Source organism: Porites lutea, chromosome 10, assembly GCF_958299795.1.
Source record: "Porites lutea chromosome 10, jaPorLute2.1, whole genome shotgun sequence".
NCBI classification, from domain to species: Eukaryota; Metazoa; Cnidaria; class Anthozoa; order Scleractinia; family Poritidae; genus Porites; species Porites lutea.
The window spans coordinates 299,474-371,562 of NC_133210.1; the positions used below are offsets into that span (position 1 = coordinate 299,474).

At 38.0% G+C, this 72,089-nt stretch overlaps 2 protein-coding genes, 1 long non-coding RNA gene and 1 pseudogene across 3 annotated transcripts in view; all 4 read left to right on the forward strand.

Annotated features, from left to right (window-relative positions):
* LOC140949857 (serine/threonine-protein phosphatase 2A 65 kDa regulatory subunit A beta isoform-like) overlaps window positions 1-2,519 on the forward strand; it is a 25,806-nt gene extending 23,287 nt beyond the window's left edge. Inside the window, exons 19-22 of the mRNA XM_073399002.1 lie at window positions 525-605; window positions 1,115-1,257; window positions 1,330-1,421; window positions 1,694-2,519. Coding sequence (XP_073255103.1) covers window positions 525-605; window positions 1,115-1,257; window positions 1,330-1,421; window positions 1,694-1,701 — 324 coding nt within the window. The 3' untranslated portion in view covers window positions 1,702-2,519. The remainder of the gene's footprint in view (window positions 1-524; window positions 606-1,114; window positions 1,258-1,329; window positions 1,422-1,693) is intronic.
* A 12,498-nt stretch (window positions 2,520-15,017) lies between these two features.
* Window positions 15,018-23,971, forward strand: LOC140950816 (uncharacterized). The gene is made up of 3 exons (XR_012167211.1): window positions 15,018-15,150; window positions 19,912-19,974; window positions 23,901-23,971. It is a non-coding gene; the product is annotated as an uncharacterized lncRNA (long non-coding RNA).
* A 477-nt stretch (window positions 23,972-24,448) lies between these two features.
* On the forward strand, window positions 24,449-48,722 carry LOC140950819 (A disintegrin and metalloproteinase with thrombospondin motifs 6-like). The gene is made up of 25 exons (XM_073400040.1): window positions 24,449-24,458; window positions 25,731-25,797; window positions 26,070-26,395; window positions 26,551-26,704; window positions 27,518-27,711; window positions 28,811-28,897; window positions 29,389-29,504; window positions 29,602-29,618; window positions 31,301-31,403; window positions 31,702-31,830; window positions 32,173-32,320; window positions 34,566-34,658; window positions 36,620-36,710; window positions 37,151-37,272; window positions 38,117-38,274; window positions 41,690-42,017; window positions 42,294-42,465; window positions 43,928-44,048; window positions 44,181-44,388; window positions 44,702-44,858; window positions 45,515-45,631; window positions 46,268-46,390; window positions 46,720-46,839; window positions 47,907-48,173; window positions 48,496-48,722. The coding sequence occupies exons 2-25, from the start codon at window positions 25,746-25,748 to the stop codon at window positions 48,720-48,722; spliced, it is 3,630 nt and encodes a 1,209-aa protein (XP_073256141.1). The 5' UTR covers window positions 24,449-24,458; window positions 25,731-25,745.
* An 8,637-nt stretch (window positions 48,723-57,359) lies between these two features.
* LOC140950820 (A disintegrin and metalloproteinase with thrombospondin motifs 6-like) overlaps window positions 57,360-72,089 on the forward strand; it is a 16,084-nt pseudogene continuing 1,354 nt past the window's right edge.

Below are 72,089 nucleotides of genomic sequence, written 5' to 3' on the forward strand. Positions count from 1 at the left end.
TGAGGAAATAATGGTCAATTTGATCTTGACTTGATTCGTGTTTTTCTTTTGTCCCCCAAAACTGGGAGATGGTACAAATACACCGCTACTCAACTGATTACGGCCGACCGTCTTTTGTTTAAGGAGAAGGGGTTAGTTTCTAAAGAAACTCTGGAGTTGTGTCGGTGAGAAGGGAGGGAAATGAAGCGCAGCTAGCCCTCTTAACGAATTAACGAATCCAAAGGGTAATAAAGGGCAGGAGAGGGCTGTTCTTGGGCTGTTGGGCTGTTGTTTTCTGTTGCTGTGACGAGAGTTGACGTCTCCCTTCCTGGAGGTGTCGCTATGTTTGTTGCTGGTTCTTGCTTTTGCTGCGAAATGTTTTTCTCCACCCAACACTCCTGTTTCCCTCCAGTAATTCTAAACATTGAATTTCATCTGAAGAAGAGCAACTTTGTTGTTATTTTTATATCAATCAGATGAGGAGAGTGATCTCTACCTTTTGATCTTCTTAACATATAATAACCGTTATTTTTTTTCTTTTTTAGAGCAAAATTATTTCAAAAGTGTTGTCCATGGCTACAAACCCAAATTATCTCCACAGGCTTACCACTCTATACTCAATTAACGTAAGTCGTCCCAGCTCCTTCTACTTTTGAACACCGTGTTCTGAATGTAGATAGGTTCGTTTGCTTTCGTGGTTTTATAGTGTGACCTCAAACACCCAAACATGCTACCGTGGTAGAGTCAGGTGTTTTTTTCATAAGTCATTTCACCCTAAAAACCTGATCACCTAAAATCTGTGTTTCCTTTAATATCCACTTCGGTTGGCATTGCCTCGAAAATTTATGATGTTTTTAGATAAAGCTAGCTTACTTTATAAGAAGTGAATAGCGCAACATTTCAGTAAATGGTTATATACTTTGTTTTGTCATTTTTTCTTGTATAGTTTTTTCTTATGTGTTGTTCACAATATTATGGCAGGTGCACCATGGTTAACCGCTGTTGTAACACTACACAGCATGTTACTAATATTACACAAAATGATTTTGAATCGAATCTCCCAGTAAAACCTAGCGATGTTTTTTTTCAGTAGAAGCCAAGATCAGAGTGTTTTATTTTTTTTTACATATTGCAGGTATTAGCAGAAGTCATGGATCCTAAGAGTGTAGTAGACGTCATGTTGCCGGTTGTTATCAGTTTAGCTGGTGATTCTGTGGCAAATGTTCGCTTTAATGTCGCCAAAACACTACAAAAAATCGCCCCTGTTCTGGATGAAAAGTAAGAACTCTCCCTTTTCTTTCACTAGAAACACGCTGTTAGAATGTAAAATACGCTCATTTTTTTCCACAGTACCATCAAAACCCAGATAAAACCAGTGCTTGATAAACTAAATGGCGACAATGATGTGGATGTGAAATATTTTGCACAGGAGGCCTTAACAGGTATGTATATGATGTGACATTGTTAGTGTCCCATATGTCTAAAATTTACGTCAGATTGTTGATGTTTTGATGCCACGTTGATTTAACTTCCTCATAATTATCTTACGTAGGTACGGAAGGTAAAAAGACAAACGACTCAATACTGAACAACCCTAATTTACTAACAGGCGATTGCCTTGTGTTTTGGCCTTGAAAGTTGTGCATTGCCGCCATATGCCGGCCACCTTCATTTAATAATTTATCTCACTTGATATTTTGTTTGTTTCCATTAGTTTTCTAGCTTGTTTGGTAATCGCTGTGGATCAAGTTCTTTCGTACTAAAAGAAGCTATCTTCAGTTGCCAGCCGTGCATGCTGTAATGTTAATTTCTCTTGATCAGAACTTCAAGCGGACCCCCTTGCACGCAAGATATATTAGTGTTTTGCCGAGTCAGTTATTTGATTAATTTCCAGAAGACGTCGTGTGGAATCTTACTCATTTCGGCCTAGTCGGCTGGCTACCTCTGCTGCTTCTGACCTTGTAAGATAAATTATTACTTTAAGTGCAGACTTTTAAAACTTTTTTTCTGTGGACTAGTATATACCCAGTATCATTTTTTAAAATATATAAAATATGTTTTTCGTTCATGAAGTAACACCAGCTGTCGAGAAAATGCAGAAGTTTAGTAACAAACGTTGTGCTTACACTGTATGTGTGCTGAAGTGTCGCAGGTGTAGTACTAAAACCATTCACTTTACGGATTTCTTTGGCAAGCTGTTAAAATAAAACGTTTTATTAATAACTGACTGACAAGACTTGTTACGTATGAAGATTTATTATTTGTGTTTTGTCCTCTTCTCATTTTTGATTTCTGAACAGTCGGCTCTGATTTCCACGCGTATTCGAGGTACAGTGCTTCGGGTGTAGTCTAACGTCAAAACGACAATCAACAGTGAAAAATGTAATTAAAAAGATGTAATGAATGTTTTTGTTATGTAATGTTTTGTAGTGACATTTCTTTTAAGTATAGCTTTAGTGAGTAGCTGTGAACGAAATTAACACGAAGTGCGTAACAAACTATGTTGAAGGTTATTATCTTATTAAAGTTCATCGATATCATTTCTGTTTCTGCTTATTGAAACTTTTTTTCCGTTGCTTTTCTGCTGTGTATATGTTGTGGTTCAATTTTTATCCTTGGTTTAAATTTTATTTTCTTTTGTTTAGTTGTTTCTAACTCATTATCGTACAAAACCATACCCCAAAACAAAGGAAAATAAAATTTAAACCAAGGATAAAAATTGAACCACAACATACAGCTCAATCCAAAAAGGTTGTTTCGGTAATTGATCATTAGTAATTGGGCATTGGGCATTGGGCATTTGGGCATATGGGAACAAAGCAATGATTTTCATTTACTTGAGTGACCACCAAACAAAAGCTTCCCAATGCGGAACCCAAAGCCCAAAGCAACCTTTATTACTGGGCTGCCCGGCAAGCCCAGTCATAAAATGGGTTTTCGGTCGTCGGTGTCACAAAGTGGTCATCCGGGGGGGGGGGGGGGAAACACGAGGGTCTGGTACGTAGAAACGATGTTCTCACAAATGGTTTCATAGGGTTTTCCCTTGCATGAACCCTTGCACGGATACTTTTTGTACCTTGTCTGCGCTCCCTTGAAAAACCCACAAGGCGTTGCGAACCTGAAGAAGGCTATTTGCGTTGTTCGAAGCTATTCGACCATAGTAGTAATTTTTTTATTGTTCGAGTTTAAGTCAGTTAGATGATGTTGGCGCTGGGAAACTCAGAGAAATGCTCGCGTTGCATTCAAACCGACACGCCGTTCACGGTAGGTTCTTACTAAAAGACTGAAAAGATGACTGTGAGCGTCAGGTTTGGAGCACCGTGGCTGTTTCGTGAACTATCGATCGATGTAGTACATGAGCAATTAAGAAGCACAATTTATGAGCAAAGTATTTCACCAGTTGACGACACTATGGCTGAAGACTTGATTGTAAGCCGTCATAGTCAGTGAAGCGAACAACTCAGTTGCCGATGAATGGCAGATGAATCCTGATGTGAGGCACGTCCATAAGCGAGGGACGTGACAACTTTGCCATGTTAGAAGACTGGCTTTTCCTTTAAATATTTCCTTCTATTTAATGCAACACACGCCACTTTGGAGATCTAAATTTCGGATACTGAGGATAAAGAAGACACGGGCAAAAATAGGAACTCTGAGAATTTCGCACATAAGTTTAAAGCTTCTCCGGGACATCCCATCCGGGAGCTTCACAGAGAGCGACTGAGTAGAGCATACAAGTGTAGCCCACGTCGAGGTTTCAGGGGGTTTGCTTTTGTTTGTATCTGTATCTTGCTAAGCTTTTGTCATTAAATTTGTACAAGATCTTGTGATCACAATTCTGTGTTTTCGCCCATTCAGCAAGCACGCTATATTGATGTCAGCATTAGCGAGTTTCAGAAACGCCTTTGAAAATTTTCAGATCTCGTGATGTTTCTTGATATTTCTTTTACCATTTTATGGAGATGTAAACTGAAGTCAGCGCAAAATGGAAACTTAAAAAAGCGTATAATCCATTTATCTCGAAACAAAACATACATGACTTATACGACCTTTATTTTCGTAAAGGTGTTTTGAATACGAACGAACACAGTCAATGTGAGGGGCAAAAACAGCATTAATATAAATGAACCATAGGATTTTAACTAATATAAGGGTCAATTATTGTGCATTGAGATGAATCGCTTGAAAAGAGAGACTTCGCTTGAAGATGTGATCAGAAGTAAACAAAGGCATGATAGTGCGTCACGTTCAGTCTTTAATATCCAAGGAGTCACTGTGAGTAGTGTTTCCATATTGTTTAGCTGACACAAAAAGCTCGGACGAGTTATAAAGCGGCATAGTTTCCATGAAGAAAAGTTAGTCTTGGGTGAGACAAACAGAACTGGAGCGAATTTTTAACTCACATCGGTATCAGGTAAAAAATATGTTACCGATCGTTTCATCTATTTACATTGTTTGAAGTGCGTGCTGGTGAACGCAACATGCGAGCGAGAAATCTTTAAGAGCGACTTTCTGGAAATACCACGGATAGGTGTGCAAGATGGAAAAATCGAAATTCCCCAAACTTTGTCCCAACAAAGCCCTTTGGAAACTATTTTAGAAAATACAAGACTCAGTTCGTTTGACTTAATATTTTCCAAAATAATAATTTTTTTTAATTTTCACCTTCGAGAGGCCTTCAAACCACCGAAAAATGTGCTTGATACCCTCGCTTCGTGAATGGAAACGGAAACTAATACCATGACTTTTCTTACATTAAACAATTTTATGATCCTTCCTTTCTACCTAAACGTTGTTACAATTTCAAAAGATTTCAATCTGATTTTTTAATATTTTTTCAAAATTACCCTCTAAATCAGCATTATCGCGACCATCAATTTTGCCATTTTTCAACGGCGAAAATCCCTTCCTGGTACATGGCTTTCATTAGAAAAATGGTATTCCAGAGAAAGAGCAATGTTTCCCCTATCAATCTGTGAAATAAAATTCTGGGGCAATTGAAACTGCGAGTTTTTACAACTGAAAACATTTACGGTACTCGCGTGATTTACGACCTCTGAACTTGCAGTTGTCGTGATGAATACAAGCGAGAACCTAGACAGCACTTGAAACTCTGACGCAAATTCGCCCCTTTTCCGCCAGTTTAAACACCAAAAACGATTTTAGATTTCACATTGGTAAATTTTCAAAAGGAAAAGCAATTTTATTGTGCGAAAGTGTGCTATGAACTTCTTGACTACAACACATCCCTTACGTGCGTATTTGTTTACTTTTGCCGTATTTGTAACAGTTATCATATATCTACAAAACGGCTTTAGTGTCGGTAGCTATGCTCTCATTTCTCATGAACCAAATCGTTATAGCTATAAAAAGGGAAAACGTTTTGACCTACCTCACATTATTTGACAACAGAACCGACTCTTTTACTGCCTTTAACGAAATGAGATTGCGTGACAAAGAACTTTGAGACCCGGGTTATACCGCGAAGACAGATACCACAGGGACAGCCAACGGCAATTTTCGGGAAAATATCTGTTCGGAAGACGATTTGAGATCTAGAATTTTCGGAGCATTTGTTGTAAAATTTCTTGCTTGCCTGCCTCTCCTAGGATTTTCGAACATCTACAAAATGGTAAAATTATTCATTTTTAACGGATTTTGACCCTAAAAAAGGCCACCTAGAATTTTCGGGAGCCTTTTCCTGGCTGAAATTTTCGAGAAAGTAAGTTTTTATCCCTATAATTTTCGGATCACTAGACTTTCAGCTAGGAAATCCGAACAGATCAAAAGTTTTTAGGGGATAAAACTATGCCTATATCTACCGTTTGAATACTAAAATACGTTCAACAATGCTATGTTAAGTGGTTTTGAACTATATCCTCGTTGGGTGCCCCTGATACCATTCCGAAAAAGACACTCACGCGGTGCCTTCTGTAACTATAAAAGCAAAGCATGTAAATAATCAAAATCCTTAGTTTCACTGACTTATCCGCTAGAGCGATTATGAAAACGTAAGACTAAAAAAACATATTTTCGACAACAGACTATGAAGTGGTTGGCCCTTATATTCTCTTACTTTCTATAAACGCCTGCTTACACATTTTGAAATACGATTATGAATTCCTTACTTGTATCCTTAGAAAAATGACATTTAGGGGGAAAAAAGGTGCTAATTCCTGGCTTAAAAGTCATCCGTCCCTTCCCTCCACCCCCTAAGGGTCGGCGGCCCGTTTCGGGTTGGGGCGAAGAAACGCAGAACATTTCAAACTGGACATAGCGGGGCTAGAAAACCTGCATAATTTTAGAGCACCTCTGGTGTTAAAAGCAAAGCTTTCAGTACTTCTGGCAACCTCGAGCAAGTTTTGCATTTCTGAGCAACGTTTGGGAGAAATATACGCTTATGTCACGCCAGAAAAAAGAGAGTAGTTTGATAGAAAATGTCAAATACGACTGAACCGCGCCCGTATAAGCGCCCCTAATGATTCTGGCAGGGGGAGGGGGGGAATTTTGAAATGGAGCAAAGGGGACCTAGCTCTAACCATGCCGTCTGCGCTTTAGCTGTGAGTCTGCCTTGGAGATAAATTTCGCTCATATTTTTGAGCAACTCTTTAAAGAAGATTGCAAGCCGTATAGTTGCGTCCGTCTGGAACGCTCGAGCGGTGAAACCAATGATCGCGCCCCTCGCACCTTAAAAAAAATGCGTTTTTTGAGAGAAAAAGGAAAAGAAAATAAAAGAGAAGGAAAGGCCGATCGCACTAACTGAAAGCTATTGTTTTTTGCATTGCTATTGAAAATCTGAAAAGGAACAGTCTTACACACGTAACCCTCGGGGCGGTACCAGGTGAATATATCACATAGCCCATCGTTTCAGGTATTTAACCTTTGCGTAAGCGTAGGATGTAAGACACACTTGCGGATACGCGTTAGCATAACGTGAGATACCGAGGCGCAAAAAAATAACAGTCGCGCGGCTAATGTTGGCTCCCCTCAAAAATGAAGCGAATTAACATGGGCTTGAAAAGTGAGATATTCGGATATCTTCGGATTATTGATAGCGAGTTATTTCCAGTGTTCTCTTAGAAAACCCAGAATTTCGAGATTTCTTGATAGTTTTATACATACGCTAATTATGAGATTCCTTTTCTTCTTTCCTAATGATAATTTAAATAGGTCAAGAAAAAACGGCTTTCAGTAAGTTAAAATAAGTTTTTTGAGGGCGCGATCTTTGGTTTTACCGCTGAGCGTTCCTGACGGGCCCAATCTCCTTTAAAGAGTTTCTCGAAACTGTGGGTAAAATTTATTGCCAAGGGAAACGGACAACTAAAAAGCAGGTGGTATGCTTAGAGCTAGGTCCTCTTTGCTCAATTTCAGAGTTTCTCTTCCCCACCCAGCCTCCCCCTCCCGCCCGAGTCATTAGGGGCGCTTTTACGGGCGTTGTTCAGTCGTACTTGACATTTTCTATCAAACTGCTCACTTTTTCTGGCTTGACATGTGCCATAACCTATATTTTGGCAAAACGTTCCTCAGAAATGCAAAACTTGTTCGAGTTTGCCAGAACTACAGAAAATTTACAAGACAAGAGGTGCTCTAAAGTTATGCAGGTTTTTTAGCCCCGCTATGTCTAGTCTGAAATGTTATGCGTCTCTGCGCCCCACCCCGAAAGCTGCTGTGGCTCCTTAGGGGGTGGAGGGAAGGGACGGATGACATTTTAGACTACGACTTAGCGCTTTTTCCTAAGAATACAAGTAAGAAATTCATAATCATATTTTAAAACGAGCGTGATGAAAACGAGAGACTACAGTGGAACCTCGATTTAACGAAGGGCCAAGGGACTAAAAAAATTTCTGAGCCACCCAACGACGGTTTCCTTCTAAATTCACTGAAAACATTTTTCAATGGTGTACCCAGAGTACTTTTAGATCTCTAGAAATGCATTCTAAGCGGCTTGTAAAATTTGTTCCTGTTCGGTCATCCTAGGGGAACTTGCATTGAGCATCTTCGAAATTACAAGGGCTTCAGTATTATTTTCCCAAAAATTTTAGATGCAATTTAACGTATCACGAAGTGAGAATTTTTCTGATTCCTCTCTCAATCACATGTTTGAATCCAAACATTTCAGGCTTCCTCTTTTCTATGAAAAATTAGCCTAACCTGGGATGTAAAATGTGAAAAATTTAACTTCAGAAAATCGCATTGAATTTATAAGATAACCTTCGAAAATTGAACAGGAACGGAACGGTCATCTAGAAATTTTTAGGCGTCCTCAAGCTATAGAAAATTCTAGGCAATATCTACTTCTCCGAAGATATATTTTACAGAAAACAGTCGTTGAGTGCCCCTGAAATTTGCTCGCTATAACGAGGCTTCGTTATATCGAGGTTTTTTTTCATACTGTAAATCCTCTATTAAGCTCCCCCGGGGGGCTTATTTTTTCAAGCTCATTTGAGGGGGAGGGGCTTAATAGAGATGGGGGGCTTAATATGTTTAATTTAGAAACTACGATGGTATCGCTTCTCCATAAAGAACTAGAGTACAAAGTGGAAAGGCTCACAGGAAGTTTTAGGTCATGCAGTCGAAAATCATAATCAAATCCGAACTTCCAGTTGGTAAATAAACCATCCCGGATCAGTCCACACGAAGCCTTTACGGTCGTAATTGATTAATACAGTCTTTCATTTATTAGTGAAGAATAATTACGGGTGGGAAGCGGGTGCTTGATAGAGGGGGTGGGGGGCTTATCAGAGGGAGGGGGGTTATTTGACAGGGGGCTTTAATATAGGTTTAACGGCATATTTTACTATTATCGAGGTAAAGAAAATCATTCGTAGGTTCTTTATATCGCGGTTGCACTGTATAAGGGCCTACCCCTATAAAGTCTTTTGACGAAAAAATATTTTTTTAGTGTTACGTTTGCAGGGTTGCTCTGGCAGATAAGTCAACGAAACTAAGGATTTTGATTTTTTACATGTTTCGCTTTTATAGCTACAGAAGGTGCCGCGTGAGTTTCTTTTTCGGAATGGTATCTGTCTGCGCGGTATAACCTGGGTCTCAAAGTTCTTTGTCACGCAATCTCGTTTCGCTAAAGGCAGTAAAAGAGTCGGGTCTGTTGTCAAATGATGTGAGGTAGGTCAAAATGTTTTCCCTTTTTATAGCTATAACGATTTGGTTCATGAGAAATGAGAGCATTTTAAAGAATAGCTACCCACACTATTAGCCGTTTTGTACATATGTGTACGGCAAAAGTAAACAAATACGCACGTAAGGGAAGTGTTTGTAGTCAAGAAGTTCATAGCACACTTTCGCACAAAAAAATTGCTGCTCCTTTCGAAAATTTACCACTGTGAAATCTAAAATCGTTTTTGGTGTTTAAACTGGCGGAAAAGGGACGAATTTGCGTCAGAGTTTCAAGTGCTGTCTAGGTTCTCGCTTGTATTCATCACGACAACTGCAAGTTCAGAGGTCGTAAATCACGCGAGGTACCGTAAATGTTTTCAGTTGTAAAAACTCGCAGTTTCAATTGCCCCAGAATTTTATTTCACAGATTGATAGGGGAAACATTGCTCTTTCTCTGGAATACCATTTTTCTAATGAAAGCCATGTACCAGGAAGGGATTTTCGCCGTTGAAAAATGGCAAAATTGATGGTCGCGATAATGCTGATTTAGAGGGTAATTTTGAAAAAATATTAAAAAATCAGATTGAAATCTTTTGAAATTGTAACAACGTTTAGGTAGAAAGGAAGGATCATAAAATTGTTTAATGTAAGAAAAGTCATGGTATTAGTTTCCGTTTCCATTCACGAAGCGAGGGTATCAAGCACATTTTTCGGTGGTTTGAAGGCCTCTCGAAGGTGAAAATTAAAAAAAATTATTATTTTGGAAAATATTAAGTCAAACGAACTGAGTCTTTTACTTTCTAAAATAGTTTCCAAAGGGCTTTGTTGTGACAAAGTTTGGGGGATTTCGATTTTTCCATCTTGCACACCTATCCGTGGTATTTACAGAAAGTCGCTCTTAAACTTTTTTAGGTCTCAAAATGCAAAGGATTTTATTCCTTTAAGTTAGAGAAAAATACCGTGAGGAAAATCTTACAACTGAATACTTTTCATCTTATGGAAAAAATAGTGCGTTTTCATGTAGACTCTGGACCGCAAATTATGAAAATTAGGATCGCACTTTTCACAAACATGCGAATTCTGGAGTTCAGAACCCAACCGACGATTGCGTTTTTCGCTGCTGTCAATCATCTTAACGGACCTCTTAGGAAACAAAACTTTACTTCACGGGTTCAAAAGGTCATGGTTTGTGATTTGTGGATTTCGATCCGTTTTGTGTGTTTCTTTGTTTCAAGGTTCGTTCCTTGTGATCGTAATTATGATTGACGGCAGCGATAAACACAATTGTGAAGGTGGCTTTTGAACTTTAGAGTTCGCATGTTTGTGAAAAGCGCAAAAAAGTCTCCGTGCAGTCAGTGAGGCCCCTGGATCAGGCGGGATCGATGGGCAGTTAACTGTCTGTATTAGTATACTTCTGGTTTTCATACAATACAATATTTCTGTCTAGTGTGAATCAGCTCAGTCTGTCGCATTTTATGCTCGTAGAAGGACAACAATTTTTGGAATTTCCGGTTACGTCAAATTAGTCACGTTATACTGTCACGCTATATTTTGGGGCACAGAGGGATTGGGGGAGGGGTGCGTGGAAATAATGCAAATTGTTTCCTGTTTAGAATTAATGGCTAACTTGTTTATTTTTATTCATAATGGTGGAATTTAAAAGTTATTATACAGCCCCCACTTAAAAATGGTACTCTTTTTTTTTGGTTACGAAAGTCTTTCAAAAGGGTACAATGATCTGAATGAGTTTATGTTTCAGTCTCACATGAGATTCTGTTGCATGCAATGGTTGCCGACAAGGTTTTATGGTAGCCTGAGTGTGTATAGCCGCCCCCTCCCCTCAGAAAAAATACCCCCTTTGCAGCCTAGTTAAAAATCGCCTTTCGGCGATTCTTGTTGAATCAGCAATATACTCGAGAGGTCTGACATGCCTTGCCTGCACATGCGTGTATTCACAGACTTCGCGTCTATTCTTTATGAATACTGCAAATTTAATTCATCCATGAGCTTCCTACTTTATCGAAGTCGATACTTTTTACTTGTTTCTGAATTGATTTGGTTCGCGTGTTAGCGACGACCGGAAATACGTCGGCGGTCGCAGGCTATTCGCGTGTATAAATACACGAAAATTCAAGGATCTCGATTCCAGAGAAATTACATCATTGTCAGAGATCAAAAAAGTGATTTACATGACACGTCATTTCAATGATCGCCGAAAATAAACGGCATACTCATCAAAAGACCCATGTGCATACAATGAAAGTTTACAACACCCGACCATCGCAGTTTTGCTATTTTTTTTTCGACCACTCAGTAGTGTTTACTTGTTCCAAAGTAATCAACGCTTTCAAGCGATGGAATTCGTGGACCGACACGTTTTGGAAAACCTCTAAATTTAATCTTTCCTAGGCTTTCTTCCCAAAGCATGCGTGGCTTCGATCACGCAACGGCTCTTAGTCCCAGTTTCCACGGTCCCCGCAAGGAACGCTTGGCCCAATGACCCCCCATTTGTGTATAAAATACGACGAAAATCCTCGGGGGGAGAGGGGTACTTCCAGAAAAACTGGGTTGGGTTTGCGGCACGCTTGCTGAGACTCGCACCCTATTTCACACCAAAATCTGTGATTTTCCCTACCCTATTTCAGACCTGAAGCCCTAGAGCCCGGCTCGTGACCGGAGCGCGTAACAAGCTGTTACGGCAGGTACACGGTTGGAAATGGCCTTGTCGCAAATGAAGAAGTAGCTTCTTCTAAAAAACATACCCAATTCAAGACTAGAGTGCACAAACCATACCCTATTTCAGACCAAAATTGTCACAATTGATAACCTATTTCAGACCAAAACAGCTAAAAAAACCATACCCTTTGGCGCTGCACATAACTATATACCTAGCCTATGTAAGGGAGTACCCCCCCCCCCCCCCATCGGGGCGAAAAACGCGTTGCAGATTATGAGTCTCGCTGCTTACGCAAGGGAGACTACAAAGAAGAGAGGTGCTACTTATTTAATCGTTGTGTGTGTTAAAAAATGTAACAAGCTGAAAGCTGTTTGCTTTGAAAGCACAATCGTTTTCCAAATGGGATTGGGGTATTCACAGAGCAGTGATCTGGGGCCCCCGACGACTATTTTCTGTCTGTTCGGAGAAGCAAATATTGCCTAAAATTTTCTATTACTTTAGAACGGCTAACAATTTTTTGATGTCTGTTCCATTCATGTACAAATTTCGAAGCTTATCTAATAAAACCCCTATGATTTTCTAAAGTTGAATTTTTTACATTTCACTCCTCAGGTAAGGCTTTCAGCGCCATCATCTATGCCGAAGTTATAGTCATTAATTCCTGCCTTAAACTACTTGAGTATAGCTGTAGACTCTCACCATTGAGAAGACAGATAATGAGTACAATGTATAATAAACTCAGTAATAAACCTTGGCGTGGAAACCGAGTGCTTGTCGTATGGTGTTAATCTCGTACCCAGATTTCCCTTTCCCTTGGCCGTGGAAGATCTGGGTACGACATTAATATCGTGAGTATCAAGAAAATCCACTGATCTGACAAACACCCCACGAGGCGACTAATGTTTCGCGGATCACTGCAATGATCGCTGCCCAGTATTATTTGTAGAGAAGGTAGTCAGTATTTTATTTTCCAAAGCATTTATGCCTATTCGGTTAACCATTCTGTCTATGATGGTCAAAGCATAGCCGGCGAACCAGTTCTGAAACACCCGAGTGTAAAACTTCTTGAATCTGGGGTGAAACTACCTTAAATGGACTAACGTTAGTGTTGTAACTGAGGTAACTTATTGTTTAGGTATAGTTTTCCTGCTTCTTTGATTGCCATGTAACTCAAAGTGGCGTTTTTATTTTGTATATACGATATTACAGCATAAACAAAGATCGTTGACACGAGAATCTTCATTTTAGTCCATTTACCGAATTTTCAATTATTTTAAAATTTATCTAGGATAATCTGCCCAGGACAGCTCCACTTTCTTCACCTGTTAATTGTTATCGGAAAACTTCTGGTCGTACAATACAATAATGAAAGCATTATATTGATCGGAACCTTAAAGGTGTGATGTTTACTGAAAAACAATAATAATAACACAACCCAATGTGATGCAGCTAAAGCCGATAAACTTAATCAATAGTTATTGCTATTTCTTTTTAAGAAAAGGTGTCTGGTAGCTTCCACTTGGTCAATCCTCCCGTGTGATAAAACTTTTTTGTAAATTAAAGGGACACGAATAAACCGGCTGGTCGTCACATCAGACCCTATCGGAAATCAAACACTGACCAGGAAACATTTTTATTGTTTATATTTTTCTTATTTTTCCCCATGGTGCTGCAAAACTGAGGCGATTGTGCCAATTGGTAAGTGAATTCATTCGCTTGTGTTTCAAGTTATTATCATTCTTCAGCAAATTTATGACAGCTTGCACGTTTATAGCAATTTTCTATAATCAACTGAAGCTAATGTAAATTCACAGTGAAATCGGCGAGTCTTAAGGTGTCAAGAAAATGCTCATTTCCCTATTTTCAAGATGTCTTTGGAGGGTGACACGGTCATATCGAGTGATAATTTTGCCTTTAGTACGAAAACAATAGTAGTAAGGTTGATTTCCACTGACGTGCTTTTGGCTACCCACGTTAACGCACGTAAATTTTAATCACGTAAATAAAATAGAGGCAAGATAAAAAGTGCTAAGCTTAAACGAGAAGTTGAGCGAGGTTCAACTTTTAGGCTGACGAGCGACCTTTCACGCATTGCGAACGTAAATTGTACGCACGTAAGCACGTAAAAATTTCGCGACACTGGAATCAACCCTTAAAGTGTCAAGAAAATGCTCATTTCCCGAATTTCAACACATGAGACGCGTTTGGTGGGCCACATGGTCATATTGAGTGATAATTTTTTGCTTTAGTATGAAAACAATAGTCTGTTGTCCGGGGGGTATATAAAGGAGAGCTGAGAATGCAAGTTAAAAATTTAGAATTAAATCCTCAAGGAAACCAATCTGAACATGGCTCAAGTTTTCTTGAGGCCCCTTAAGGACCTTATGGAACACAATAGTCAAGCAATGTTTGGCGAAATATAGTCAGTTAATCATATCGAGATCTGACTGGATTTGATACAAGGTGCCTACACTCAGTGTCCACTCAGCCAAGTGCAAGAACCAAGAACTTACCCTCCCCACCCATGACACTAACTCTAACCTCAAAACTAACCCATTATGCTAATCGCTAGTAAATTGCTCCCCCCTCCCCCCGAGCTCCGTATAATGATAATAGAAGAAGAATGAAAAGAAGGAAACCTTGTCAACCTCGACATAAAACTAAAAGCTTCTCTCTCTAAAACTACTTTCTACGCAGAGCTGTCAGCCAACTACCCGCGTTCAGGTTTGGGTCTTTCCCCAAGTTATCTGTCGGTACCCTTGGTCTCCTTAGAAACCGCTCGGGCCACCAGGAGTCTGATGCAATGCTCCCCGGTGCGAAGGAGACCACGATGACGATGCCCCATGTTCAAACGAAAACCTAGCGAACACGTTTTAGCACAGGAAGCCTAAGCGCGAAATATTGCGTCACCTTTGTACTCTCCCATTTCCCTCGCTTGTCTCCTCTGCCCCTCCCCTTTTTTGCACCTAACACACAGGCTACAAAAATCTGCAAGAGCTTCCCGTTCACTTTTCTACGGGAGTCTCCCCTTGGTCTGTTTTTGTTGGCGATTTCATATTATCATCGTTATTAGCCCCGTGTAAATTTCAGTCAGGGTATCTTTAATATTCGGAGACATTTCGTGGATCATAGGTCAGATGATCAAAAGCCGGAAATAGTTGACAGGAAACATGATAGGAAATCCTGAGGTGACTACTCCGCGGTATTATTATAATTTGAAACCTATGCTCACGTCCACCTCTGAATACACAAACAGGACTATAGTTCCCTGATCAAACAGTCTTGTTGATGAGTGATCGATGCTTCTCTTCGAAGTTAAAGGAGCGGTTCATTTACTAAGGAAAAGAGAAACGACCTGGGCAAACTTCATTCTTGGTTAAGTAAGTATAGTCACAAACTGATAATCCTCTTCAGGGTTCTTCAGCTCCTGGCAGTTCAAAGATCGGATTAAACGAGGATCGCAAATTCTCTGCATCAAATCAAATGGTTTGCTGTAAGACGATATTTAAAAACTGTCCGAAGTACAGTGCCAAACCAAACCAATTTTGTATTTTAATATTGTTCAGACCACGCACTTATTTTCTAAATTTGTTGCACGAATCACATAAAAGACTTAGCTCCTGTTTCTTAATATTACATGCCATCGACTTACGGATCTTGTTTACTGTGGGTAATGTCGACCGAGGTATCGGTCGATATAGCGGTCGATATAGCGGTCGACATAGCGGTCGACAGTCGGTCGATACTCGGTCGACAGTCGGTCGATACTCGGTCGACAATCGGTCGATAGTCGGTCGACAGTCGGTCGATACTCGGTCGACAGTCGGTCGACAGTCGGTCGATATAGCGGTCGATAGTCGGTCGACAGTCTGTCGATAGTCGGTCGATAGTGAGAAAGACTATCGGCCGAGTATCGGTCGATATTTCGACGACGCACCTCGACTTACTATCGGTCATATGTCGGTGATATATCGGTCAACTGTCGGTGGTATATCAGTCAACTGTCGGTGGTATATCGGTCAACTGTCGGTGGTATATCGGTCAACTGTCATTCGAATATCAGTCATGTGTTAATTTATCAGGTGAGTCTAATGGCTCTTTTTTCTAAGCAAAGACGTCATTAATTACCGTTATCACGCGATGGGGGAACATGTGGCAGTGCGAGGCGCGATTACTCTATGAAGCGAACCGAAGAGCACTGGGAACTAAGGACATGGTCACCGTTTTTTTTTCCAGTTTGAATCATCACCGATCGTCCTATTTTTAGCTGTTAAACACAACTTGTCTCAGCCTAAGTTGAATCTGCTGCTCCTGTGGTCCCGCAGTCGAAGAATACTTAAAGAACGACGAGTGAAACGAGTGCTCCCGCAGTCCCGAAGTGGAGGAATAATGAATAGGAAAAGGCAGTTCATGACATGCTTTAAATACACATCTTTTATTATCGGGCTTGGACCTGCTTCATCACGCCGAGTTCTCGTTTGTGCAGAGACCACAAATTAAACTTATATATTTCTGCATTGAAGACGGGAACAGTCCTTTGTTTAACGATCAGTTATTGATAAAACGCGCTGATAATGCGCCGAGGAAGGTGACAAAATATCCAGCAGACTGAACACATTCATTTATTGTGGGAATGATTTCAACTTACAGCAAGGAAAATACAAAAAATGACAAAAACAAGGGAAAAAGGAAAAGCGAAAAAAAAAAAGCAGAAAAGTCTAAAGTGATTGGGTAAGACTTTTTGGCATGCTCGTACCAAAAAATGTCACAAAACGGGATGCTATTGCAAAGAAAGGCATGCTTTCATGTTTAATTTTGAGTAGTTTGGACTAAAAACTGACCAAAAATGTCCAAAAATGCGAATTTTTCAAGAATCTCCACGTGTAAATGGGGGCAATCGGTTCATATTTCAGTAATCTTGCTCCAATTTCTTCTCCAGGGCTATTGATAACGGACTAAAAACCATACAGACCGACAAAAAGCTCGACCGATATATCGATCGACTATCGGCCGACTCTCGACCGATATATCGAACGGCTATCTTCTGACTATCGACCAAGTGTCGACCGACCATCGACCGAGTGTCGACCAATTACTGACCGATACATCGGTCAAGTATCGACCAACTATCGGCGAAGTGTCGGTAAAGTGTCGGCGAAGTGTCGGCAAAGTGTCGGTGAAGTGTCGGCGAAGTGTCGGTGAAGTGTCGGTGAAGTGTCGGCGAGCGAAAAGCTATATCGGCCGAGACACATCTGGAACGACCATCGACCGTGTCTCGACCGAGTGTCGACCGACTATCGACCGACTATTGACCGCTATATCGACCGAGTATCGACCGAGTATCGACCGAGTATCGACCGAGTGTCGACCGAGTGTCGACCGAGTGTCGACCGAGTGTCGACCGACTATCGACCGACTGTCGACCGACTGTCGACCGCTATATCGACCGCTATATCGACCGATACCTCGGTCGACATTACCCATAGTAAACAAGATCCCGACTTACGAGGGGCTGAAACAAACATATTAAATCTCATTGCTTAGTGAGTCCTCAGTGAAACTAAGCAGAGACATTTGCCCAATAGCTAGATTTCGTTTTTTTTTTACCTTACTACCTATAACCAAAAGAGTTTTATAAACACAGCGCAATCATGTCGCTGTAGTGTCGCAAAATTAAAGTAAGAGATCAGCAGTTTGGAAGAGTGGCATTTCCAGCATTTGAGTGAAAAAGTATTTGTCAAATACGAAGTATTTCTGTCGCCAGCGTGGGACACGTTTTAGATGAAAAATAAGGAAAATGGGGTTTCTACAGTACTCGATGAGAGGGGTCTGGGGGCTGTTTAGTGAAATGTTGTCATGAGTAGATTTGAGAGAACACGTGGAAAAACATTTTGCCGGACCAACTTCTTGTTTAATTTATGTTTAATACTTCTTTTACTGTTTTGGTATTTTCATTTTCAAGAGTTTCGATCTTCGTTGTTTCATTAGTTTCGTTCATAAAGAGGGCGAGGATATTTAAATCGTGTAGTTTTTCTGCGATTCTGGGCGCCGTCTGATTTTTACCCTGCGAGCCGGCAAGCTCTCCATTCACTCGAAATGAAGGCTAGATTATTCACAGCCTGCAGCCATGTTTTCCTGTCGAGTTTATGCCCTTAGAAAATTTTTCAAAAACAGGCTTTTTCTGACCTCTGTTCTGACAGTAGTTTTCTTTGTAAACTGCGTCGAGGGAAAACTTTCGAATTTAGGTCAGGTTCCGCATACTTATATATACTGATACTTATACGTGGCTATTTGCATAGGAGGCCTTAGCGAGTCTCAAAGTGCCTCACTGGCCGGGAAGCAAAACAAGGAATTCACAATAGTCTTCATTAACCAGCTGCAGTTAGAATTATGGAGAGTTATGGATAATGAAACCCTGTGGTTAAAAGCCCTTTTTGTGATAAAGACTATGTTTCCTCTGAAATAAACTGATAGTAAACCTACGTGTGCTATCTCAAAAGTCTTGGAAACTTTTATTTTCCGGTGGAGCCAATTCTGCCTATATACGTGTATACTTTTAGAATTTATATTATAACAGATTTTATCTCACCGGTGCAACAGTTTTTTAAAAACAGACCTGTATCACTTAAAGTAGCCCTTCAAAATCATCGGTATACAGCTCTTTCGTTATCAACTACAATGATGAAGATAGAATGTAAATTTTTTTTAACAAAAGGGCTAATTTTTAGAAATAGTCTGATTGACTTGACTACTTTACAGTTCTGACATAACAATTTTGCTGTTTATTTCGAGTTTCTTATGTTGGCTTTAAAATACAGTTTTATTGTACGTATTACTAAATGTCACTATGGACCGGCTCTCTTTAATAAGAATTTTATTGCGACACTGGCGAAAAAAAACAAGACCGGAACTTAAATAAAGAAAATCAAAGAATTATAACCTAGTTATTAAAACACATGTGTACTTAAAAGTTTTCGTGATTTGTCAGTTATTTCGAGCGGTAAAAAGAGTAGATACAAGAAGGGCGTTAGACTGAACACAGGATCTGATATTAAACTTTTCAGTTTGTATTAGGCAGTAATGACATCAAACTTTCCTTCACGTCATCTTATTTAACCGTGTGAATTAGCCAACATCAGGCACATGGGATCGAACCCGTTATCGGCATTGAATACTGCATTTAATGAAATGAATGCAATCTCTGTGGCCTTCTTAAAAAGCCTTCCTTGTGTCCAAATAAAACTACACCTCAACCAGATTACTTTCAGGGTCATGAGAAATTTAAAAGTAAGTGGGTAACCCTATTTCATATTAGTAGCAGGAAAACGACTAACATTTTGGCCGCATCAGTACAGAATCTTGACACCCTAGCACGTCAGATTGAAACAATCCCCTTGATAGGTAATTGAATAGACTTGTCCACGAACATGTTATAGGTGACACCTTAAGTTCAGTATCTTTGAGCAAGATTATATTTGAAGATTACGAATTTTTGTCTTGGTAAAACCTATAAAAAAGTGAAACAAAGTCCAACCAAATGAAGTTTCAGCTGTTTGCCCGCGGGTTTGCAATTGTTTGTAACTGAATGGAAAGTAACAAGACTGCTTACAATCAACTCAGCACTAAAATACTCCGGGTTTCGGCTCTTTTTGTCAATATTCATTTCTTCTCAGTGTTATAGCAGTAAAAAAAAAATATAAAGGGCTGCGGGGAATTCAATGGAGTTCTAACATATTGACATTTGAAAAGTATTACAAACTTCAATTGTCAAACGGGTTTTTGTTTTTCAAAAGCCGAAATCTAAACATTCACTTTGGGAAACATAGTTACTTTATCTGCTAATTAATAATATTATGTATTGACCCTTATGTAGTTTCGCTAGTCTATCTTTTTTTCATTTTTGCTACCCAGCTAGTGGCCAATCACCGAGGATGGTTGATTCGCGAGAGCTTTTCTTGACTTCTGCCGATCAAGTCTTCAGATTAAACTTTGTACTAGCCTGTGTGATTGCAAACAGTTATCGTTCGAATTGTAAAATACATTTATGTATTAGTTGACTTTTACAAACAGCAAGGACAAACACATTTCCGGAAACAGATAGCTTAAAAGTTTAGTAATCATTTTTTTCCTTCCATTTGCAGAAGGAATTTATCTGAACCCGTTCAGACTTATTAGAGCGCCGCCGGGTTAGCCGAAAACGGCAGGTAAGTACTCACGGTATGACGCGGAAAAGTATATTTTTAGCCCTGAGATCTGCTTTATCGTTTTAGACCCTCATGTCGAATACAAGTTAGAGGGTTAGAACTTTAACTTATATTTTGCCGCAAAGTTGTGCTACGATTTGTCCAAACTTTAATGCTTCTCGCTTCTTCAGGCCTGGTGTTAATTTTTTTAGGCATTCTGGGTGTTTGACTTTGCACGATCGAAAATTTTTGCATTGCGCCGGAACTATATACAGTTAATTTTTGTGATTGGTTTAGCTTTCTTTCCGGGAATTCGAAATTATTATATGAGTCCAAATAAAGGTAATCCAACATCCGAAAGTAAATTCTATTTTCTTTCTAAGCCTTCACAGTTATGGACTTCAATTTTGCGATTAAATTTTTGCCTTGGGTTTTTGTTGTTGTTGTTGTTGTTTTTAATATTATTAATCCTTACGGATCGTAAAATAGAACCCTCAAAATTGTAGTGTCACACGGTTTGTGCTTTCGGTTTGAGTGGACAAACTCTTTTTTCAACTCTTCTATTAGGACAATAAAAAAAATACGAGTAAATTCATCTCAACCGTGCAATGCCAATCAGTCGGCCATTCGTTATCAAACTAATCGTCATAAAGTTTTTTTTGGGTCAGTTTCCCTTAACAGCGATACTCTTCTATCAAATATCTAATGAAACGACCCCGACCATACTCCACCTAGTGCAATAAAGAGTAAAATAAGTTAAGAAAGTCAAGCCCCGAGAATGACGGTAACTTGGTAAAGAGATACCCGATAAAGAGTCCACTGTTTTTTCAAAGTGTTGCACTAAAAGAGTTTTGCAAGAAAGATTGTAACAAGATCAGTTATTTCATAGTTCGGTCTACTCTGTGATGTTGTTTTACATTAGTTACCGCCGTGCGGTTGTTTCGAAACATTCACTGTTAATTTGAAACTCTGGAATTTATCAATGGTTCAAGATCGAGCGGAATGAGGTGGTGTTACAATTTTCTGTTTACCTGTCCTTATGAGTGCTGTATAATACAAGTATTTGTGCTTTAATAAATATACAATAGAGCAAAAGCTCATAAGTGTCCGCTTTGGTTTTTCACAGAGAGTTGGTCGTCTAAAGGAATGAAAATTCAATTATTTTATCAAGAACTTTGAAAAGAAATGTTAACTGCAATAAAATATATTGCATTCAGTTCTCACATTTGACGATCTTTGTCACGCTCTATGTAACGTTCAGGGACACCGATCAGGAATATAGTTCAAAACCAGTTAAACATAGCATTGTTAAACGTATTTTAGTATTTAAACGGTAGATATAGGCATATTTTTATTCCCTAAAAATTTTTCATCTGTTCGGATTTCCTAGCTGAAAGTCTAGTGATCCGAAAATTATAGGGATCAAAACTTACCTTTTCGAAAATTTCAGCCAGAAAAAAGGCTCCCGCAAATTCAAGGTAACCTTTTTAGGGTAAAAATCCGTTAAAAATGGGCAATTATACCATTTTTTTAGATGTTCGAAAATCCTAGGAGAGGCAGGCAAGCAAGACATTTTACAACAAATGTTCCGAAAATTCTAGATCTCAAACCGTCTTCCGAACAGATATTTTCCGAAAATTGACGTTGGGTGCCCCTGTCAAGAGAGGTTATCAAACACATTACTGGGCGGCTTTGGTTGGCGTTTTGGGGTTATACTTCACGCTATTTGCTACCCTTGTAAAAACCTCAAACGTGTCTTCGCATCCGTTTAATTCCATGAATAATGGAGATCCAGTTTTGCTAGGGACTTGTCAGAAATTAGCAGGGGGGAGGGGGGGTGGAAACAGAGGGAGGGTCACAACTTTTTGAGACTGCAGAAAAGGGAGGGGTCATGAAAAATGGGCCTTTAAAAGGGGAGGGTCATGCAAATATGTGTCCATGATTACGTAGAGGTTCACCCACAGAAGAAAAAAGAAGTTCTTTATTTTGTAAAAAAAAAAACCTGGGAGAAATAGGAGAGTCGAGTGATTAGCTGTCAGAATCAGAGTCAGACTCTTAAGGCTGTCATCTAAAATGTATGTATATGGCATTACAAAGAACAGATTAGAAATATATTTTGAGCTTTCATAATACTGACTCACCCTAGTGTATTGCAAGAACTAGATTTTATCATTTATACAAGAGGGGGAGGGTCATGATATTTTAGGCCAAGGTCAAGGGGAGGGTTAGCAAATTTCATTCCCATTGCAGGGATGGGTCACCTCATTTCCGAACCCAAATTTAAAATTCCCACCCCCCCTCCCCCTCTGCTAATTTCTGACAAGTCCCTTATTTAAGACTATATTTAGGCGCTGAAACTGTTTCCTGTCGCGGTCTGTTGCTAAGGATCATGGCAAGGATGGACTTAGATTGAAACTTGAAAAACTTGGGTCTTAATGCTGTGTCAGCAAAAATCACCAAAAAAGTATTATGGTTACGGCTTCTTGACGAAATTTCTTTAAATACTATTTACACTGTTTATAGTAACGTGGGAATAAAATAACAAAAAAGAGAAAAAAAGAAACGAAAGAAACGAGTGGCTTTGATAGAAGTGTACGGTGGTCAGAGGAGCTTAGCTTTTGAGCTAACCATTGCTGCGTATTATGAATAGAAATACTTAATATGGAGAGTGCGCTAGGTGCCATGGCCAATATGGACGATGATGTGAAAAAATCATTTGTATGTAGTTAACTTTGAGAGTTTAAGGGGAGACCGGAGAGAACGTCGCCGCATGTAGACGTGCGTTTGTTTGCTCCGCTGGCCTTTTAAGAATTTACTATATTTTTGAAGTATCATCATGTTATATTCTTGGGCAGAGACACTTCAGTGTTACAGTGTTTCTCTTTACCCATGTATTCAAGCGGCTGGGTGTGAATATCCTTTGGTAGTTTCATACTATTCTTCGTTTTCACTGTCAAGCAATAAACACGGCACAAAAAAAAAAAAAAAACTATAAAGCGTTCAGTGGAAGAAGCCGAGAAAATGAAATGTTATAAAACACTAATATATAAACAATTTGTCCAAGTCTCAGGTCTTTGTGACCCACAGTTTCTGAGTTATTTGCCGAAACATTTAACGCACCTTTGTAGAACTTTGTATGGAGTCGACCAATGTGGCCGCCGAAAATCAACAAAAACATCTGGAGTTCACTTTTTCTGTAAAAGCTCTTTCTTTTCACTCGAGAGCTAGCACACGTTCGCATAAACACGTCTTTTAAAACTTGAAATGGATAAGCTGCTGAAAATCAAGAGGAGAGACCTTTTTCAACGAGGCAGCATTTCTATTTTAGTGTCTTGCACTGTGAAAACTCGGAAGTTTAAATTGCTGTATTTTCGAAATAACTCACGCTTCGGGGCTGGCAAGTTGTACCAAGATTTATTTTTTATTTATCTTCAACCTAGTGTAAATAAGAATTCATAAAACCTCGCTATTTTGACTTTGCAATTTGATGACGTCAATATATTGGCAAATAAATTTGTAAATTACCAACCCTTAGCTGTCCGATCAGTCTTGCCTTCTCAATTCTAAGTGTTACTTTATATTGCTGATCCTGATCTAGAACAAGATCCAGCTTTCCTTCGGAGCTGTTTGTCCAAATGGTCCCTGCAAGAATCGTACGCTAAGAAGCTAGTAATGTCCGGTCATTGCAAGAAAACAGTCAGTCAGAGCGCGCGTACTATTGTAGCCATGTAATAAAGAACCGTAATTTCATTGTTTTCATCCAAGTCGCACGAAGGTCTGGCTCGGTTTGTAAGGCAAAGGCAATATCTTTGTTCCTCAGTTATTTTAAGGCCATGAGTATTGCCAGGTCCCTGCCTGTGGATTAGATCCTCGAGTTCAGTTCAGGGGTACAGTAATGGCGTGGTTAAGCAGTTAAGTTGAATGATATGATATACGTCTCTTTTCAGGTTAATTTTTAGTATGGCTGTCCTATCGCTATGGACCCTTTCGACCTTGGTCATATGTATTCTTCAGAGAAGTAAATATTTTGTTTTTTATTCTTTGTTCTTTTTCCCAAGTTTAATGTAGAATTTCCAATGAAAATCAAGATTGAATACAGCTTTCCATTTACATTTGTCGGACTAAACTACTCCACCAAGTTAATAAAATAACAACGATAACCTTTATTCAAAGAAAGTAACATTAATTTATTAATTTAACCCTAGTCTAATAATTCTCTATAGATTAACAATTAAACAGTTTTAAGATATGTTGTCATTCTTACCCACAAAAAGAAAACATACTGGTAACCCAGGGATTTCCCAGTGTTTTCAGGGGAGAAGTCACCAAATGAGACGCCGCAGCTGAGCGATCCTCGCCAACTGAGTAAAAGTTAATTTATCATTTTTCTTTCCCTAAGTTCTGCATATAATATTAATAATTAGCAAATGTTAAATGTTTGCACATTTAACGTTTGTTTTACTCTTTTGTGGACAGAAGTTGTTGTAAAGGGGCTACCACCTAAGGTAAATGCATCTGTATTTTTATTATCATTATTATTAATGATCAATTCACTTTTTATCAAATTGTGAATTACACAGTACTTACATTGCAATAACCCATCATAAGTTCTGATATGATAACAAAAAAGATCCTCAAATTAGCGTCAATAAGATTGTTTGAAGTGGCAAATGTAGATAATAGAGAGATTAAGATTCACGTTTAGCAATTGGCAAAGGTGGAATTGTAACACGTGAACAAATTTCCCCCTTAATTGTCGTTTATTGTTTATATAACCACTTGTACTAAAAAAATAAGTAGTTTCACGCCATTTTTATCCATAAGAATAGTTCTGGACAGCTTATATCTGCTTACTTTCTATTCTGAGAAATTTCCAACTTGAATCTGACGTTTGCCGTTTGCCGTAAACGTGACTCTTAACCTCTCTAATAAAGACTGCTTACGAAAACATCTGATTTGACTGCCAGGCTACTTACATTTAGTGAAACCATGCAGAAACCTTAGCACGCGACTGACCTAAACACATACTAGCGACGAGAAATGGCGACGTCAACAATCACTTTGCTGAGCACCATTTACAGACGAAAGCGTCAAATCGACTGGAACTCTGCGACGTGTATTACGTATTCTACAAACCACTACCAACGACTCACTTTAGAAAGCTAGTTTTACTAACTTAGAACAAACGCCACTGAATCGTAGTCAACAGTTACCGGCACCGTATAACTATGACAGTAGACGGATCGTAAAGCACCAATGACATTACGAGTCTTCATAGCCAATAAGATCACGGCTTAACTGACAGACGAACAACAACATCGCGATTTTAGCAATCAGATCAATAACCAGAGTTTAATACCATCAACTGAAGTGATACAACTCACTTTGTCTCTGAAGATTGCTACTGCACACTAGGTTGTTGAAACGTCAGTCTATGTCAACAAAAACAGTCATGTTGGGGACTACATTTACCCGGACGATCATACTCAACCTACTTATGATATACCTAATTTTATAAAATGTGTAAAACGTGGATAAAAGGTGTGTATTAGGTGTTCTCCATGTTTTAGTTGGTAATTTTTGCATGCGAGGTGATGGGAAATATATTCGTTGTTTTTTCATAGACGGCTAGGTTTTTCATAAAAAAGAGTGACCGATAAAAATCCTAATCCGTTATCCTAATCTGTTACTCCGTAAGATGTAAGCGTATTTGACTTCAATGAATGGGCCTGTGATTTTAAGTACTTATTCTATACTGTTTCATTTGTTATCAGCAGAATCTCCATCATCATATGACTAAAAGAGAAATTAAACATTTTTTTGGTGTAGAAGATCATGATAAAGGTAATTATGGTGAATATTCAAGGTAGCTTGGCGGTTTTCTTCAAGCACTTTAATAATAATATATTCCGAATAATTTGAATAGGTTGATAATCTCTGTCTCTACACGGTTTTGAGGTCCATAATTACGCAATAACTCCATCAGCAGTCTCAGTTCAAATCATCACATGCAATAGTAGTTTGCAGGTAGATTGCGGTTTATTTTAAAGTTTAGCATTAAAGTTTTCCTTTTTTTATCTCTCTGAACAACTGCTTTTATTGGTTTTCTTTGTAAGTTCCTGAATATGATGTCGCCAGTCCTTACCTGTCCAATAATCAGGGAGACTTCGTGTCTTATTCCCTACATCCTAGCCCGGCCAGGAGTAAACGAGACGCTGATCTTTATGCCGAGAATTCCTATTATAAGTTGGATACATTTGGCACAAAACTTCATTTGAGATTAAGACGAAACGAACACTTGTTGGCTCCAGATCTGAAGCTAGTGAGACAAAACGGTGACGGCACAACAACTTCGCATCGAGCACCGCCAAATACTTTTTATCTGGGACATGTTGTTTCAGATCCACTCTCCACAGTCGCACTTAGCAACGATGGAGGTCTGGTAAGTAAAAACTAAAAATTATTGACTCTAGAGACGTAACCACACTTCTTCTATTGGTCTTCATCCAATAGAGCGCAAAAGAAATTAGCGACGTGGGAATCATAAAAGTCATAACTGAGATGATAGTGACATTTGAAAATTATTTACATTGTCAGACTGGCTTAGTGAAAACATCACGTGATACGCTGTTTCTGCACCCTCTTCCTCCACATTTGGCTAAGCACGTGACGAGCAGTAAAGATGCCACGCCCCACCTTGTATATCGAAGGTCTTTCGAAGACAGCGATGCCTGGTGTAACATAAAGAGTGGTAAAATAAATCAATTTTTTAAGATTTGTTTCTTTTTACGTCTTCTCTCCTTTGTCTTTTCTTTCCTTATCTTTAATATGCTTTTCTTTTCAGTTCAAGTTAGTTTGTGTTCACACTTTCAGCGCAGTCTTAACTGGCAAACAATAATAATAATAACAATAATAATAATAATAATAATAATAATAATAATAATAAGTACAATCTTTATTACAAAACCTCAATTAAAATCCTATTTACAATCAACCTGCTGTTACAAAAAATCTAATTAATTCATCAAAACACTATCTACAATTCCATCCGTTACAAAAGAAACCTCTCGGCCTTCATTAGAGAACAAAAACAATCCTATATATAATAAGTGAAGAAGGAAACTATTCATTTACAAATTCTAAAAAATAGAAGTAACTTAACCTTACATAAAAGAAGAGGAAATAGATATAATTAATAATAAAAGTTCGAAATTCTATAAAATAAAGAATTCCATTATGCAGAGATATTAAGATCATACAATCGAATTATACTAATGACGGCTAAACCAGTGTCCATAAAAAAAATAATAATCATCATCATCATAATAATAATAATAATGATAATAATAATAAGGTGGCGAAAATATCCAGCACAAATTTATTGCATATAGTTATTAATCAAAGATTATTGCCAACTTCCTACCGACCAGTCAGTGACAATAAAATGGAGTAAAAAACGCTTTTTTAGACAGTGGATCCAGTACCTTGGACCCACTTTGCTATTTATTTTGTATTATTGTTGTCCATGTCAAAACGGCCAACAGCTCTGTTTGATATTTCACAGATGAAGCAGATATCCATTCAAAGAGATCCTTGGAAACTGAAGACTCTTTGCCCGTGAGAGCAAGTACCCCAGTATACAAGACTCTAAAAGTGGCGTTACTGTACCCTTCACCTCTTAGGGTGAAATACTCTAGTGGGTCCTTATACAGTTCTCTGGGAGGTGTTGAAAATTACCTGTTAGTTGTTGCTAATATGGTAAGTATTGGTTTTGCATTTCTCTAGTCATCCTCGTTCTAGCTCCTCTGTAATGAGTAAAACCCCTCTCCCCTTTACGGCTCTCTTTTTCCTTACCTACATGAACTAATTCCAGAAAATAACTAATAACTAGTTACTCCTAGTAATTCTGTTTGTTTGCTTGTTTGTTAGTTGGTTGGTTTTTACTGTATTATTTCTCATATCACGTTATTCCATCTTTAAACTAGACGATAGAGATTGCCAGTATCTTCAGTATTTAATTGCTACTATATATTTCCCCTCTTCTGGTTTGGGCCTTTCCCGATTGCGCTCGTAAAATCCTCAAAAAGTGCTGGCAAAAATGGCTAAAAAGTGCTAAAAAAGTGCTCAAAATCTCAAAATAGTGCTCAAAAAGTGCTAAAAGTTGTGAACAGTTACCTCTAAGCTTTTCGTAAATATGTCAATTTTTACTAAAGTAATTAACAATCTATTTTGCGTAGTGTTATTCGACAGGTTGTAACGAAAGGTTGATAGAATATAGAACAATATTTTTAAAAAATTAAAGCCGGTTTAAAATACGAATTGTAAATTAATTCAGCAGTACTAGCATCAGATGATAGAAGACATATGTTGCTCCAAATTTGCTCGAAATGTGAAATATTGCTCAAATGTTGCCCAAAGTGCGAAAAAGTGCGCAAGGGTGCTCAAAATGCAAAATAGTGCTCCAAACTCAAAAAAGTGCTCAAAAGGTGCTCAGCGCAATCGGGAAAGGCCTATTCTGGTTGCCGAACGTTGTAGGAAATTTCATGCAAATGGCTTTATGTGCTAAGAATACCAGTGAGGTCTCTTGCTGAAATAGTATATATCTCAAAAACAGAGATAAACGAAAAAGAAAAGTTCCATAGTAAATCTGCAGCTACACAGAAAGGATAAATAACGTATACAAGGTTTTGACAAGTCCCGGCTTGGTTGACCAAACTGCTGTAAATCTCATAAATTACTTCATTCGTCCTCTGATAGTTGGTATTATTTTTATTGTTTAGTTCGGTTAAATTTTGATGGGAGGAACGTGAAGTTTATAATTATATATCTATATCTATGTCTTTTACGATGTTCTTAGGTGGCTGGCATGTTTCAAGACCCCTCGTTTGGAAAAATAAAAATCACCTATGTGGTTACCAACCTTACCGAGATAGTTCCCGCGCAGGTAGTAACACGATCAGAAAATACAATTTTAATTGGAATATGTGTAGTGATTTGGCAGTCACGACATTAGATTCTACTGCATGACTTATATCTCGGTATAACATGTAATTTGGGCGACATCTTAATTTAGCGATTTAAAAAAATATATTTAGCGACTTAAGTGATGCGTACATTTTGAACATAAATCACTTAGATTACGTTTTGGGGAATTTACGACAATAATTGACATTTTGTGGGTTATTAGCTTGATTTAAATCAATTTTCAGTTTAATGTTTGAAGTTAACAAGCCCGAGAAAAACTGAAACTGTGTTGGCAAGATACACTGAAAGAAACCTCCCATCAAGTTAATTTGGTGATGGCTGAAAATTAACGCTACACTTAATAAATTCTGGTGCTGTTGAATTTTGCAATTTTCAGAAGAACTGCCTCCAGATACCGTTACCAATGAACACAGTTAAACGAACTCCATTATATTAAAATCTTTATTGCAGTATAGTTTCAGCTTGAGTAATTCTTCGTATTGGAAGCTGAAGAGACTAGCGGACAAAATTAAAGAAGACAATAAAGCATCCAGAGTACCCTACGATGTCTTTAGTTACGTGTCAAAGTAAGAATTTTGACGGTTTGTTGATTTATGTAAGTTTATTTGTATTGGATTATTAACATTTATATCTAATTACATTTAAACGTTTCTTTACTTTCAGTCATATTGAGGGTATAGGTAAGTCCTTGCAATTTTTTCAGTTTTCTGAGGGTCGCCGAAACTCTCTCGTGATGTTATATTCTCTATACCCTTGAATTACCGCTAGTTTCAGTTAATGTTAAGGCAAAATATTTTTTTTGGAAATAAAACAAAGCTGTTGAGACTTTCATCTCATTGAGGGGCATATTGTCAATAAAGGACAATGATGATTGGTATTTTATTAAAATACTGTCAGAAAACATGCTCTCATTGCTTGGAAGACAGTTTTTACAATACAACTTTTAGATGTACATCCAAACAGTCATGCCTGCTTTTTCATTTTTTTTGCTTCTGGTCAGTATCAAGTATGACTAACGTGGACAAAAGATTGTAAGAGTCAGCAACGCGACTCTCTAATAAGTCAGGTCCAAACTTCATTTCAATAGCGCTTGGTTTATATATAAAGCAGGGCCTACTTTCAACGCCTATAGTGCTGGACAAGGACTGCAGTGTGAATATCTTGCGAAAAATAATATATTGAGGTTGGGAAATGCGGATATAATTGCCATAATAGACGTTTATAGGGGAGTTCACGCTCATAGTTGCATCATGGGTAATCAGGGCAAGATGGCGGGAAATAAGAAGGTTTTTATTAGAATTCAAAGTCAGCCAATTCTTTCAGAATTCATATATATATTCGGTGCTTTCTCTTTGAAAAGAGTAATTTACGAGTTCAAAGAAACAAAAGGTTGAAAGTGGAGTGCAAAGAAGTTCGTGATCAGTGTTTAGCAAACCTTGGTTTTCCCATACATTTTCTGTAATTCGAGAGTATCAAAATTACAAAAAAAAGTATGGAAAAATTGTGGTTTTCTAAAAACTGATCACGGACTTCTTTGCACTCCAGATTTAGTGTATTGTTTCTTTAAACTCAAAAGTTAATCTTTTCAAAGAGGAAGCATCAAATATATGAATTCAGGAAGAATTAGCTGGCTTTGAATTCTAATAGAAATCTTTGAATTTCCCGCCATCTTGCCCTGATAGCATGGTGCAACTATGAGCGTGAACTCCTCTATATGCTCAGAAGAAACCTTTCTTAGTAGAACGAGTCGCAGCACGTTTTCATAAAGTTTGTATATGAGGGAGCGCGTAAGGGTTTACGGTTATGCGGTTTTGCGGTAATTTTTATTTCAAAGTACGCTATTGCGGTTTTCAGAGTCCAAGCGATGTACGGTTATTTTAAAATTTATGTCGCGGTAATCAATGAAAAAATTGTTGTCTCACGGTGATCTGCTTTCCTTTTTTTAAAGCATGACAACTCTGCAAATCCTTAAAGGTTTCCCTAGCCTGCGTGACCTGCGTGTCGGGCCTGTCTCAGCTAAGCTCTCCCTAGTTGTACAGTCGGTGACCGTACTGCGAAAACAGTCTAGACAAATCGTATGGCTTCTAATTTCAGTTAATTCTTGATATGATCAAAGACATTAACCTTTTTATCCAATGATACGTAAACATCTCCATTGAAAAGGCGGATCTGTAGTCTTGACAACGGCAACTTTTTCCCATTTGTAACTGCGGTTTCGGTATTTGGGTAAATTTTGATGCGATATTGCGGTTTTCTCGTTCTCCCATGTGCGGTATTGTGGTTTTCGTACCCCACTTACCTACCTCTCTATACCGACCTTGTTAAGGCGATCAGTTTTTTCCGATCATTTAATTCCATTTAGGTCTCGCCGTTTTTAATCAGATCTGTAGAGGGCCCACTGGAAATTTAAATCATGACAAGGGTCTTCAAACGGCACTCCACATTGCCCATGAAACAGGACACAAGTAAGTACCTGGTGCTTCGCTAAGATATGTTCGCTTTTGTATGGACGTCTATAGAGCGGGGAAGCTCCAGGTGATGGGCTACTTTAAACAATTTGTTCGATAATGATGCTTTCATATTAGTTCAACCTACTTTCCCTTGAGATGCAAATGTTAATCATATAGAAGTCCCTTTCATTATTTTACGTTTTTTTTGTAACTATCTTTTATTTTATTCCATATTTTCAAACTGCCATTTGCTAGACTGAGCACCTCTACCTTTGGTAAAATATTTTTAATAATGACATATTTTTTAAATCAGCTTGGGGCTTGGTCATGATGGTGGTTACTGTGAAGGACACATCATGAACGCTGTTATTCCTGGAGGAGAACACGCATCAGAGTGGTCCGAATGCTCTAGGAAGGTTATTCAACCATTCCTCTCTAACAGGTATGTTTAGCAACTATAACTTATCAAGACCATGTACATAGAATATTTTATACATACTACTGTTGGTACTATCAATAAAGGTCTACATATAAACACACCATCTAGTCACCTTTTAATGCCATACATCCATTCGCGCTCTCAGTCACTACACCCACCTAGCCAGTTACAATGTTGCCAGCAACCCATCCAAGCCATTCAATCCACTGATCTCTTTTATATCCATCCGTTTTAGAGTTTGCCTGTTCATCTCTCTATACGATTTTGATTCATATGCAAACTATAATATATTCTCTGTTAATCATTCGGCATTCTTGATATTAAGTTTAGTGTATATTTCCTTAGTAAAAGGTCACATTGTCTCGATGATGGACCAACGGTGGATGGTCCGTCCCTTCCTCCTCAGTTTCGCAATAAACTTCCTGGTCAAATAGTTGATGGTGACGCACAGTGTGAAGCACATTATGAGAAAGGCTGGAAAAGATTTGAAACGGTACTAAACTATGACTAGTCATGTAGAAACTCAATGTTCTTATGAACCAGGCTATGAACTGGTACCTTGAAATATTTCACCTTAAAAATCAGCATGAAATTTATTGTTTTGCCATAATGATGTAAAAATAAAAACAAGAAAATCTAATGAAAAAGCTAATGGCGAGGAAGCCCAAGGGAAGCCACTGGTCTTATAAGTAAATCAATTGAAAAAGGTAAACTCATAAACGATAACTAAATACTAAATTATCATTTGACATGAAGGGAAAATGAAACAAATGATTCAAACTAAATACAACAGGTTTAAGGATAGCAACTAGCAGGAGGCAAACCAACTGGATATTTACAAGCCGAGCTTCGAGTCTATTACTACTTTATAATTAGTCTTTATTACATTTTCAAGGCAATATTCATGTGCCTCAGACTATTACAAAAACCTGCATGTATAGCAGGTGTAACATAATTACATTTGAATTACAGTGGAAAGGGTAACTATCAAAAGATGACGACTGAATGACTTGCTGATTTTTATTCGTGTTAGGATGTTAGACGGTCTGTATCCCTAACTGTGTCCCTGGGTGCTAGAGACTGCTCATGTGCAGTTTCAAGTTTCAGTCAAGTCTTTAGTAGTAACCCGCGAGTTTTTCCTTCGCGTCTCGTGGCTTAGGCCTTCGGCCGAAGCGCTGAGAAACAGTGTCTCCGGCCGATTCCGCAGCATCACTTCACCCTGATACCCAGGGTATATTTGTCTTACTCGTTTCTATGCTATGGTGAAAGTTATTATGTAACCCACTTTTTAGTTCTTTTAGGTGAAAACAGACTGTAACTTACTTTGATGAAAACTATAATGAAGTTGTCTGCGTCCGATACAAATTAATATGGCCTGCAATGCAGATGTATTTCGTGGGGCGAATAAAGGCTTTTAGTATATACTAAAACAGTGGATAGTGTTTTTCGCGCGGTCTGATTGGCTACTCAATCAGTGAATATCCTGCACTATTCACTGTTTCACCTCCAGTTCCTCCGAGCGACCGACGCCAAACTCGCTTAAGTTGCAAGCAAAATGCCTTCCCGGTTTGCTGCCGTAAACAAACAAAGACATTTCACAACTAATCAAGCAAGCTGTTTCTGAAATACACGAAGAAGGTGACGAAGTTCGGATTGGAAGTTTTAACAGGTAAAGCTTTGTCTTTTTGACACGAATTAATCGATAAAACCGGTGAAAAAGTTTTTTGTTTACAAATGCAAATTAAGCTTAAGTCTTGCTTACTTTATTTAGCTGAGTTGTTCATAAATAGGCTTAAAACTAAATTTAACGATCTTTTTTTATAGAATGATTTTAAATACAAAAAGAATTCACAACTCCTTTTGAAGAAATTTCCCCGCAAGAGCTAAACAAATGCCTTCAAAAGTTTTAGTTGTCGGCAAGAAAAAGCGACGGCCGCGGCCGCCCGGTCATTATGCGCCAAAATTGTAATCGTTAGCAACACTATTTGAGTTAAAAATCGTCATTTTTGTGCTAAATGATCTCACTGTTTTAGTATATACTAAAACAATTATTCACCTCAGTGTCGGTGGCTAGTCCTGGATATTTACCTCACTGCTTCGCAGTTCGGTAAATATCCAGGACTAGCCACCTCCACTTCGGTGAATAATTGTTATTTAAGCTGCTTGTGTATGTTCATATTGCCGTGACCACTATCTTTGATTTTATCATTATATAACGGAAGGAGAATCAGGAGTAAAATAAGGAACTCTTCAGGTTGACCTTCAATCAAAAGAAGGAGGTGGGGAGAGGGAGGGTAAAAAATCTTTTCTCTTGCCCAGTTAATTTTGCGTTTGGCTAACCCAACTGCCTTACTATTTTGACACATGGCATTTTAACAGATGGCGGTTACGCGATCAGAAACATTCGCACGCTCGAAAGAGACACCTTCAATTCAGACTAAGGTCTCAAAGAAAACGTTGCGTAACAAATTTTTAGTATTGATGGGTCTGTCCACTTATTGTTAATAAAGTTTGGCGACACTGTATAAAAACGTCCACCAAATATGTTAATGTGAAAGGTTTGAACCCAGAAGTCATTTCATAAGTAGGTTGAGTATGATCACCAATAACCAAAGTTTAATAACATCAACTGACGTGATACCAACAACAGTCCTCTTCAGGGCTTCTTTCACCAGGACGATCATACTCAACCTAGTTATGAACTATGTTAATTTCAGTTCCTTTTATTTATGTTACAGCATCAGTGCGCGCATTTAAAATGCATCAAAGGTTCTACCATATTAAGCAAATTAGTCGTAGTCGCTGATGGGACGAAATGTGGACCTAACGAGGTAGGCCGACCCATGTTTTAAATAGTTTTCATTTGCATTGTGTATCCAATTTTCGTACGTTATTCAGTCACTTTTATTTCCACACTCAAACGTTAAGTACCGTAATAGGCCACTGGCACGATTACATCATTTTACTCGATGGAACCAGAATCCCTTTTGTTTTTCCTTTATATTTAATTTTGGTAATCTCCGCGAGGTTTAAGTAACAAAAGTGCACAAGAAATCAAAACCTTGAAGGATTGTCGTCGTAGTAGTGGAAAAACGTCATCGTGCAAATGGCTTATTGTTTTTTTCACAAATTATTTACGTTGAATTACTTACGGTCCTTTTTAAAAAGTAAATAAATAGTTCTTACGTGTCTTAGCACTCGCATTATTTACTTTTTTGAGTAACCACAGAATAAATCAAATTAAATGGCATTCCCATTCTTTCTTTCGGAAATATCTTTTGTCAGTGGTGCATAAAAGGAAGATGTGGCAACCATGGAGTACGTTTTCCAACTACGCCCCCGAAGGGAGCTGGTAAATGGTCTAACTGGGGAAGCTATTCTGATTGTAGTGGTGTGTGCGGGAATGGATTTCAACAGGTTCAGCATAGAAGCAGACAGTGCATCAAGTAAGACCATTTATTCTTATAATTTTTTAACTTTACAAATCTTTTTGATTCAACATTTCAAAATACAATCATCACAAACAGCGCTGAAATAAAATTTGGTACGTTGTATCTTCTTTTTCAAACAAAAATTTTTTGGGTAATAACAACATTGAAATCTTTATTCAATGTTGCGCACGGAATATTGCTCTATTCTATTTATGTGTTCAGTCCCCTACTTTAGCTACAAAATTTGTTTCATATAAGTTGTGTGGTTAAACATTTTCAACTTAAATATACGATCTCTGTCTCACTGGGTTCTTAATGGCCACTGAAAATGGGATTACTACCCCTACTGCTACTCCTAAGTGTAGAATATGTGCCGATTTGAGTACAACGCTAAAAAAGGCAATGTATGATTAATGATGTGAAATGTGGTACTAGCGACGAGCGAAAAGCTAAAACTACTGCATAGTGCCGGATTTACAGGTAGCTATCGGATGAGTGTGTGTATTTTGTATCCAGTTTTCTATTCTTTTATTAACTGATCTTCTCTTATGCCAGTAATTAGCTCAGGAGCTAATTACTGGCATAAAGAATTGTCTTCTATAATTGAAAGATTTAAATAAAATTTGTTGTTGTTGTTGTTGTTGTTGTTGTTGCAGACCGGTGGCTGAGGCCAGCTGTGAAGGACCAAACAAGGAATACAGAACCTGTCAAATGAAGGTTTTTACGTTTATACCTGCACACTACTACCAGTACTACTGTATTGGGTTGTGTTTTGTTTTTTAGTTGCCCAAGTAGCAGAAATTTATGGTTACTGCGAGCCCTGTATGTATACTAGCACGAATTACACACACGATCGGCGTCCCTCTGTCCAGTGTTTTAGCAGCTGACACCGTTAAAAAGATTTTTGGAAGTTTGGTTTTGTTTATTTTAAAGTGGGAACCGTTTGTCGGTAAACTGCGACACATGCAGGTGATAAGATATGAAGTGTCTCTCGGAATGGGGAAGACGGCGACAGGTTGTCGTAAAAAAGATGTAGTCATTAAACAAGGGAGAGTACTGCATGGGCAAATGGAAAGAGCATATTTGACTTGTTTATTTGAAAGCAGTTGATCTACGGTGTTAGATTTTTCCTTCAAGAGAATGCACTTGTTTTTCATGAAATGCAAACCCTACTTAGTAAATATTTAGTCCTGTGGTAGATAATTTGTATTTCACATTCTAGGGTGAAGCGGCGGGAGAAAGGATTGAAGCTATAAGGGGAGCGAGATACTAAAAATGAGGCTAGTTCGTTAACAAACACTTATTTGCTACAGCCATTTATGAGTCTGCAAATTGAAAATATATTTTTTAATGGTTTGTAGGTATGTCCAGATACTGTTACAGCCCGCAATTTTAGGCAGAATGCTTGTAGCAATCGAACAGATGGTTTTGACAATTATTACCTGCGTAGCCGTAAGTGCGTATAATGTTTAACATAAATAGTCATTTTCAGACCTACATTTGTATCAGACAGTCAGGTTTGTTTGCAAACCGTTTTGTCTTCCTTCAACATTTTTCAAATTAAAGTTTGAAACATTCACAATCTGTATTAGGTATTTTAAACTAACAAGCATTCATGTTCCAGGCTTTAAGCTTTAACTTTGATGTATAATAATGTACTAACGTAATTACTACTTAGATTTTGACTTGTAACTGACTTGTAACTAGTATACTTGTAAAAAGATTCACACGTTTTTGGATACCTGAATAAGTTTTTGCCGTGAATAAATAAAGATTGATTGATTGATTCCTCCATTGTATGTCTTTGTAAGTTTAACGCGCCGAAAATTGTATCTCCGTCATAAACAGAAAGTCCAGATACTCACTCCAGTTTGCATTATCTTCTTTTTTAGCTTGCCAAATGTGGTGCCGAAAGGGTTGGTCTCTTGCTAAGCCGATTGGTCAAATGCCGGATGGAACCATTTGTCGACAAACTGAGGCGTATTCCGCTATCTGTGTACAAGGATCTTGCAGAGTGAGTTTATCCTTATTTTTTTCCCTTCAATCGCCATTTATATGCAATATTATTGGGTTTTCCACAGTCTTAACTTTACATCGAATTTCAGCAAAACAATAATTATTACAAAACAAACACAGCAAATAAACAGCAAGTTTTGCTTCACCACAACCCACATTTCGATTAATTTCGATTATCTTCACTTGCGATTTTTTATAATGATGTCGCAGTGAACGGAGTTTCAGTTCATAGATACAGTTTAAAATCAAGTTGTACATTATTTAGAATTATTGATAAAATAATAGCAATTTTCTGCGAGGCAAAACGTACCAAGAAAACCAGGTAACGTAAACTTAAAATTTTGCTAAGAATCAACAAATTACAGGAAATAAATGAATATCAGTAGCAAGGCAAGCGTTTTTAAATAGTGTAAATTTTTTTAAGCTTGTATTTTATCCCTGTAATTCAGTTTTTTTAACTGCAATGGTAATAAATAAACAGTTTATTATTATTATTATTACAAAATAAATAAACTTAAGTAAGTCCCAAAGGAAATAGTGAACTCTGCATTTTTAACCCGCTTTTTCAGTTTCGGATTGAATCTGTCACCTGATGTATTAAGTGGCTTTCTTCAAGAACGAAAAACTATTCAATTATCATTTTAGTTTTAAAGTTCTTCTTAATTTAGAGGAGTAACGTTTCCTTCCGTTATAATTAAAATGCATCCAGCGTAACTGAACATTTATCGATGAGTCAAGGGGAAATTAAAAACAAACTGAAAAGAACTGAAGAAGGGCAAAGTCTTCGGCATATGTTATACTATGCGTACTCATGCGCTTAACCGAACTTCGAACATCTGCAGATTGTTGGTTGTGATAACCAAGTGGACAGTAAAAGACGTTTTGATCGTTGCGGTGTATGTGGAGGTGTTGCGAGTACCTGCACAAAGGTATCCGAGGAATACACCGATATCCCGGCAACAAGTGGTAAGCATATAATTCAGTCGTTGTATGACTTGAGGTATGATATTTCAAGCGACAGTATAAAAAGTTGGCCACAGAGTGGTCGTCTTCTGTTTGAAAATTAGTTCGGCTTCCAAACCGTGTTTTTCAAGCTCTCTGGATTTCTGGTCAAAGAAAGGAAAAAATTGTTAAATAACCTGCTTAACTTCTTTACTACATTTAAAAGTAAATAAAGCAGCATTAAACTCCTGAATTTGTAGCATTATAAAAGATTGTTAAAGGCATTGCTATCGATACTCCCTCCATGGGGGGGAGGATCTAGGGAGGAATGGGAAGGCGTTAGTACAAATGCCTGACTATGTTGATCATAAGCTTTCATTTGTCTATGTGAAAGCGTGTGTGACCGAGCGGTTAACGCCTGAAACTCCGAATCTGGAGGTCCGGATTTCGTTAGATAAGAACTTTACTCCACTTTGTCTTTCTTCACCCAGGTGTATAGATGGGTACCGGCGACATACTGCTGGGGGGGTAACCCTGCGATGAACTAGCATCCCGTCCAGGGGGAGTAGCAATATTCCTAGGCATGATTCCGTCCGTTTAGGCCTTTGGCTCGGGTGTGCCTTTACCTTACCTTTAGTAAAAACCATTGATGTTTAGCTAACATCTAAAACTGGAAGAAAATGCCAAAAAGTTTAAATCACAGCTAAAAGTTAGGCTATATTGAATGATTTAATTTGATACATTATGCAATCTTTTTGCAATAAGTTGTTCCAAGACCCGCTCGGGAAATCTGGTTCGTCCTTAGCTGGCAAACAGAAAAAGAGGAAAATATCAGCATCAATTGAAGATACTCTTTTTTAACTCGTTGACGTTAGGTCCCGGTAGCGCTTCACTGATTGTTACACTACACCCAGGAACTCGATTTGCTAAATTTGAAATGAAAAAAGTTACCAGCAATTATCTTGGTAAGTACATTGCAGTTTATGTTTAGGTAAGTAGTAAAGTAGGGTCCGAATTATCCCTTTTTTGTCACGTTAACAAGGAAATATGATTCAATTACCCCAATATCGTTCAAGCTACAATGGGTAAATGTACAATCCCGTATTATTTTTAAGCTACTGTTATTAGTCTATAAAGCACTTAACGACAAAGCACCTTCTTATATTTCTAGTCTCCTAACCCATCGAAAGATCTCTCAGTGATTACGTTTCAGTGGCCGTGAACTGCTCACTCTGCGACTGGCTAGACTTAAAGACTTATGGAGACCGGGCGTTCAGCACTGCTGCACCAAGGCTATGGAATGACTTGCCTCTCACTGTTCGAAAATCTCTATCAATTGCTATTTTGTAAAAAAGAATCAAATAACATTTGCATACTTATCTGTTTGAAGAAGGCTATCACGTGTAACTTTTATTTCCAGTACCCGTATTTACATTTTAATTATCTGTAAATTTGTTTTAAAGTATATATATATATTTTTTATTTATTGTACATATATTAATATCTTAAAGCTTTGAAATTATTTCATCTGGGTATGTTTTTAGCTTTTAGTTTTGACGTTAGTATAATCATTGTATAGTGCTGTGAAAGGGTAGCTGAATAGCTCTACATTGATTATTATTATGATTATAATTATTACTATTTGCTGTGGTGGAATTTCATACTGACTTGCGGTAAAATTTACTTTAACTTCCATGACGCCGTAAAACCTTTTCTGTTTATCTCCTGAGCAAAATGAGATGATGTTCTATTTGTTGATGGTTTGACAGGTTTTCTAGTTAACTTTAGTAAGTTATTAGGGGTCATGTCCTTATTTGGTCACCATGGTGTCACCTTTGACTTACGATTACTGAGCCGTAAAGTGATTATGCGGGTTCTATTTCCTACCGCCTCCATTGTCCGTTGCAGAAAACAAATCGAAGACGAATGCAAACTAGCTTCTTCAAAGAAAAAACTTATTTTTTTCTTACTTCTTCCCCCATCCTGGTTCTCCACAATTCAATGATTTCGTTCCTCCCCAATTACATTTTATTTCATTTCTATTGTTTTACATTTTTTCAAATATTTGGAGGGCTAGCGGCGTCTACTAAGAGGGGAACCAATTAAAACGTCTGTTTATCCCAACTTTGCCTACAGTCCCAGCCAGTCCATGGCACATCATCAGCCGAAGTCTTTTGGTGTAATTTATGACTGTATCTTTGAATAGATTTAGCCTTCAATAAATCTTTTTTATACAAAATAGCTTCAATTTGCAGAAAGTATTCTTATTTTTGTATTAACCACAATCTAATAGAGAGATTAAGTTTCCCGTTTACGCCAAACGGCAAACGTCAGATTCAAGTTGAGAATTTCTCAGAATAGAAAATAAGCAGATAAAAACTGTCCAGAACAATTCGTATGTATAAAACTCGGGAAACTACTTATTTTTCAGTTGAAGTAATAAACAGTTAACGACAATTAAGGGAAAAACTTGGTCACGTGGTACAAATTCACGTGGCTTCCTGTCAAGTAGGGAGCTCTGCGAACGAGCACCTTTACAAGATCCAACAAAAGCTCTGTACTCTTACAATACTATAATGTGCCATTTTACGGATATACGTGAACACATGGTCAAAACTTGGTCACGTGGTACAAATTCACGTGGCTTCCTGTCAAGTAGGGAGCTCTGCGAACGAGCACCTTTACAAGATCCAACAAAAGCTCTGTACTCTTACAATACTATAATGTGCCATTTTACGGATATACGTGAACACATGTACAATTCCTCTATTTATCGACGCTGACATATTACCAGAGAGATTTACGTATCATAAAATTGTAGCTGGCCTAATGCGCACGATATTAACAACAACAATTGGAAAAAACCTCAAAAATTAATTCATACAATGCACGATCATCTACTTCTGGTATCTTTCACGTTAAACGCTGGAAGCTGGAAATACACAAAAACTCTTTGTCGAGTTTTGGCGTAAAACTTTGCAATGGGATACCTTCTCATATTAGCGATCCTCCTTAAAAGGAATTTACGAAAGTTCTTCACGGATCGCTTTCCGGTATCTTAAAAAGAGAAGATGACTTATGAATTTTCCTATGAAATTAAATGCTTTCTTCTCTGCGTCAATTCCTTTTTGGTTTTTCCTTAGATGTAATGTAATTAAAATAAAACTATGATAGAAAAAAGAATTATTGTAACTTAAAATATTTTTCTTCCTTTCCTTTCAACTTGTGGACAAGGTCGAAAGTGAACACTGTAAAAAAGGAAACATTACAACAGTAAAATGTAGTACTGAGTACGTTTACATTTAACCACAAAACGATCATTTAATAGGGTGGTACTGTATTTGCTTTACATACAATGTGTTACGTCAGTGGTGCAAGCTCTTGAAAGCGGCCATCTGTAACTTTTTATGTTGGCTTACAAGTCGCTTAAAAGGGGAACTGTAGAAGTAAGCTGTTAGCTTGAGTTGAGAAAGCTTTATATCCTTGCCTGTGGGGCTCCCTGCGGCGTTCTGCAACGACAGCGTCGGCTCTAAGGAACACGTGCACATAGCAATTTTAGCAAAGTCCGTGGAAACCTGTTTTTCGACAACCTATAATTACCGATTCGAAAGTTACTTACCGTTGTCGATGTTGTTGTTTCCAGGTGTACAGGATGCCTTTGGAACATATTTGGTTGGCGGGCATTTGGGCAATAATCAGGTCAAAGAGTTCTCTGGCTCAAAGATACAATACTTCCACAAACCCAGGGGCAAGGACATCATTCACATAACGGGACCAACAAACGCCACGTTAAGGGTAATGGTAAGTAATACGAGAATTACTGAAACAAGAATTTAAAAATGCAGGTATTTGCTACAAGTCAAACAACTGTCAAAGTGAGTAGTTTCATCTTAAGAACTAACTACACACAAAGTATGAAGGAAGGTTTTGTTTTAGCAGTTCCTTTTTTTTCAAGCATTAGCATGATTAGCTACATTTGCTCTTAAGCTGATGTTTCTCTAGTATGATTTGTGCTTAATGTAAAAGCTAGCACCTGCCTTCACAAATTAAATTTAAGCACTATGTGATTTTTTTCAGTACATAAGAAAAGGTGATAAGTCTATTAATTCAGGAGTGAAATACACCCTTATCATATCCTCTCTGCTGGCGGCTGGAATGCCTCAGCCTGGAATGCCCCAGCCTGGGTTGCCTGTTGAGTTTGATTGGATTAATGAGAATTGGTCAGGCTGCTCCAAATCTTGTGCATCAGGTAATTATCCAGTTCAATTAACCCAACTTCTTTTGTTAACTATATCCTGTACCTAGCCTGCGCCACAGACGACAGTTAACCTCTGGTTAAGTCCGTCTACGAAACAGCGCCGAAATCCTTGTTCTAGGTCCCCACCTGTGTACCACGATTTGAGTACGCGCCATGATTGGACTGTTAAAAATCCCATTGTCAATTTGCCAATCAGGTTGAAGGGAAATTCGAAAATAAGTGATAATGAGGGTATAAAAACTGAAGAATTTTCTAAATAGGCTTCTAGTAGAGATAATTATATCATCATGTCTTTGCGTAGGTTTTACAGAGTATAAGAATTTAATAATATTCTAAATTGGCTTTTTGAGTAGAGAGATTCATATCATTATGTATATTAGGATTGTATTAGGTTTCATACCGACCTTTTTTTACTTCTAAGTATCGCTTCTCAAGTGGTGTAGGTTGCGTTATGCGCCCTATACTACTCATAATGTGTACAGCATTCCAAAGTTTTATACTGCGAGATAATAATAATAATAATAATAATAATAATAATAATAATGATAATAATCAGTCAGGTATACGCTTTCTCCTACGGAGAACATGAGGTTCTTCGCTAACCTAACAAACTTGTTATAGTCAGGCTCTTGCCATAACCTATGAGGTAACTTATTAAATAATCTCGCTGCTGAGTCCTGAAAAGTGCCAGTTTCACTTTGGTACTTCAAGAGATCTTAAGTTATAGGCACTGACAGTATGGAATTTAGGGCGTAAGTAATCAGGCCAAACATCATCGTAGAGGGCTTTCCGAGTGATTCTCAATAGTGCTAGGTCTCGTCTTTTAATAATTGGAAACCAGTTTAATTTCTACAAGTCCTCTAAAACAGCATACCGCCCAAGTACGTAGCCCGTGCATTTTGTTTGAACTCTTTGAGGCCATTTCATGTGGTATTCTGGGAGGGGGTAGAAGACGACACGCCGGTAGTCCAGTTTTGACATCACTAATGACTCCACTAACTGCTTGTGAACATAGTATGGTGCGAGGTTGCGCAGTTTCCGGAGAACAGCCAATGCTGCATAACAGGATGAAAGAAGTGCAGTCACGTGGTCAGCCACGTTAGATGTTCGTCCATGTGGACCCCCAGTATCTTAGCTGTGGTGACACGTTCTAGTAGCCTCCTATTACAGCTCACAGCTGGATAATAATCGTTTAACGCGTGAGCTCGAGACATCTGGCAAGTGGAAACATGCATCCACTTTGTTTTAGCTTTATTCAATGCGAGGTTTGACTCAGATAAGTTGTCCCCCAAACGTGATGCTGCATCATTTAATTACGCGACACCAGTTCGTCGTCTTTGAGCGAATGAACAAAGTTAGTACTGACTATCTTCTTTACTTCTCAACAATACTTGCCAACATGTATGGAGCTATATATTGCCACATTTTCCCCCTCATTCAATTTTTTTTCTAGGAATCAGAACACGAACCCGATGGTGCGTTGTTAAAGATGACCAAAGTCCGGTTGATGCATCTGCATGTGGGGGACCCCCTGAAGAAACTGAACCATGCAATACTCAACCTTGTCCAGCAAAGTAAGTTTTTTCCCAAAGCCATGGGATATATCACAAAATAAATTTTAAACATGTTCTTAAGCACATCCTTAACCCCAATCGGTCGCCGTACTAGTTACATATTCGTTCATTAATCATTTTCGTATTTTGTAGGTGGGTGATGAAGTGGACACCGTGTTCAAAAACCTGTGGCAAAGGCAAGCAAGTGCATAGCACAACGTGCCTTCAACGAGTTAACGAAACTTCACTAAGAGAAAATGACACATGTAAAGATCCAAAACCCAACCCACCCCCCGTCCTTGTTCGGTTCTGCAATGAATACCCATGCCCTCCGCATTGGATTGTGGGAAACTGGTCAAAGGTAAACTTCTTGCTTTAATGGAAATTTTATCTTCCTAAATTTATTTAACAGGTAAGTATCTTCAGTGCAGCAGCTTCTCTGATTCTAAATTTCTCGTGTTAAATGGATTGAACAGGGTCAGATCCTATGATAGAAAGCAGAATAATTGTAATGAGCAATTGTTACAAAAATGATGAAGGTTGCCAGTAATAAGTAGGCATTCGGGGGACCCCCGTGAAAAAACATACGAGGTCGAATTTTAAGAAAATATGCAGGAAAAAGTGATGGCATGATGACTGGCATGGTGTTCGCTGCTCATGTTGTTCCTTTGCAGTGTCCTCTGAAGTGCGGAGTTGCGACGATACAGCGAAGTGTGTCTTGCTCTCGAGTCGATGAAGCTGGGAATTGGACTGTCATAGCGGATGTATTTTGTCGGTACCTTGATAAACCTGTTTCAAAAGCTAAGTGCAATGAGGATGATCCTTGCGGACGTGAGTCACCGACAGTTTAGTCCTGTTTAGTTTATATGCACTAGTCCAATCAGTCTGAGGACGTCTATTTACCGTATTTATTCGAATAAGCGCCCAACCTCGAATTAGCGCCCACCTCGAATAAGCGCCTATCCTAAAATCAGAAAAAAATTAATAAGCGCCCACCCTCGAATAAGCGCCCACCACGTCCTTCTCCCAATCAAACTAAAATAAGCGCTCACCCCCACCCGACCCACTTGAGTGAATAAATTCTAATAAGAGACTTCCCCGAGCACGGAGTTTTCTGCAGAGTAGGGGTAGTTTAAAGAAACCTTGCTTTATTACTTCTTCGCGTTTTGTTATTAGCAGTTATTGCTTTGTTGCAAAATAAAGATACTTCACTTGCTGAAAATGTGAAAATTTAATAAGCTCCCACTCTCAGGGTCCAAAAATTTAATAAGCGCTTAGGGCGGTTAATCGAATAAATACGGTATGCTGGAGGTTTAGAAATCGCGCGGGCCGAACCCTTATCGGTAATTTTGTATCAATTACCTCTGCATATGTAATTGATGTTTGTAGTTTGACAAATTGTCCTTGAGTGCGCATGTGCCAGAAGTGTCAATCGTCTATTAGCTATCATAAATCTATCTTTTTTTACTTCCTTTTTCATCATGTAGCAAGACCGCCTACTTGCCCAGCAAACCATTTGTGTTCTAATGGAGGCCAGTGTCATCCAGATCCTGCAGGATATCAGTGTGTCTGTGACAGAGGATTTACAGGCGTAGAATGTGAGAGTGAGTAACACATTATAAACCACGTTAAGAGCAGGCAGTGTAACGTATTTGAAAAAGCTAAGAGATATTTTGTTCCAGCATCAATATCAAAACTATTAGGTCGATAAAGTTTGATACACCGATAGATGTCTAATCAGTCTCAACGATTAGGGGAACTAATTCCCGACTAGGCTTATGGTGATGTTACACGGGACGATTCGCAACAGCGATTTTTAGCGCAACACAGCGTTGCGATATTGCAACAGTGTTGTAACTATTCGAAACAATGTTGCAACAATGTTCCAACGCTGTGTTGCGCCGAAAATGGTCGTTGCGAATCGTCTCGAGTAACATAACCTTTACACTTTAGGACCTGACACATAAATAAACTGGAAAAAAAGATAGATATTGAAGAAAATTAAATAGTTTACTACCTTCAAATAGCTAGTTCAGTAACCAATCAAGGTGGGGACTAAATGAATTTGTTGTAGTTTCTGCTCTATCATTGTCATCTACGTGGGTTATGAAGCCATATTGCTTCATTTGAACAATCGAGTAACTTTCTATCGGAAATTGGCATGAAATAATGTCTCAGCCATTAAGACAAAGAGATGAACATATTTTGAGTTTGTTTGATATTTTGGTTCTGTTTTGTAGTAAAACTACATCCTTGCGAAAGTAATCCATGTTTGAACGGAGGCCGCTGTTCGCCAGGTGTTATTCACCATTACGACTACATTTGCAAGTGTAAAGAACATTTTATGGGAAAAAACTGCGAGAGTAAGTGTCACTTTTATTAACTATACATCAACATCAATGAATGTTTTACAACCTGGAGTAGCTAAACAATTAAGCGATCAAACATCCAGGTAATTACCAATCGGGTGGATTAGGACTTACAAGTCTTCTGATCATTTTTCAATTAAAAGGCGTTATCCTCATAACGTCCAAGACTTCCGTCAACTATTCTTTGCCTGCACAGTCATATAAAACACCTGACGCTTGTGATAATCCTGAAATGTAAATTCATTGTTTTCCGGCTGATAAAAAGACTGAGAGGCTACTGATTAGTGTAAAATGCTTGAAAATTATCCTCTTCTTGACTTTAGGTGCAGTGACTGCTTGTATGGCAAACCCATGTTTAAATGGCGGCAAATGCACTGATAACGGTGCGCATGACAAATACACTTGCATATGCACAGATGGGTACTCAGGAAAACAGTGCCAAGGTAAAAATTAAAAAAATGTTAACAAAATATAAAAAAATAGATAAGTAGATAAAATTAACAACTAGAATATACACTCAAGTGATCGCAAGATGCGGACGGAAATCCATTATTTATCGCATTTTCGGGTTAACTGATCTCAACGCAGTCAATAAAGTACAGTTCAATCTTTCACGATTTTAGAATCAGCTAAGTGTCATTAATTTATTTTATCAGTCAATCAAAAAATGAGGCAATCAAAAGACCAGAATTAAACACAATAATGAAAGCCACTGATAAACTTTTGGCCCTCGACTAACTAATCGAGAAAAAATTAATCACGTACACAGAGTAATGCTTAAAGTAATATAGTATATACATTAATTATTAAATAATATAAGATAAAACATACAATAAAACTTTAAACATGGATAAGCATAGGTGCATGAGGCTAATAACTACATAAATAGGATTAAAAGGACTAAAAAGCACATGAAATGACAGATGCTACATGTACTTGTCTTGAAAAGAACGGAAACGCCTGTACAATCTTTATTTAAAAAAATTACATCGATTGAGCCAGGTCTAAACTTCACATGCACGTTATTTGAGAGTTTGCTTGGAGTAACAGTAAAATAATGGACTGACTCCCTTTCCCTCACCTTGTGCGATGTAATAAAACTAAGGGGCGCTCTCCGAGTTCTTCTGCTGTGATGCTCACTGTTGAGCATTAGCCTATGTATGTTCACACTTTGTGACTTACAAGCAGTTATGAATTCGGTGCTTCTTAAGTCAGGCATTAAAAATTTTCGTATAATTGCCTTTTTTGGGCTTCAGTTCCCAAAGAAGAAGTCTAGGACAATATTAGAGGATAAGTCGTCGAAAGCAGTCTTTCCGTAGACAGCAAAAAATTTAAGATAACATTATGGTTGGTTTATTCCAACATAAGGGTGGACTTCCTGTTCTGGACGGGGTGGGTGAAATCAAATTTGACTCTCAGTAAGACTGTCAAATTTCTGTGTAATCCTCATATCTGGTAAAACCTGCTAATTTGCTTTTCCCTTCTCCTTTCTCTTTTTTTTTTTCAACAGTATCCCGTTTTTATGAGATTGGATGTTTTGCTAACAAGAACAAGGTTATAAATGAATTAAAACCACAAGGGTCACAAAGTCAGAGCAATGAGCCCGCTGTTTTAAAGTGTGCTAAGCTTGCCCAAGACAAAAATTATCATTTTTTTGCCGTGGGACATAGTGGAACATGTTACTCCGGCCCATATCCTGGTCGGCGGTACTTTAAATATGGTTCCATATTATATTGCAAGAAAGGAAACAAGAAAGGCTTTTTCGTTTACTCGTTTGGTAAGTTCGTGTTGATAATTTTTGAATTGGACCTTAAACTGTGCCTCTTTATAAAAACCGATAACATGTCTTTTCGTCCTACTATATGGCTGCGAAAAGTGAACAATCACAGGTAGGTGCAAAATTAAACGCATTTGCCGTCTTATGCTGTAGGGTCATATTGAACATCAAACGTCTGGACAGTGTCTCAAATAACCGAATCTATGATCTCACTGGTAGTAGCCATCTGCTATTGGCGGTCATCTCACGTCAGCTCAAGTTCCTTGGCCACATTTTGCCCACGGAAAAGGATGAACTCGCTAACATCTACCCGTTGTATGAGCTCCCCCACCCCCTCCACTGGAGAAGACCCCCAGGGAGACCGCATATCCAGCCAAGCCCAGAAATGGATCAACCCCAATAAGCATTTGTCAGAGGATGACATTGTGTGCAGTGACCAAGACCGAGCCAGTTGGAGACGACTTACAGTCAACTGCTCTACGGTCGACCAATGATGACGACGACAGCGACGACGACAATGATGATAATGATGATGATGATGATAAATGAACAAGACTGAGAGACTTAATTGATGGAAGTCATAAAAAAGATGTTGTTGACAATTTTATCTCATTATAATGTAAATTTAAAGGTTCTTTGAAAAAGAACGACTTTGAGTTGTAAATCTTACTGGCATTTCTAACATCGTTACGTATTCCGCCGTTTACATGCGATGACAGCCTGTTCCAGGGTCCGAGATAGTCGCAAAACGAACTAAAGAAAGAGCGAACAAGAAAATAAAACGGGAAGAAACTGGGGCCTCCTTCCTGTTTCCTGCCACTTTTCCCTTTTCCCAAATCATGTGCTCTTATTTTTGTGTGTCTCCTTACCATCTGGGAGCCTGGAACGGTCTAATGCGATGAACATGATGAATGCGCGGTCACTAAATATTTTCTAGCGATGAGACTTTGGTGGCACAGTTTCATACCAGGATTGTCCTTACGCGCGCAGGTTGCAGCGACCTTGTACACAATTTCGCTTCCAGAGGCAGCACTTTCACCCTTTTGGTCCCTATGAAGATTGTCTGTTCCACTGGAAAAGGATAAGGAAAGGCTCTGTGACGATATAACCTTTTAGGGTAACGATACGATGGCTGCTAGCTTTTAAGAGTTTTAAGTGTAAGAGAATGAGATGAAACTAGCTGAAAATAAATGCATAGATTAAGATTCAGTTCTCCATAGCGGCAAAGAATCAAATCTCATTAGCTGAGTTATTTGGTCGAAATGGGAAATAACAACTTATAAGGCTATGAATATAATTTATTAGCGTAAGCATGGACAATATGATGGTGGAATTAAACATAACAGCATTAATCTATACAAGACTAAAAAATTGAGATTTAAACTGCAAAGGACCGCAAACGATTATGCCGTAAAACGTAGGATCTATAAAAGACCTGACCAGGAAAAATATACACTGAGTAGACACACTGATTTCTACAAAGCTGATCGTACTACGTGAAAATTAACTTTGCAAGACATCAACAAAGGGGTTCGTAGCCGTAGACAGCTGTTTCGCCCTTTTTGGGGCTCGTTATTATGGCGCAACTAACAGAGAGGCTCTGCCGTAAAATTCCCGCACACTCTGGTTTTGCCCATTCTAAATTTTCTTTGTAAGACATGAACGTGACAGTTGGACTCTTGCCCTCTAGGTGACACGTGACATTGCGTGATTCTGTGAGTGTTTGAGTTCATGACAGGGCTTTAAAACAGAGTGCGCGGGAATTTTACGGCAGAGCCTCTCTGTTTGTTGCGCCGTACTGACGAGCCCCCAAAAAGGCGATACAGCTGTCTACGGCTAAGACCCCGCTCTGTTTTTGGTTCTTTCGGTGTCATATTGATGTCTTGCAACGTTAATTTTCCACGTAGTACGATCAGCTTTGCAGAATTCAGTGTGTCTACTCAAGATTAAAAAACATGTATTCCTGCGCAAGTAAATGAGATTCCTGTGCAAAAAGGTTAATTTCATCCCTACTTAACTTCTTAAATACAAGAGTATTGGATATTTTGAATATATGCTTTTTAAATTAAACCGGTTTGTCAGTTATATTTTTTGGCCTCAAGTCATTTAGCTGGCATTTATAGGAGTGTAAGGGCTCAGAACAATTTATTACCGCGTTCTTTTTTAGTTGCAAATTGTGTCAAAATATGTAACACATCACTCAATATATAGAAATTTTTGTTTAAACTTGTATTATTATTGCCGTTTGTTCTTCAGATCCTGTTCCCTTATATGAACAACTTAGATGTTACAAAGCCAATAGAGGTACAAACAAAGCTCTCCGTTTGACGATCTTAAGAATTCCAAATCAGCCGGGAGATAGCGGCAGAAAATCCGCAATAAATCAGTGTGCAAGGGTAGCATTCGCCAAGGGCTTTACCTACTTTGGCTTGATGATGAATAAAAACAAGAAGATTACATTTTGTGTGTCAGACTGGAAAAAATCAGCGGAAAATTACAACAAATTCGGTTCTTCAGAAAAATGCGAGAATGGAATTGGTTTGAACGGCGCGAACATGGTATACAAGCTGAAAGGTAAAGTAAAGGTATGTAAAATTTAGAGTAAAAACTACCTTAATGCAATTCCTTGATTAGAAATTTCCTTTCTTCTGAACACGTTTTACCAAACGGCAGTGGTTTGATACGATAGCGCTTGCAGGACGGTATGTATAGACCTTGTCACGATTTTCGACACCATCTTGACGAGTAGGCAAACGTGTGAGAAATAACAGTGTTCGTATAAGAATCTAATGTCGAATAATTTCCGGAAAACGGCTGTTCTGAAAGAAATATCAGTTGTAAACTAAAGCTACAAAGCTAAGGATTGTCCTTAAAAATATATGGAGGCGTACCTGTGCTTAAATTTCTCCAGAGGCTTGCTTTAGATTTTCCATATGTTTGTCTGTAATTTTCCCGGGACTTTCCTAGAGACAAATGTATAGGAAATTTAAAAAGTGGTTCTAGGCCTTCTAGTGCATGTAACGCCCTCAAATTTTTTCAGTACAATCCTTAGGAGTGAAGCTTTAGTTTACAAATCACATTTTTTTCAGAACAGCTGTTCTACGGAAAATTCGAAATCAGATTCTCATACAAACAATGTAATTTCTGGCGCATTTGCCTACTCGTCAAGATGGCTTCGAAAACCGTGACAAGGTCTATTGCCTGTTAGTTTTGTTAAATGTTTTATTAAATAATTCCTATTTTGTCGAGTCGTCATCTTTCTTAAATTTTGGATGTTTTCGTTCGTCAAAGTTAATTTCATTTTACCTGGCGCGTCCCAAGGACAGGGATATATGGATGACACAACATCAGCCTGCACCTACGGATATCGAGTCTTTGCCGTGTCGGGTTATCAGGTTTTTTGTCTCTCACTTTTCGAAGATTTGTTGCAAGAAATGTTGGACACTCAGGCTCAGTAGACGGAGGATTTAGGTTGCGTGACGATAAAATAAGTGATGTAAGTCTCCCTCTCCAAAAGTTCTAGTTATGCGGTCCAGTAAACTTTTCCTCGTAGTAAAACTAATAACAGAATATTAAATTTTTTTTTGTGGTTTTACGTAGACTACGTCTAATTAATAAAAAGACGATGTCGTGTCCTTTTTTATCCACAAGAGTTAGCTTTGATTTCTTCTGATATCCAGAGACAAATGGAGACAAGTTAAAAAATCTGCATCTGGTTTCCATTCTCTGATCAACGTTTTTATGGCAACTCTAATCAAAATTTTCTGAGACTAATAGCTGCAGTGGATTTCAGAAGAAAAAACATGTAAAATTTGTGTAAATATTCCACGGCAAAAACCTGCTATCTTCAACCTGTGATGACCTGTGATATCTCCATCAAGAAGTATCCAAATTTTCTGCAAAAAATCCCTATCAGAACACAATTTTCGGTTGTGCTGGTTTCATTGTCTGGTAATGTCATTATTGCAACACATTTTCTTGGAGGCCAAAACTGAAACAAAAATTAGTGTTGGCAAAATGAGCGTTTACAATATGCCTGAGCATCCTTATTTTGAGAGGATCATTATTAGAGTTGTAGCTTGTTTGGTGTCAAAGACTAATTATTTTGAAGTTTTATCCCTGGTTCTGTCTGTCTACATATATTTATATTTCCTGCGGGAGAGAAGAGAATGTCGCCGTTTTCCGCTGTCACAGGCAACAGAAGGGCGTTGAGGAATTTGAAGACACGAGAAGAAAGACAACCGTTCGATCGAAAAAGTCATCGTTTGGAGCTTTCTATGTTCTGTGCTAAGAGTTTCTGTTGCAGTGATGACAGCTCGAAAAATCAATATTTCGTGAAATCCTTGAACCCAAGGATGTTTGGATCTGTTTAGGTATATTGTCATCGTTCTTTTTGCCAGTAATTTTTCACCGTTCCGTATGAAGCTGTGACGCAATAATGACGTCATCAGACACTTCTCCAGCACACCTACATACCTGCAGAGCTGTAAATTAAGCCCTCCGTAAACTGCTTTGTGTTTTATCCTTTAAATGTATCGCGATATAAGCCTGTGTTTTACTGCTTTTAGCAGCGACTATCACCATTATAAAGAGATGTGATTGTAAGAATTACGTCCGCAATTTTTCGCCATGGATAAAAGTTCTTTCTAAATAAACTTGGTGAAAAAGGCCTTGCCTCACATATTGAAATCTAATGAAGATCATTAATTCAAATATAATCCCTCTCGTACTTTTTTCAATCAGGACAGACGATGAACCCTATCAGATGGCTTGTTTCTGATGACTGAACCGATCGGACATGTTTCCATGAAAAAGGACGCAATTAAAGATTTCAAATAAAATAATTAATAACTTACAGTGTTTATTTCTAATATCTGCTGTTTAGCATACATGAATATAGCAACGTAAATCAAGCGAACTGGATGTTACAATGTAATGAGGGCAACTTACCAAACGTACTCCTTACTTAGTATTCATCGTTAAGAGATCATTTGATATTGTAATGTAAATTTTAATTTCCGCACCCAGGAGCTCGTGACCAAGAGCTCCTGCCGTAGGTTGTAGTGCTATAATTTTATTAAATTAAATGATTATGAGCAGCATTTTTTGATGTTTTCTTTTTTAAATTATTTGCTTGCAGACTAAGCAGGTGCGAATACGGAAAGCCCAGCGCTGAATTAACGTTACTTTTACCAAACATAGCTTGATTCTTTAACTAACCAGGTCTGTCTCTCTGTCTATAGACTGTCATTAAAAACAAATGATTTCAACTCTAACTGAAACGTTTTACTTGCAACAAGCCACAATGCAAGCAATATTTGAGTTTTTTTAGAATGTTTTGACCGAATCAAGTGGTCAATTCTAGGCCAGGGTCAAACGTTGAACTTCACATGGGACGAACTTAATGCTAATGAGCGAAAACAATAGATTACGTTCATCAGCATTAGGATTGTCACATGCAAAAAGTTCAACGTTTAACCCTGGTCTTATAGCATCCCTTTATTTTTTGGTTGCGTTTCACGGCGAACTTTCATGACGCCAATTAAGTTGCGCAAATTTATTGTAAAGTGGGACGAAGAGGACTGGTTTTGATATGAGTCTCCACCAATAGCATACAAACGTCCGCAGCAATGTTAAACAATTTGGTGAGGTAAGAGTACAGTGTATGCTTAGACGTACGTTTTATACTTCAATGTGGTTAAGGTATTCACCAGCAAATTATCGTTCAACGACTGAATGTAAATAAACTTAACTGCCATTTTCTTGAGACCTTTTAAGCAAAGACTTATTTACTTTTTTTGCGGCGGATGTACAGCTAAATTCGCAGGTACAAAACAAAGGTCACAGGTCACAAGTACAGGTCACTGCTCTACTGATAAATAACTGAGATAAGCAGTTTCCTCTTAAGGCCGCGGGGGAAACCTATCTCTGAATAAATTCAAAAGTAAAAACTTTGCTTTTGCGACAAGTTTTAAACCGCTTGTATCATGGCTGTTGTAGAGGAGATTTAGATAAAATTTTGCGCTGAATGCTTGGACATAAATTGTCGGAAAAGTCAAATTTTGAGACTCCTGAAGGTTTCCCGACTGAAGCACGAGTTCCAAGCAAGATAATAGAAAGATTAAGATTCATGTTTACGCCAAACGGCAAACGTGAATTTGTACCACGTGACCAAGTTTTCCCCTTATTTTTCGTCTAGTGTTTATTGCTTCTACACAAAAATAAGTAGTTTTATGCTAGTTTTATCCAAAAGAATCGTCCTGGACTGTTTTTATCTGCTTATTTTCTATTTTGATAAATTCTCAACTGACGTTTGCCGTTTGCCGTATGCCGTAAACGTGAATCTTAATCTCTCTATTTATGCAGGTGGATTCATTTGGAACATAAGCGTATAGCTGTCGCAGTTGCCCGCTGGAATTTTTTATTGGTTTTAGGCTTATAAGCTGCAATGTTTTCAAGGATTTTTGAGCAGAAAAAACGAAGGGTACCTTACTATATTGAACTAAAAAACCCTGAAATACGTTTTACTATCATTTTGAGCCCGTTTAATTTGTTACTTTTGAATAAACATTTTGTTAGCAGTCTCCGTGCCATACGTGCACGTGAACACTTTAAATTATGCGCTCATCTTTTACCCAGTAATGTATATTCTCGTAAACCTATCGATAACAGGCCCCATCCACACGTATCCGGATATTTTTTGAAAACGGAGATTTTTTCTCTGTTTTCTAAAACATACGCGTCTACACGTAGCGTATTCGAATCGTTTTCGCCCTCCTCCTTTCGTGGTTTGGAGGATACTTTCAAAAAAGAAAGTGGCTGATTAGAGTTGTAAGTTAGAGCTGGTGGACTTAATTTTTCGTCAAAAGGAGTAGGTAGCGGTATTAGAGAAGTGCTATCAATCAACAGGGGATTTACAGCTGAAGAGAACAACAACGGTAACAACTACCGGGATTTTGATGGCCGTTATGATTAAGTATTATCATGACACAGGTCTTACCTAATGGTAACCTGGCGATTTAAGACTGGAATGGATCAACACAATGGGGTCGTCATTTGACAAGCTTTTTTATGTTTACAAAACTTAGCTCTCTTCGGTATGATTCTTTATTTTTACATCTTATATTTTGCCCCCTTCACCTGTTATTGTTTTTTCTCTACCTTAAGGCTTTGCGACTAATAATCGTCTCTGGTCGTGCAGACAAACACTTATCCTCAAAAAGGTACTCCTGTGCTTAGTTTCGATAAAGTTTTGCAGCCCATGCTAAACAGTTTCCGATTAAAGGTTTACCGGTCAGAAAGGTGAAAATGCGTGCGACACTTTTCAGAAATATTTAGACCTGCAAATACAAGCTACGAATAAAATTTACTTGGATTGTATTAATTACAATTTCGGCTCAATTTCGGGCAGTATATGAAGGCTGCTTGATAGAAGTTAGAGTTGTGCACATACCTCATGTAGAGCGTGTAGACAGGTACGAGATCATCTGTTCTGATACCTTAAAGTATTATCATAAGATTTAATAACTGATAATAGTTATTACGGAAACTTCGATAACACTTAACATCTAATGATGCTTGTTAATCTCATAATGCACGTCTGGATGGAAAACATTGCTACGTCTTAGTCGCCAAAATCAAAATAGAGACATTACTTTTTCCCCCTGGAGTCTTCCATTTAGTCTCCGTAAGGCTGCTCATTAAACATTTAGTATAGAAGAAAAAAGAGTAGAAACCTACACAAGATAACATTATTAATAATATGCACCGTCCAATAATTCAAGGTCCAGAGTTCTAGAATTATAACGTTAAGAAATAAGTTCGTTGCCTCAGGGAATAAATTAATATTTCTTGCGTCAAGAAAGAACTGATATCGAAAACTTGCTCCGGTTCCTGTCTATTAAAGGTGTACATGGGAAATGAAGAGATTCTGACATCTGCCCCAATAAACAACAAGTAATGATAACCGAACACACTTCCTGAAGCTCTAACTATATAAGATTCATAATCGTATCATTTAGCTTAAACTGTCACTGATACTTTATACATTCAAGAGTAAACAGTGGACTGCGCAATCTGAGGCGAATACTCAAGTAGGGGTTCCGGAAAACTTTATTCAGACTGGTTTGTCTTTTGCTTTTAATCTCTTTTCAATATTGTATTTAGTACATAGTGACATATTTGTAACATAAAATTATTAACGGACAGCCGGGAACCAGAACCGATCAGTCAATAGCATAAACTAAGGCTATTTAGATGAGTGCCAATATCTGGTGGAATGTCTTAATGAGCACAATAATGATGCCGCTCGGTTTAATTCAACAATTTATAGATGAAAAGAAGCAGCTTTAACTGTTGTAAAACTAAATTGATTTTGATCATTTTTCGCTGACTCTTGAAAAGCTGTTTGTTGTTCAATCAGTACTCTGTCGATTATCATCTCTCTATGTTATTTTCATTCGGGTTTTTTTCTTTGTAAGTTATAATAGCGGCATATGAACAACACGCACGGCGGTCTCTTTTCTTTGCTCTTGTGTTGATAGGTCTCAAAATATTGCATCATTCATTTCTGACATCAAGGCGTTTATGTCCACCACTAAACGAAAATTATCTGTCAGAAAACTTGAAAAATGCCAGTAAACTTGGCATGACACTTAATGACTGTTGATTGATTGGCTTTATCAGAAAACTCTGAAGAGCCTTCACCTACCCAATGCTTTTATGGAACTGAGGTAATATTAGGATTCAGTTTTACGTTCATATTGGTGTAGCACAATTTGGAAATACAGTCGACTCCCGATAATTCGAACCTTCAAGGGAAATAGAAAAAAGTTCGAGTTATCGGGAGTTCGAGTTGTCGAGGGTAAAATGATATAGAAAATGATCTGAAGGGAATGAAAATTGCTTCGAGTTAGCGGGAGGTTCGAGTTATAGAGGGTTCGATTCATCGGGAGTCGACTGCACTGAGTGAAATCCAATTGTTAGGGAGTGTTTTATTTATTAATATAAATTTTTTTTTTTTTTTTTTTTTTTAACAGAGATCTTTATTACCACTACATCACTTACAACACTTTCACTACAAAATTTAAGGTTACAATTTATTAATATAAATAATCCCTGTTGTTGCATTAGACCAACTACAAATACGTTCAATTAATAGATATCTTCCTTTGAACTTCTTCAACAGCGCCATAATGATGATGCCAACATTGGTATTGGCCATATCCTGCTTTGCCTGGCAAATCCCCAGAGGTAAATAAGACGACTAGAACTTAACAAATGGCATATACTTAGTAACGTACATGTCAGTTACCTCGGTTACCCAACGACCGACTGTTTCCAAATACGTCAGGAGTGTCTCAAATGGTTTTCTCTATGATTTTGAAGCGTGTCTGGTTACTTTGAAGCTGCCCTAAAAACTGTTTATCTGTTCGGATGTCCTAGGGGAACTTAAGTCGTCTCGAAAGTGTTATGATTATGTCATTCTGACTAGCCTCACTGGCTTTTTTAAAGTTAATTAATATTTTTCTTTCCTTTTTAACTTCAAATTTTTAGGAGAAAATCGTGCCACTGGTGGAGAGGTGATTATAAAGCCTATAACTAACAATGTGCAACTACAGTTTTCTCAATATTCAAAAGTCAGAATGGAAAACATGATTACGGATTCCAAAAGATAAAATTTCTTAGGCTGCCACTTGAAATTTGCCTTTTACCGAAGAGCTGGTTAGTTGAAATAACAAAATATATCTCCTGTATTTATTTTTATTTATTTTTGTTCTTTTTGGTGTTGTTTTTACTCAGCGTTAGTCTAAAAAAATATCCTTAGAGCCATTCAGATTTTCGATTATTCCGAGAATGTTTCTAAACCTTGTAGCTGACATCTGCTATTGAAGAACTTTATGCAATTCAATACAAATAATGTTTTTGATCCCTATAACTCAAACAAGATTCCCGGCGCTTACTGTGACATGGCTTCATTGAAAAGATTAATATTAATATCTTTAAAATTACACGTTATCTGATACAGTTTCATTTTCCCTTATAGTCTACTCTTCACAATCAAATGACGAGAGGGGAAATCAAACACTATTTTGGAGTACAGCATTGGATGGATGGTATAGTTGAAATGAATAAAGGACCTTTTAATCGACTTAGGTGAAATTTTGAGTCATTTTCTCCCCATGAATTGTAATATTACATATATCGTAACATTTTAATACCATTTTTCCAAAGTTCCTGAATACGAAGTCACGTTTCCCTTCGAGACGGACGAAAAGGGAGGCCTGGCATTTAATTCTCTAAACAACCGTCGGCTGCTGAAAAGAGGGATCGATGATAAAGGCAATGGTATTCAGTATAATTACCATCTCAACGCCTTTGGGAACAGTTGCGTCTTCATGTTAAACGTAACACAAAGTTTATGGCACCGGATCTTCAATTAGAATCACGTGATCAAGATGGAAGGCGAACTACAAGACCTGTCTCTGAAAATACCTTTCACGTGACCGGGCAGGTGGACTCGGAACCAGATTCCTTAGTAGCTTTGAGTGTTAGGGATGGAATGGTAATTGGTCATTTGTACTTTGAATTGATATTCAAGCTTAAATGAAATGATTCCTACAATGAAATAATGCCTTTTAATTACACTGTGTAACAAGATCAATAAAAGCTATTCAAAAACTTCTTATGACAAGTCTGCAGAAAAACTATTTTTGCTACACTTGAAGCTTGAGGAAACAGCCAACATTTCACGATGCCTCTACAGGTTTCCCTGCGAAATGACGTCTGATGAACGACTGCAGAACTGATTCCACACCATGCCACTATCCCTAGTTCTGGGTAGTGCCTTTATTGATGGCACCGCGAGGGAGATTTGCTTTAACCATTCAGAAGCACTATCTACCCAGATCTGCGTAGTGACACGTCATCAGTATGAAATTTTCAAACTCCCTTCTAAGACGTTATTTCGCAAGAAACCTGCAGCAGTGGCGTCGCGAAAAGTCGGCTGTTTTCTCATGTTTTTTCAATACAAATTATTCAGTTATTTTTTTTGTTTTTGAGCACTCAAACAAACAAAAACACCGGAAAGTGATTTTTTTGTGGCTGTGCCTTGTAAACCGCATAATCAATGTTGTATCGTGTGACGATTCAGTAAACGATTGTATTTGCTTTGCTAAAAACAGACTGGTTTCATTAAACGATCACGTGACGCCATGGTCGTCCATCCTCTACCCGAACACTTGGCTTTACAATTTCGAAACGAAAGCGAAGGAATACCGCATGTGGTGTATAAGAGACCTCTGCAGGAAGACTTTGAATGTCACACAAGTGAGTAATTATAATTGAAAATGGTTTGAATTATTTGTAATAAGTAGGTGGAATAACAAGGGGAATTCATGATCGCCGCTTTGGTGGGCCGCGCAGTCCTGAATAGGCGAATCTCTGCTGACGTCATTGTTTACATTTTTCCTCATTAGCATACGACTGAACTCATAGAAGCCGTGGGCGTAAATACGAACTAAATTCAAAAGTTGAAAGGGCCGATTAATTAAGTTGAGAAATTTGTGCAATTTTCAGCTCTTTGCAAGCAATATTGAAGGAAATATCAGCAATTGCTGGGTGGCAAAAAAGTTAGAGCCATAAATTGTCTGTAAAATTTCGAGTTTTTAGAAGAGAATTTCTCTGAAACCATTCGGTGTATTGGGCTCAAATTTTCAGAGATAACTGAAACTATTATGCCCTTTCAATATTCAGAGTTTATATTTCATTAGCGTCATCAGTTAGTGATAAGCATATGTTAATGAGGCAAAAAGTGTAAACTAAGATTCGCCTATAGGACTGCTGTTGATAATAACTGTTAACTAGAGATCTATTCATACTCAAGATACTTATTAGTGAATAGTGCTTAAATTTGTTAGAGGAAATACATTTTTCGAGCATTCTGAGATATTAAGTGATCTCAAGGAACTGTAAGTAGAATGAAGGAAAACAATACACTTAGTCTAGAGACGTTCCTTAAGATTAATCGCTCATGATTTTAATCCACCCTTAGAGATGAACAAGTTTTCAAAAAGAGGCCTAAACCAGCAGCTAGAAGACGCGAATAGTAATGAAGGCCTACTGATCGACAAGTACCTAGAGGTAGCATTACTGGCAGACGAACATGTTGTTTCAGCTCACGGGAATAAAACTGAGGAATTTCTTCTGCTTTTAGGCAGCATTGTAAGGCTAAAACCATATGTACATACTATACGTTCATTTTTCATTCTATCCTAAAAGATTTCCCACCACTTCTCTACCAGATGATTACGATGTACAGTCAAACCCCGCTTTACGGACACCTGCTTAATACGGACACCTCATTATTACGGACAATTTGATTTGTCCCTGGAGAAAGAAAGACCGGCTTACATTTTCTCTAAATTGAACCCTCTTGATACAGACACCCTTTTTTAAAACACGGACACTCTCTATGCTCCCCTCCGGGTTTGACTGTATTAGGAGTATTAAAGGCGCCTTCTTCTGTACGATTTAGAAGAATCACGGCACGCGTAGGGTGATAATATTTTTGGCTGATACATGAGCTTATCTTCTTTCCCTAGTTTAAATTGTTAAGCTGAATACAGATATGTGGATGGCGTACTCTTTTAGGAATTTTTCTTTCAAGGATTGGAGAAATTCGATTTAAAGTGCGGAAACTTTATTGGAAAAGTAAATTTGGCATCGTCAGTGTCACTGAAGGGAAACGTTTGTTGGTCACGGAAGAAATGATCACAAATTGAATCTTCGCACTCACCACCCAACATATCGTATTTCTTCGAATAAGCGCCCCACCTTGAATTAGCGCCCACCTAGAATAAGTGAACATCCTAAAGGCAGAAAGAGTTAATAAGCGCCCAGCCTCGAATAAGCTCCCACACCCAACCCCACCCACTTGGGTGACAATGAGATGGAAATTGAATAAGTACTAATATAAAAAGAAGACGGAGTTTTCTTCAGAGTAGGGGTAGTTTACAGAAACCTTGCTTTGTTACATCTTCGCGTTTCGTTATTACCATTTATTGTTTTGTTGCAAAATAAACACACTTCACTTGCTAAAAATGGTGAAAATTTAATAAGCGCCCAGCCTCGAATAAGCGCCCACTCTCAAGGTCCAAAAATTTAATAAGCGCCCAGGACGGTTAATCGAATAAATACGGAAATTACCCCAGGGGTATGAAATTTATGTCCTATCTTATTCTTATTTTATTTTCGCCTGTGAAATGTTTTCTGAAAGGCTATTACTAAGTCAGTTTCTCTGTTTTGAAATTTCAGGTGAATTCAATTTTCAATGGTGTAACTGTTGGAAACATCAAAATCAATTATGTAATCACGCGTCTTGTCCTTATCACAAATGAAGAGGTATTACTGTAATATTCATCCTCTGCTTTCTTTTCCACCAAAGGTTAAATTCGTTTAGAGTCACTGATACGAGAAGGATGTCACTTGAAGCTGTACAATGTTGTTTTTTCTTTTGAATCCACAAGTTTTGATGTCACCGAGGTTTAATGTCATCCACAAGTTTTAATGTCAGCCTTACAAAATTTGGCTGTAAGAGCATGAAACAGCTAAAAACTCATTATTTGAATTAATTAAATTTCCAGTGAATAGTTTGATTAACCCTTTCAGTACCAGAGTGAATGGTAGAGTCTTGTAAGGTTCTTCTAACTTTTGAATCTGTGGTCAAATTCCTGCGTTGTGTTGAACATTTAAATAAAACCTCTTTTGCAAGAATGTCACATTAAGCCAGTACTATTTGTATTTCATCATTTTACAAAATGAAATAAAGAGATTTTGTTAAGTTTTGACTTAGGCCAGGGTTCCTGATCAGGCCACTCTTGGAAGTGAAGGGGTAAATTGTCGCCGTGTTTCAGTCCTATGGCCATGGCAATACATTTTTTAGTTAACTTTGATGTTTTTAAACACCCAAAAAATTGCTTACGATCAATCGATCAGTGCTTATAGTAATTTTGGCTTTACCTCCCTGATTTTCAGCTTGGAGTTGATCCTTCAAATTCAGGTGTAAGTCAGGTGACTGTGATCCAAAAACTGGAAGCCTGGGCTCGTGACAACAACAGAAATAACGCATCTGATCCACTTCAGTTCGATGTTGCTTCTCTTGTTCGCAGGTAACCTGACTCATCATTATTACCAACTGATAATGTTTTATACCGAAAAAGCGAATGTCTTTTACCACGTCACACTAGTCAATTTAGTGTACCCAGCTAAAAAAAAAAAATTTTCACAAGAACGAAACCTGTTTCTCAAAATAAATGGATAGGCCATTTCCGAGTTTCCCAGGCCCAGGCCTCAGTACCAAACGAGGTTAAGTGCTCAGCCTTTGATATGAAATATGAAATGATTTTTCATTCTCATCCAAATAAAACGAAAGGTTGTGCACTTTGCCTTATTTTGAAACTGAGGGTTTTTGGAACTTGGAAGTGGCCTATTTCATTTATGAAACAATCTAGTTTACTTAATGACAGATGACACAATTATTAAAAGGGTAAAATAATGCTTAAAGTACCGATTTTCTTTTTTTTTTAACACCTACCCAATTGGGCGCACGATGAAGGCGTCGGCTTCCACGTAGGCTTACACCTAAGAAAATATGCGTCAAAATACGTTATTTAAAAATATTTGTAACAAAATAATAATTTGTTATATCCATTGATTCTGATTACTCTTACTGTTTGTATTTTATCCTCAAAGCGCTGGAATTGGAGGTAAGGAATATGACTTTTATACCTCTTCTTTCTTCTTAGTGGGTGATCAAAACGAGTCGCAATTTCTTTTCTTCCTTTATCCTCTTAGAATAATAATGGGATAAATCCATATTTTTTCAATTACTGCTTGTAACACTATATGTAGTCAAATATGTTCAGCAACGGCTTTTATATCGTGAAAGTCAAAGGGCCCAAATCTTGAGATTATCTATGTCGTAATATCATAGTTTATCATTCATTCAAAATATTACTCCGTTTCTGACTGGCTTACTGACACTGTATCCGCCGGTTAATTCTTCATAACGAGCTAGTGTTGACCAAATTATGAAGACGTTATCGATCTTTGTTAAAATGACGTCAATAGTGCAGGCTGTTGCCATAATGTCGCTAAAAAGAGGTAAAGCAACCGACAAGCCCTGAACACGAGGTTTTTTTAGCTCAATTGTTTTCGCAGAGCTTTTTATAAAAGCAATATAGCAAACTTTTTGGTGGTTTACTGGCGTTATATAGCCCATATAACGCCCACTTTGTATATTTGGGTCGCTAGAAAAGCGTTTGATATAGCTTTTGCAATTTTCTAAACGTTTCTGTTTTGGATCTTTAGGAGTGGCGGTGGTGTACAATTCAGTTTGCCTTCACAATGACCTGGTTAATGTAAACAGCGATAACGGACTGCAAACTGCTTATACGATTGCACATGAGACTGCTCACAAGTAAGTACTGGCTTCTGTGGCTTGGATGCTGCTTTGGCATCGAGCTCCGTTTTGTAGACTTCTCAATTCAGAGGAACAAGGTCACTCCTATTGTCCAGGAAATAAAATCTATCTATTGGTTAAAATCAACTTATAATCATTTTCTTGATGAAAAACTGTGCATGGACCTGTAAAAAGTACTGACCAACGTTATAAACGTCTAATTCTGTTATGATGTTATTTTATTTATTTTCACAGTCTTGGCGTTGATCATGATGGAAATGCCGATTGTCCAAATTATGTCAACATCATGTCGTCGACGCTTATAGCGGGCCCTGGGGCCTTGAAGTGGTCTTCTTGCAGCAGGGCTGCCATTCAAACTTTCCTCTCGTATGTGAATACATTTTGTCATCTATGAAAAAACCTGAAAGAATGTTAAAAGTGTCCATAGTTTTGTTAGAATATTGACTTTGCAAACCAGCTGGTTGTAACTTTTTGGGGTATGCGAAATTTTAGTCCAGAGTCCTTCTCTTTCAAGTTTAAACTGTACTCTACTAAAACTTCAAAACGTGGTGATGTATTTCGAGACTTTTTATTGAGAAGTTTTCACAGTTTTTTGGCCGCGGCAACTAAAGGAGAGACTGCCGAGCCTTAGGATATCGTTTTCGTAATCAATTTAAACGTTTGCAACAAGAAGAAATTTTAATTTCTTGACACTCAACTTTTAATAGTTGCATAATTTCCCACCCGTAAATAGCTAAGGAAATTGCATAGTTCGAGAATAGAAGAATGGACTAGACAAAAATGGCGACAATAATTTGTAACACATTGAAGATGTGGACTTGTCATGTCAACAAATAAACAAATCAGTTTTCTTACGCATTAGTTCATCCAACCACTTTTTCAGTGAATGCCATTTTGTGTAAAAAAAAGGTTAACCAGTAACGCAGTTAATTTGGTAAGTTTAGTTATTACTTCTTTTTTTCTCACAAAGGAGCGATGATTCTTTTTGCCTGGATGATGTTCCTTCATCTACTCGTCCTATTCCACCAGAATCCTACTACACAAGGCTGCCAGGGGAACTAGTTGACGCAGATACACAATGCGAATACGATTATGGTACTGGGTATAGAAGATGTCCACATATAAATCTCGAGGTAAACAAGAGTCGACTATATGTTTTAAACACGTAACAAGCAATTACAAGAGAGTACTAGAATGAAATTAATGCGTAACTCCCAATGACATGTGAACGTTAGATATTGAGTTCTATCCACCGAGCCACCGAGAGGAGAGACTCATGAAAAGCAAGGCCGTATACTACGCCTAGTATAGTCCAGCATATTCTGCTGGAATATTGAAATTAACTTTTCATTACTGCTAAATTTCCAGGATTCATGCGAGGCCCTGCATTGTACTCGAGATGGCTACAAATGTTTGTCCTCCTTTATATTGCCCCTTGAAGGAACGCCTTGTGGAATGCGCAAGGTAAGTTAAATCCCTAGCCTTCCGAAAGAGTGCATTAACACATATTTGGAATATAACTGATTTTTCCTCTTTTTAAGTGGTGCATCAAAGGTGCCTGTGTAGATAATGGCACACCGAAGACCGACGGAGGCTGGACCGAGTGGTCTGACTATACCACGTGCTCTCCTTCTTGTGAAGGAGGCGTGCGATACAGAGAAAGAACATGCACTAACCCAGCGTAAGTGAAGCGGATAGAAGAGGCCTAAACGCAATGGGACTTCTTTCACGTTTTTTTTTTTTTAGGAGAAGGTTTCAGTACTGAGAGTTGTTGAAAGCATTGCTTCTACTGACAAACGATCCATTTAGCCTTGCTTTGAAATTATAAGGAGACTAAACATAAGAATTTTCCACGGGCGGATTTAAGGGTTGGTCCAGTGTTGCCTGCGTGCAGAGGTCTCCTGTCCCTTTTCCGCGTGCAACAAAGGAAATAGGAGACGTCTGCACGCAGGCAAGTCCAGAGGATCGCAATTCTTCTTTTTTTGGGCAATTTCGAAATATTTTTAAAGAATTCTCAATAAAATAAATGGTATATAATTGGCAAGTGTCCAAGCCACCCCTTTCTGAATATTCTGGATGCACCTCTGTTTTTTCTAAAAGATCAGGAAAAAAATACAATAATTAATCATAACTTTAGGCAAAACACTGAAGTGAGAAACAAAGAAAAAAAACAAAAAAATACAAATGGAACAAAAACGTCCTACTATGACGATTTTTTAAAAGTTTTTATTAAACTTTTTTTTTATCAGTCCTCAGAATGGAGGTCAAAACTGTGCTGGGCCATCGAAAGCTCATTGGGAAATATGCAATAGTTATGTGAGTAAATGGTAGTGAGGTAATGTGAGAAGGGGTCTCCAAACTATCTAATAATTTGTGCCGTTGCTGTTTAATCATGAGTTAGGATAGTTGTTACTTGACAGCTGTCTCACCAGGCATTCTGCCAGTCGTACTCACGGGTTAATTTAGGGAGAAGATTATTTCTGGCCGCATCGTTGAAAGGAACTTAATGGTCGAAATAACGAATATATTTCGTTATATTTTTAAGTTATAGAATTCTGGAGCCTCTCTTTTTCGTTTTCAGGTTGCTTGTCCACCCACTCAATCAACATATCGCAACATCCAATGTCAGGAAATTGATTCAACCTTAACCTTCTATCACATATCAAGTATGAAATAAAATAGTTAAAACTAGATTAAGGTCAAGAAGCGTTCCGCTGGTGCGCAAAACTATTTTTCCACAAACATGTTATTGTCTAAAAGCTTAATTCATTCAGTTGTGCTCTCGATCCAAAATCTACCTGGTTGTTAAAGAACAGTATTGATATTCTCTTAAAAACGTATATTTTTCGTGAGAGCTCTTTCTTTTAGTTGTAAAAAGCATCGAGACATTTATAACAACAACAATGTATTTCTTTAAAGAAATATAAAGTTACAATACTTTATGTCCTGTAAATAGCTATAATGCTAATCTAGGCAGGACAAGACTTAAAATAAAGAAGTTATTAAATTACATAAGAAAAAAGAAAAGAAAAGAAATACAATGACATACAGAAAGAAACACCTTACATATAAATTCAAGTACAGGGGATTTTGTTATTTTTACAAAAGACTAAATTACAACTGGAGGTATATACAACATATCAGGTTAACTTCATAAAATATTCTTTTAAATGCAGAATGCGTTTTTAAGAACTTTAATTATTATTGTTATTATTATTAATTCCAACAAGGTAGTGTACGCGCACTTGTAAAGGTTATAGCTACTTTATAAGTTGAATCCTGATTAATTCGAATTTGATGTGGTGTGTGTTTGTGACTCGGTAGGGGTCCCTCGGTAGGCTTTTGTGAAACGTTCCCACAAAAACTTGATCTGAAAGCCAAGAGATGGGTTGTTCGATAGGATTTGTAAACTCGAAAGTAAGTAACTCCGCTGAAAATGAAATTCCGCTAAACCTTAGGGCGCTTTGCATGTGATTAAAAGAATCCCAGAGAACCTCAGAATGTGAAAGTATGAAATTCAAGTGAAATTGCGACTGAATATTAAACCTATTGTGCGAAATTAAATTGATTTTCATATGCGTGTATCTTTGTATTTCAGGCGTCAGTGCATGCACACTTACCTGCCGATCAGGAAATTCAGTTCGCACTTATGGTAACGTGGCTGACGGGACTCGATGTGATCACCAAAACCCTTTTGTGTATGATGTCTGCATAAATGGACAATGCCAGGTACTATTAAACTCACGTCTAAACCTGTTGTACCCGATAGCTAGTTTTGACACCAGGTTTTGACCCCAAGTAACATCGATCTTTGGGGATATACTCGCAATTGCGCTGTATTGTAAAGCAGTTTTTTTCTTTGAGTGTGTGTGTTTTATTTCTTAGAATTGGAAAGTGTTTACATTAACCTGGTGCACATTAGGTGTAGCCACTCTGGGAAACTTAGGTCGGAGAGCAGATTGGTGCATTGCTTTAATCCGCACGATATCGATCGAATGAAGAACTCATACTGTTAATAAATTTAAATCATTTTGCGTTCTTCTTCTACAGTCCGTGGGCTGTGATCACGTCATGAGTTCGGGAAAGGTCAAAGATCGATGTGGAGTTTGTGGTGGCGATGGAGATTCCTGTACCTTGGTGAAGTCCACCTATACCGAGAACTACATCCAATATGGTAACATTTAAGTTTGTCCTTATGGAAAATAACGTAACGTAGATGAACAACAATATGAGAAATGATCTTGTAGTGTATGTTGGGATAGAAATAAACATGTTCTTATGAAAAGGTTACTCAGACACTTTTTCAGCTTTGTATTTGGGTTGAGCTCTGCGGAATCTTGAGTTGTCTTCACAGGAAAAAAGCGATCGTTTCAATTCATTTTCCATTTACCATTCATCGATATTTCAGCTTATAGCCCTGTTGATACCATTGTTGAACTACCCGTGCACTCTGCTAATGCTGTTTTCGAAGAGAGAAGCAAGACCTATAATTTAATTGGTAAGTAGGAAAGGCCATTAACAAACAAAACAGGTACCGTCGACGTTTTGGCAGTTTTGAGTGAAACAAGAACTGCAAAAACGTTAAACAAAACGAGAGACCTCAGACTAGTGTCTAATACTTGAAGGGATATCTTACAAGTTGGTCAGTTTTGAGTGTTGGTAAGCACCTTTATTCTTAATCCCATTAAATAAGATCTCCTACATTTTTTTATTCAAAGACAAAAAGACGGATTAAACACACTTACGTTTTTTATATTCGAAGCCAAATTGACAGTTAGAATGTCTATTAAAATGCCATGAACTGGCAATAAGAACTCAGACTGACACGAAGGTCAGATGGTTTGCTGAAACTCAAGTCAATAGAATAGTTAACACTTTTAAGCGAAGTAGCCTCACTTGAGCGCGCTATTATATGAATCAGGGTAACTCTGACGCCTCTAACACTGACGGTGATAGTTGTCAGCGACTTAAAAGGCCATATTTTAAATGACTTCGTGAGGATCAACTATTCTATTTCCTTATCAAAAATACCCCTTTTAGTAATAAGCACAATATAAGTTAACCAAGGATTAATGCAAAAATACAAACAAACAAAAAAATTACAAATGCAAATCACACACAGTGTCTTTCACATTTTCTCTGTTTTTTCCGCTCAGGTGTTCAAGATGAAGAGGGGAATGACTTGATTCCTATTCCTTCTTGGTGGGGCAAAGTTGTATACAAAGCTGGTACAAAAATAACCTACATTAATGACGCTAAGTTTCCTGACCGCTTGGAAATTGAAGGTCCAACAAATATGCCTCTTAGAATAGTTGTAAGTATTGATTAGAACTGAATGTAGTCTTCAGCTCTCGCCAATCCTATGATGAGGTCAAGAAGAACATGAAAAAAGAAATCTAATAATACTGAATTAATGTAGCTACCGTATTTATTCGAATAAGCGCCCAACCTCGAATTAGCGCCCACCTCGAATAAGCGCCCATCCTAAAGACAGAAACAGTTAATAAGCGCCCACCTCAACCCCACCCTCTTTCACCTCCCAACCGAAAAAAAATTGAGTAGGTACTAATAAGACACTTCCCCGGAGAAGGAGTTTTCTTCAGACTATTTTACAGAAACCTTGCTTTGTTACATGTTTGAGTTTTGTTATTACCATTTATTATTTTGTTCCAAAATAAACATGCTACACTTTTTGAAATTATGAAAATTGAATAAGCGCCCACTCTCGAGGTCCATAAATTTAATGAGCGCCCAGGGCGGTTAATCGAATAAATACAGTATGTTAAAATGCTGAATACATAGGGTTAAACCCCCAAGATTTCGTGCGATAAGTCAAACGTTTAAAACACATTACATGTCTCAACTGTTGTCTCTAGGAATAAAAGTATAAAAGTAGCTTGTTTACTTGTAAGATTTCTTGAATTGTTGACCATGACTTTCGATGTTTACTGACTGCAATGGTACCATTTTCTTGTGTTTCTATATGTTTTGATAGTGCTTTCCTTTTGTCATCTTCTTTTGACAATTCGTTCTACTCCTAACTTACACTGATTGATATTTTTTATTTTTCGTATAGTTTGCTCATTTGTCAGAAGCAAACGTGGGTATCGACTATCAGTATTTGAGGCCTCTTGAGGAGAACGAATCCCCTGAGTCAGCAACCTGTTCCTGGGTCACATCAAATTGGACAGATTGCACAACAGGTGGTTATTTTTACAATGATCTTTACTCTAGTTATCTTTAGTTTAGTTAGCTCGTTTCGTTGAGACTCGCCAACTTACAAGGAACTATAACAGCTGTAGCAATTTATCTATTCTGGATATAATCTTGGGCTGGCCTCTTTCGATAACTAGCCATTTATATTTTGGCTGAACTAACTTTGTCATCTCATCGCTTAACAGGACAGCAGACCCGCGAGGTACTTTGCGTCAAATCGGACAATGACACCGGTCAGACAGCTGCTAGTGTTAACTGCTGTGGAGAAGAGTCCAAACCAAACTCTGTGAATCTCTGTTACAGGTAAGAAGGTGGAAAGATAAACTTTAGTGGTAACTCAAACTCTATAAAGAAAAGAGTACAAATTTAACTCGGAAGAATAGAGTATTGAGCTGAGAGAAAATATTTATCTAGCACACATCGTACTGGAATATTTCTGCCACAAGTGTTGAAAAAGTTTCAGATTTCTTTATTTCATATCTTTCAATGTTTGTTTGTTAGTAGGCAAAGCCAGAATCACCTCTGTCCGAAAATAGTTTAATTTAACTAATTTTCTCCAAATTTTCAATTAAACGTGAATTTTGACCTTTCATTTTCTTTAATCCATCATCCAACGTTTAGTGGATATTATCGAGTTTTTTTTGCTTCTCATAACCTTCCCAGTAATATGTATTTTACTTTGGAAATTAGCTGGCATACAGACGATTGGCAAGCTTGTACTAAAACATGTGGAAAAGGTACCCAGTCACGATCTGTTGTTTGCCGCGCAAAGCTAAACGACACTCATTACGACATAGACGAGTCAGAATTCCTATGTAACATAACATTAAAGCCAATGACATTCAGATCAAGCTGCAATGATGTGAACTGTCCTGCTACGTGGAAAACCTACTGGCCTGAGGTATGGAATACGTAGTAAAACGCAGAATTCAATAGCTTCACCAGAGCAGCGATAATCTGATGAGTGTCAGCCCGAAATTAACAGTCCGTTTCCCACACAACTCTAATCGAACAGAAATTCCCCCTACTCTTTTTGATTAGCAGTATGGCTCATCTCCGAAAATCCTTTGATAGGCCTCTTCTAATAACTCTTTCGGTTTGTGATGTTACTCTTGTGTGGCTTTAAAGAATCACTCGGGAAGAAAGTAACAATCTTTTGCAGTGACTGCGCGTCCCAACCTTAGGTCATGGGACTGTTTAAAATAGTAGGGTAAATCGTATGAGGACACAACAAGTTCCGTTCATTTCTAACCCCAATGGGATCTGTAACCAGTAACTAGTTATGCAGAAACACTTATGCGTGAATGTATTTGTGGATGACTTTAAATTGTGCATTTTTTATTCCTTAGTGTTCAAAGCTTTGCCTTACCGGAAACCGAACCAGGGAGGTTAAATGCTCAAGAATAAACGAACTGGGACAAGATGAAGATGTTTCAGACATACAATGTGAATACGAATCCCCACCTCCTGCTATAACGGAGTCATGCAATAGTGACAACCCCTGTAAAGGTATAAACCCTCCTTACTATACAGTACAAAGAAAAATTAAGCCACCACAATGAAGAATGACTACGCGTCATTTTAACGTACGCACAATTACTCTGGCTTCCACCTGCTGAATTTTCTTAATGTAGGAAAGATGTAGGGTAATTTATACAAAACGTACTAAATACCTAATGTTTAACAAATGGGGAGGACTTGCCACTACCCTATAGCCAAATTTGATCTTCATCCAAACTTATGTGGTACACAGTAAATAGACTGAAGAGGTTGCATTCAGTCAATCCCTTTCTCTCTCCATTGGCATGATTTCGGCACTGAATCCAACTTTTCAGATTTGCGATAAAACTATTACCTCTCATTACCCCAACAGAGTACGAGATCGGGTGTTTCAAGACACCTCAAGACCTGTTCTCAGAAACACTTGGCGATTTCACCCAAGAAGCTGATGCAAGCAAAACGTTAATGGAGTGCAAGGAGCTTACAAAACAAAGTGGTTACAATGTGTTTGCTCTTGGACATGGTGGCCTGTGCATGTCAGGACCAAATGCACAGGATACCTACTACCGATACAAGCCTGCTTCCAAAAAAAACAAGTGTTCAAATGGAATTGGAATTGGAGACCACAGTGTCGTTTACACATTTGGTATTTACAAGAGCAATAATGGGACAGTCTCTGTCCCATTATGGCTCTTGATATTTGCTATAATAACAGTGCA

Bases quoted from the DNA above. Each gene is read 5' to 3' on its own strand.
- LOC140950819 (XM_073400040.1), top strand. From the start codon at position 25,746: ATGACTAAAAGAGAAATTAAACATTTTTTTGGTGTAGAAGATCATGAT. The intron at 27,712-28,810 runs GTAAGTATTGGT...CGATGTTCTTAG, and splicing joins TGTTAGTTGTTGCTAATATG to GTGGCTGGCATGTTTCAAGA. The intron at 46,391-46,719 runs GTAAGTGTCACT...TCTTGACTTTAG, and splicing joins TATGGGAAAAAACTGCGAGA to GTGCAGTGACTGCTTGTATG.